Source organism: Artemia sp. Qi Xiang Cuo, chromosome 18 (genome assembly GCF_049724085.1).
Source record: "Artemia sp. Qi Xiang Cuo chromosome 18, ASM4972408v1, whole genome shotgun sequence".
Lineage (NCBI taxonomy): Eukaryota > Metazoa > Arthropoda > Branchiopoda > Anostraca > Artemiidae > Artemia > Artemia sp. Qi Xiang Cuo.
This window is the reverse complement of record NC_142811.1, coordinates 3,190,557-3,252,265: the sequence shown is the minus strand read 5'-3', so window position 1 is coordinate 3,252,265 and position 61,709 is coordinate 3,190,557. Positions and strand designations below refer to the sequence as shown.

The 61,709-nt window shown below is 36.3% G+C and overlaps 1 protein-coding gene across 1 annotated transcript; it reads left to right on the top strand.

Annotated features, from left to right (window-relative positions):
* The first annotated feature begins 28,425 nt into the window (after positions 1–28,425).
* On the top strand, positions 28,426–59,467 carry LOC148941123 (uncharacterized). The gene is made up of 2 exons (XM_089104046.1): positions 28,426–28,541; positions 59,165–59,467. The coding sequence occupies exons 1-2, from the start codon at positions 28,448–28,450 to the stop codon at positions 59,434–59,436; spliced, it is 366 nt and encodes a 121-aa protein (XP_088960172.1). The 5' UTR covers positions 28,426–28,447; the 3' UTR covers positions 59,437–59,467.
* The last annotated feature ends 2,242 nt before the right edge of the window (positions 59,468–61,709 follow it).

The following is a 61,709-nucleotide window of genomic DNA, read 5'->3' as shown; positions in this document are numbered from 1 at the left end:
GGGTACAAGGGAGGGGGACTAATCAAGATTTTTCCTTGGCACACGATAGGCCAGAACTATCACTGACTAATTCGATCGTAGCATCACACGTTACGTAAAACTGACATCATTTTTCGCCAAAAGCCACAAATTTTGTCAATGAAAATATTTTTGTTATAAAAATTTTTTTGAATAATTCACTAGAATTTAATCATTACACTCCAAATTTAATTGTTTTGAAAATGAACTTTAGAACCTCAGTTTAATATTTTTTGTGAAAACTTTTGACAAAACTAATAAAGCTTTTGATCACCACGGTAGCTCTAATGTCAAAGTATAATCAAAATTGTAAATATCGGCCTGTTCAAGCCTCACTAGAGGCACACCTTGGACTTGGAACTACAAATAAGACATGTAAATGTATGTGTTCTACGTTAATTATAACTTCCCACATGTGAAGCGATTATGGTAGAATTTCAGTGGCTTAATTTCATCAAAGTGTATGGTAGACGGGCTAAGTTGAAGGCAATTTTCCCAAATCATTTGAAAATGAAATTAAACGCTAAAATTTAAGCTCTTTAGTACCAGAAAGGTCGTATTTAGTACTATAGAGTTCCTGTGTAGTACTGTAATAATAAATATAATTTTTATAAATCGTATATGCTTTTGTTGAGGCTTGAATTATGCAGATTTATTTTAGTTTTGAAAATATTTTGAAACAAACTAAATGTTAGCTGTGCGGACACAGCGGTGTCTTGGTAGGGGACAAACTGAGGTCTGACTGGGGAAGTTGCCCCCTTGTCACATAGCAAATTACGCCCCTGTAGAGTGATAAATATTTTTGAATACTTATATCTTTATTCAACCATACTTTTAATTAATGCTTAGTTTTAAAGCTTATTAGAAAATCTGTCTTGCTTCAATAATAAAATATATTTGATGACCATGCAGCATGAAAAGACATTTAATTGCTTAAAGAGCAAAAAAATGGTAATCGCAAATATATTTGTATATATTTTAACAAGGGATTACAACAATTTGAAAACATTATAAAGAAATCAAAAAGTTTGAAGCTTATTAGAATTCGTTATTAGAAATCTGATTTTCTATATTATCAAATATATTTGAATAGAAATCATTACGAAAAGACATTAAATTTTGTAAAAAGCAAAAAAACTGATAATTGCAAAAATATTAGTTTATTTTAACAAGGGATTACAACAATTCAAAAACCTAAAAAAAAGTTTGAAGCCTATTCGTACATGTCGTTGTTAGAAATTGGAGTAGCTTCAACAATCAAATATATTTTAAAACCATTAGTATTAAAAGACTGTAAATTGAGTAAACAGGAAAAAAATTGGTAATTGAAAAAATGCTTACATATATTTTGACACAGGATATCAAGAAACAGTATTGAAAGATATTAAAGTGCTTAGTAAAGAACCACTCACTTTTAATTTAAAAAATATTTTTTTATATTTTAACTAGTTATAAAAACAGTTCAAAAACATTACAAAAAAAATTAAATATTTTAAGAGTAGTACACAGCTTTTTTTTATAAAAACAAATATTTAATTTTTTATAAGCAAAATGTATTTTTCAGAAATTAAAAAAAAAACTTGAAAATTGTTCAATTTCAGTTCATAATTGCTAAAGTTATTATATAAAAAGAGAAAAGATTTAAGGTGTCTGAGAAATAGCTTTATGTTTTAATTCAAACTAGAGAAATGTCGTAAAATTTTAGAAATAGCTTTTTTTTGTAAGATAAAATCAACTCGCTACGTCATTAAGCTTATTTAAGTTATTAAGTTATTTAATTTCATCAGAGAGGCCCAAAAAACGAAAACTTTCAATTATTACAAACAATTATTCGCTGTTTGGCAAGGGATTGCAACAATTCAAAAACCTTAAAAAAGAAAACCCAAAGCTTCAAGCTGAGTACATATATATACATAATAATAATAAGTACATAATAATCAAAACCGAATGTTAATGTTAATCGAATTTCTCAGGCCTTCGTCTCACATCTCTTTTGAAAATATTTTAATTTGGTGAATTTATATAGCATTTATATAAATTTTTATTTTCTTTGTTTCTATTTCAGATGCCACCAGCCCACCTGCCATCCTAAATTTAGTCTATTTTCTGTTATTTTCGTGATTTGAGTTATAGAAGACGTAAGTTAAACACAATCACTTTAAATAAAAGCAGAAACTACTTGGAACTACTAAACTTCACTGTACATAATAGCATAGATTACCTAGAATTACCGAAATTTACTTCAAAATCTTTAATATTTACTTCACAAAAACAAGAATCAGCTTCACCCATACTTTTTGCAGACGTCTTTTTAGTAAATGTATCGACGATGTGGAAATTTGTATGCATGTGAACTTAGTGGCTGTAAAGATATTTAAGAAACTTAAGGGTTGTTTAGGCTAACGTTTTGGTCTGAGGTTTTTACTAATGTTTTTTTTTTATCTAAGATTTGTAGACATGCAACCTCACTCGATACATTTGCTTATTGAAAATGTCAAAGAAAAGTGTCTTATTTGGGTGATCATGTTATTGTTAGTTAAAAAACATGTGTTCCCTCAATAAAGGCCAAATTTTTCTTCCAAGCGGCTTGGAACAACTTACCTAAGCAAGTTTTTGAACCAAGGGGGCCATAGTGTATAAAAGTATGATTCAGCGACGAGGTCCATCTAAAAATCTTAGTTTTGACTGGTTGAAACCTGTTATTGAAATTCCTTGTTACGAAGATTATTTTGAAACTTAGAATTGCTTTATCAATACATTTATTTAACATTAATGCACCTGTACTTTAACATTTGCTTTTATGGTAAAGTTTTGGAAAAAATAAAATACTAACAAAACTATCAATTCTACCAAAGACGACAAAAAAAACTTAGACAAAAATTTTAACTAAATCAAAAAGTTATAATTATACCGATATAAAACGTGGCATGTTCAATTCAGCATTCCATTTTGTTTGTATACTTCAATATTAAGACTTTTAGCGTGTTGATTCATATACGTCAGTTCGTGGAAATTAAAAGAGTTAAACGGTTTATGTGTAAATACGTATGTTTAAAATACATTTTTACAGTCCTCCTATACAAATGAGGAGCTATTTCAAGACGCAGGTTCTGTTTTTTACATTTTACTCGCATGAGTTTGAATACATCTTAGTTTTAGCAAGGGCTAAAACTGCCACTCTTAGCAGCTTTAGGTGTTGACTTTTGCGAAACATAACATATATTTTCGTTTCTGACAGGTAAAAGTACGGATGATCCCCGTTATATTTCTACAGTAAATCGAAGTTTTGCACACTCGGTGGTTTTACTACTTAGTAAATCACTTGGGCAAGACAATTCAGTTGAGCTCGACAGTTCCACTGTTGTAACTCAAAAGGCGCTATGAACGTAACCTAAACAATACACAACCCCTTCTCTTTAATGCATACTTTCAACTATAAGGTAGAAATTCTAACATTGACAAGCATATTCAACCTTGTTTAAACCATTCAAGGAATCTCAATTTTAAGCTTCACCTTTACTAAACTTGGATTTAAGCTCCTCCTTCTAGAATGAATCAGATCCACCGATTGACCATCTCACTATCCAATTGGCTTCTCAAACAATTCACAGGTTTTTCGACTTTTCTAAAACGTGCTGTACTCTCTTTCTTCCTTCTAAGAAGCAGTAGAAATCCAAGTTTTTTTTATGTCAACATTATTTTCCTTTTCATTACCGTTGTTCGTTAGATTAGTATATTACCACTGTTATCCTTTGGACATCTTCTTCGAAAGCCAAACAAACTGTTCAAGGTTTGTATAGTCACCATAAATTGTTTTTGTTAACATTTGGGTTAGCCTTCTTTTAGATGACAAGATAACCATCTAGTTTTTCAGTGCGGTAATAGTATTAGGAAATGCCATAAGATAATGTGCGTAAGACCAGGCTTACGTGTGCAAAAATTCATTACAAAGATGTCCTATGTATCGAAAGGGAGAAGGGGGAGACAAGGCACTGATCCAAAGAAACACGTACGATCACCCCTGGGAAAAAAACAACAAATAATACACGCATCCGTGATCTTTCTTCTGGCAAAAAATGTGAAATTCCACATTTTTGTAGATAGGAGCTTGAAATCTCTACAGTAGGGTTCTCTGATACGTTGAATATGATGGTGTGATTTTCATTAAGGTTCTATAACTTTTAGGGGGTCTTTCCCCCTTTTATTAAAAATCAGCCAAATTTTCTCAGGCGCGTAACTTTTGATGAGTAGCACTAAACTTGATGAAAATTATATATTTGAAATCAGCATTGAAATCTGATTCCTTTGATACATTTATTGGTATCAAAAACCCGTTTTCTAGAGTTTCGGTTACCATTGAGCCGGGTCGCTCCTTACTTACAGTTCGTTACCACGAACTGTTTGATACGCACTCCTCAAAGAAGAAAACAGAAAAAAAACTAATAAACTCTTATCTGTGATCAGCCTTATCGGAAAAATTAAAAAATTTTGCCTTTTTGTAGATCGGGTCTTGAAACCTTTGCAATAGGATTTTCTGATCAGTTGAAATTGATGATGTAATTTTGCCAAGATCAATAAATCTTTAGGTGGTATTAAATAAAAAAACAAGTTTTTTGACAGAAAGTAAGGAGCAACATTAAAACTTAAAACGAAAAGAAATTATTACGTATACGAAAGGGACTGTCCCCTCCTCAACGCCTCGCTCTTTACGCTAAAGTTTGACTCTGTCTCACAGCTTTATTTTTTAACGAATAAAAAACTTTAGCGTAAAGAGTGAGGCGTTTAGGAGGGGCAGCCCCTTTCATATACGGAATAATTTCTGTTCGTTTTAAGTATTAATGTTGCTCCTTACTTTCAGTTAAAAAAATATGTTTTTTTAATTTAATTTTTGAGCGTTTTTGAATAATACATATTTTGATTTTGGCTCACCGTACGTGAGTAATTAAAACAAAATTTGCATACTAATTTTACTTTAATTTGGTTAAATGGCTTTCTCGAAAGTTGTTTAATTTTATTTACGAACGTTTTTATTAATAATAAATATACGTAACTTACGAATTAACTTACGTAGCCAACTTCTATATTTGTATATTTTTATTACGTATATTAGGGGGTTCCCCCCCCCTTAGTCAATACCTCACTCTTAAGCTAAACTTCGAATTTTTTTTCCAATTCTTTAAAAATGACCCCTTAATCACAAAGACTGTTAATTACAATAAATAGCTCTTATAAAAGTACTAAAAAATCTTTGGCTTAAAGCGCGAGGTATTGACTAGGGGGCGAACCCAGTCATATACGTAATAATTTCTGTTCGTTTTAAGTTTTGATGTTGCTCCTTACTTTCAGTTGAAAAACTTGTTTTTTTTTATTTAATTTCTGATCGTTTTTTTTAAATAGTGCTGGGAAATCTGGCACTCCCTTCTTAGCAATGTCCCTTCTCCCATGAAAACTTTCTCCATGGAAAGATCCTGCCACATAACACCCCCCTCCCCCTGCTACCAGAAAAATCCCCCTTGAAAATGTCTGTATGCTTCCCAATAACCAATACTATATGTAAACATTGGGTAAAGTTCATAACTTTCAGCCCTTCCCCCGGGAACTTTGGGGGATTAAGTCATCCTAAAAGACATATTTATTATATTTTCAACCATGCTGAACAAAATGGCCATCTCAAAATTTTGATTAGGTGACTTTGGGGAAAAATGAGCGTGGGAGGGGGCCTAGCTGCCCTCCATTTTTTGGTCACTTAAAAACGGCACTAGAACTTTTAATTTTCGTTCAAATGAGTCCTTCCACAATATTTTAGAACAACTGGGTCAATACGATCACCCCTGTGAAAAAAAAACAACAAATAAACCTGCATCCGTGATCGTTCTTCTGGCAAAAAATACAAAATTCCACACTTTTGCGCATAGGAGTTTGAAACCTCTACAGTAGGATTCTCTTATATGCTGAATCTTATGGTGTAATTTTCATTAAGGTTCTATAGCTTTTAGGGAGTGTTTACCCCTTTTTTGTGAAAATCAGGCAAATTTTCTCAGGAGCGTAACTTTTGATAGGTAGGACTAAACTTGATGAAACTTACATATTTGAAATCAGCATTAAAATATGATTTTTTTTTATTTATCTATTGGTATCAAAATTCTGTTTTTTTGAGTTTCGGTTACGATTGAGCCGGGTCGCTCCTTACTTACAGTTCATTACCACGAACTGTTTGATTAAATAACCTTATTTTAATCATAAAGCCTTAAACCTTATTTAATCATAAGGTTTAAGGTCATAATGACCTTAAACCTTAGATTAAAACCTTATTTTAATCATAATCTTGAAGTTTGCTATCATAAACTGTTTCAAAGTAAAATAAAATAGAATATAAGCGAATATATTTGCTATTTTATCAATAGACATCTTCAGTGAAATTGGAGAAAAACTAAAATATACAGATCAGTAAATATATAACCACCATAATAAAGTGGGAACAATAAAAATAGACAACAATGGTTTTTACTTTCGACTTCACGAATCTATATACCAGGGCTGAGAGTAATTGATTTCGATTCGAAATTCACAATGAATTTCGAATCGAGACCAATAAAAATGAACAGACCAGGGGGATTTTATTTAGTAATTCAAAAAATCGATACAACAGGGCTGATAGCAATTGGTATAAACACACTGAATATCGAATTGGATTAAGTATCGATGGAAAAAAAATACAAGTAGTTTTCATTTCAGAGTCTCACAAATTGACACAGCAGGACGGACTTATAGCAAAACGTGCCGCTTAGTCTGACTGTATTTCAGATTGGGAAAAAAGTTGTAAACATGGAATTCTTATTTCAGACTTCAGAAACGGAGAAAGCAGGGCTGAGAGCTACTTGTATGATTACCCATAGATGGTACACGCTGAATTTCAAGTTAGGACGGATCAAGATGACGATATCTGAGATATGATGGCATGTTAAATACAATAAATTATGAATTGAATCCCACCAAAACGAACACATCACGGGTTTCAATCGAGACTTAAAAATCGAAATAGCAAGGCTGACATTACAATTGATAGAATCTCTGACTAGAAAGTCTGAAGAATGTTTATAACGTGTTTTGGTTCTGGGAGTTCTTGGTGCCTAAAATTGTTGCAATAGCTCGTAGACCCAAATTTGCAAAAGTTATTGATGGCTGGCAACCGAGTCTTTTCACTATCTCAGGGGGTATTATCATGTGACAGAAAAGACTACTTTTCAGGTCAAATTTTCAGACCAAAGTGGAAGTCGTTTGGTCCTGCCTTTGATAGGAGTATCCCAATTTCAGTACAGCTTCAACGCTTGCAACGTATTCTATTTGAACAAATTTGCTCACATCGGTTTCCTATGAGAATCACCCCAAAAACTGGACACAAAACTGAATATCTAGGTAAAAAAATATAGCTTTCATGGTTTCAAATATCTTGTGACCTTTTTTTAGACCTCTATTCCCCCTTCCCTTTGAATAATTTTTAAATGCCAATCCAGAAGGGAGTGAGTCTACCCTCTCTTTCGGGTATAGTTGGGTCTATATTGTTGGGTCGGGTATATATTGGGACCACTTGGTTTGGTTGCAGCCTAATGTTGCTGAATTTTCATATATTTAAATCTATTGGAAAAAGAAAGATTACAGAAAGTCTAGAACTTAAGTCTGTGAAGAAAACACACTAGCCGACGGAACTGACCGGCCAAGAAAAAAAAAGAAAAGGAAAAAGTCATCAGAGTTCTGACTCCTCTCGCACAATCCTTAATCCGGTCTCTGAAAAGGGGGCTCTTTCAAATCTAGTTAAGTTCGCCTAATAATCTTGCATAAATAAAAGATCGATATTTGTCATGTTCCCCGACTTCACAATTATTATTCCTGATTAGGGAAATAATTACGGAAAAGAAGATTGCTGAATATTCGATATTGGGAGTCTCGGTGAATCAATCTTCATTCCATGCATTGTCTATCTGGAGCCATTAATGCGAAATATGATGAATGTTGACAAATAAAAGCTTGTTAGCGTCAATGCTTAATCCCATGTAATTAAGGTTGCCACCTCAGCCATTTATCACTAGTTTTACCGAGTTCGTTATTGCTAGTAGGGTTAGTCTATTGATGTCCGTGCAAATTTTTCTTTATTGATTTTATCTTGGATAAGTTTGTCTCTACAATGCGTAGCCAGATTTAAAAATTGGAAAAAATTCTCAATTTTTTTTAGAAGGATAGACAAAAATTTAAGATAGTAAAATCTTTCAAAGAGCTGAATTACCCATTTTTTCGTTTTTTTGCAAAACAAGAGGAATAGCTTCAGAAGGTCTGCGTATTCAAACATCTTTTGCGCAGACTAGCGGTTTTGGACGATTTTCATGGACATTTTTTTCTCTGGCTAAATAAACCAATTCGATCCCCAATTAGCAGCATTTTCGTTTCTTTAAGTTCTTATTTAACACTACTACTGCTAATGCTAACAACTTACAGCAGCACTAAGCCTCCTCGTCCCTCCCAGTATATTTAAATGTTTCTTCTTTATACCCTCCCAAAAATTCCCAATTTCCTTTAAGTCCCTTTTTTTTGGCCCTAGATAGTTAGTTAAACATGACGATCTTTTGCAATCTGTCATCCTTCATCCGCAGAAAGTGTCCTAGTCATCTCAACCTTTCCCTTATGATAGCCATTGAAAGCGGGATATAACTAATTATTTCATACAGATTTCTGTTTGAACTACAGTCAGTCAGGCACGTAAGCAAAAGAGTCCTTAGAAAATAATATTGCATCTAATGCAAAGCTGCGCATAAAGTATTGGACTTGAAACGGCCGGTCACAGCAGTCACGCCAATCTCTACGGCCTGTAATCTTCAGCTATGTGTGTTTCAACTAGATTTCTTTCAATTAAAGTTTCGACCTCAAAAATATGTTAACATTCTCTAAGCATTTGCTTTGCCTGCATCTGCATTTGCTTTTCCTGCTGAGAAGACTTCAAATATGATCTGGAGGCAGACTGGAGGTAATGAGAACATCTCGTCGTCTTGTTGATTAAATTCATTGAGAAACTTTGGGATACGGACAATTATCAAAACTTCTTCAGTAGCCAGCTTGATTCTATCAGTAAACCCAGCACAGGCAGGTATAAACAAATGAAGGCTTTTTATTTCTAGCAACTGAAAAGCCAAAAAATTAGTTCAAGTTTTTTTGTTCTTCTCCAAAATTTACCTGGTTTGTTAATACCGCTTTTACATCAGCGCAGAACTGGTCCAATGAAGATCCCTATAAATGCAGGAAAGCAAACATCCTTACCATAATTGAATTTACCGTCTGGTATGAACTTTCCTTGGGGCTTTTGCTTTCCATGGGCTTTCTTTTATTGCCAATCGTAGCACTCTGCAGCCTAACACATGTATTTTGAAGTCAGCTACATCGAAGTACAATATACATTTAATTTTTCACTGAAATGCATTTCAGTAAAAAAAAAGTTTAAACATTTCCACTTTCTGATGGCGATATAAAGTATCTATAGCACATATAATTTTTACCGTAACCAGAATCTTATGAAGGACTGACTGTATTTGCATTTTTGGAATCTAGAATGCAATAGCATTTTTGTAATGGCGCTATGTTCACCTGTCTTGGCTTTTTCATCGATTCAAGCATGTTTGTGACCGAATCAACCTCCGTCAATTAACGTTGCTTAGAGCATTTGTCATCCTTCAAAATAGAGGAGTTCCACCGTCTTACTTGAGCTTATGGTAGTACGGTTCCATAATCAGAGATTCCAGGCTCGACGGGCTTCTTAGTTGATTGGTGAAGGATGGAGTGCTGTCCCCACTCTCTTACTCAATGGATATTGAAATCATGTCTGCTAAATTTAACAGCTCATTGGTAGGCTGTTCTATTAAGAGAAATGGCTCCAATCTTTGTTATTGCTCAGGACTGAGCTGTGCTAGTACCAACATGGTCTGAAATGTCAATGCTATTTTCAATTTTTTGCGGTTGGCAGAATTGACTAAACTCTGGTCATCACTTTTTCTGATTTGGGCTTACGCACTTTATTTGCTGATATTCACCTATCTGGAATCTGTCTCACTTATGTTGACTGCTTTAGATACGTAGAATATAAGTATGTTTCCAGTACGAGAAGCAACGTCTGCCTTGCAGCATCGGTGACCTAGGTAGCCACGTGAAAAAGCTTATTTTTTGCTCGTGCAAGCAATCTAATATTCTTATTCAAAAGTTTCGTAATACAGATATTGTTTTACGTTTGCTTCAAGACTCATTGTTACTATACTCAATTACTAGCTCTTTGAATAGAAATATTCTGAGCATAAAGTTTTGCAACAACCAAGTGTAAAAGAGATTTTCAATATAACTCAGATCTGTAGTATTACAACAAATGAAGTTGCTAAAGTTGCCAAACTTTTGTTGAAATCCACCGCTCAACTCAGGTTTCCTGCATTAGGAGAATCTGGGAGTCTTTGAATGACCTTTTCTCTTTTTGTCGGGACTCCCCTTTTTTACATCTCCCTTTTTGAAATCAGCTTTACGGTGTGCATACTTTTTTGTTTGTGTATTTAGAGAATTTACATCTTACAATATAAAGCTCTGACTAAACTAAAATATTGATTGATTGCGTCTCGTTTGCGCTGAAAGCAATAGCTAAGGATCTATTTATCTCAATATTAAGATTTGATATTATCTGCTCACTTTCTTACAGCGCAGTGTTCTTACATAATTCAAGACAGCCAGTTATTTAAGGGGCCATCAACTCCCCTTCAATCTCACACACCACATTTGTCCTCCATATAATGCACTTCTCTTCGTTTAGAACCCTTGTCCCTAATCTATTCCCCTCCCTCTGAAATACCCTTCTGTATTACTGTATAACTATTTTGTTACTTTTCAATCACTATAGTCTATAGAGGATTAGTAACCCTGATAAGACAAGCCATATCCCATAAGGACATTATTCATAAGCTGGAAAGCGCAGCCGGCATTACTTTCCGTTGCTTATTTCTATTGTTCGCGACTAGCAGAAAACTATCAGACCGTTATTGGCTTAAGCACGGTTTCTCGCAAATAACCCCTCATAATCGTGCCAAGTAGGCTTGAAGCTTCCTCCAGTTAAAATTTATAAAATTTCTTCGAGAAGGTAAACCACGACAAAACACTACTGAAATATTCCAACTCTTACATTACAACGAAAAACAAATCCAAAATGAAATTTGAAACATCTTCAGAATGTAACAGTGATATGGTAAAGCACGACAAAACACTACTGAAATAATCCAACTCTTGCATTTAAACGAAAAAAAATCCAAAATGAACTTTGAAGCATCAAGAGAATGTAACAGTGACAAGTTAAACCACGAGAATACAAGTTAAACTACTGAAATATTCCAACTCTTACAGTTCAGCGAAAAAAATTCAAAAATTAACTTTGAAACGACTTCAGAATGTATAAGTGACAAGGTAAACCATTTGAAACATCAAGAGAATGTAACAGTGACAGGGTGAACCACGACAAAACACTATTGAAATATTTCAACTCTTATATTTCAACGAAAAAAAAAATCAAAATGAACTTCGAAACATCTTCAGAATGTAAAATTGAGATGGTAAAGCACGATAAAACACTACTGAAATGTTCCAACTCTTACATTTCAACAAAAAATATCCAGAATGAACTTTGAAACATCAAGGGAATGTAGCAGTGACAAGGTAAACCACAACAAAACACTATTGAAATTATCCAACTCTTACATTGCAACGAAAAAAATCCAAAATAAACTTTGAAACATCAAGAAAATGTAACAGTGACAAGGTAAACCATGACTAAACCCTACTGAAATATTCCAACTCTTGCATTTCAACGAAAAAGCCCAAAATGGACTTTGAAACATGATCAGAATGTAACAGTAACAAAGTGAACCACAAAAAAACACTACTGAAATATTCCAACTCTTACATTTCAATGAAAAAAATTCAGAGAAAAAAATCAAAAATTAACTTTGAAACAACTTCAGAATATTTAAGTGACAAGGTAAACCATTTGAAACATCAAGAGAATGTAACAGTGACAGGGTGAACCACGACAAAACACTATTGAAATAATCCAACTAGTACATTTCAATGAAAAAAAAACAAAATGAACTTTGAAACATCAAGAGAATGTAACAGTGATAAGGTAAACCACGACAAAACACTACTGAACTATTCCAACTCTTACATTTCAACAAAGAATATCCAGAATGAACTTTGAAATATCAAGGAAATGTAGCAGTGACAAGGTAAACCACGACAAAACACTACTGAAATATTCCAACTCTTACATTACAACGAAAGAAATCCAAAATGAACTTTAAAACATTAAGAGAATGTAACAGTGACAAGGTAAATCACGACAAAACACTACTGAAATATTCCAACTCTTAAATTTCAAGGGTAAAAAAATCTAAAATGAACTTTGAAACATCAAGAGAATGCAACTTTGACAAGGTAAACCACGGCAAAACACTACTGAAATATTCCAACTCTTACATTGAAAAAAAGAAATCCAAAATGAACTTAGAAACATCAAGAGAATGTAACAGTGACAAGGTAAATCATGACAAAACACTACTGAAATATTCCAACTCTTACATTTCAACGAAAAGAAAAAAATCAAAATTGAACTTTGAAACATCTTCAGAATGTAACAGTGACAAGGTAAACTACGACAAAAAACTACTGAAATATTCCAACTCTTACATTTCCAGAAAAAAAAAATTCATATTAACTTTGAAACATCAAGAGAATGTAACAGTGACAAGGTAAACCACGACAAAACACTACTGAAATATTCCAACTCTTACACTTCAACGAAAAAAATCCAAAATGTACTTTGAAAAATCAAGAGAATGTAACAGTGACAAGGTAAACCATGACAAAACACTACTGAAATATTCCAACTCTTGCATTTCAACGAAAAAATCCAAAATGAACTTTGAAACATCAAGAGAATGCACAGTGATAAGGTAAACCACGACAAAACACTTCCGAAATATTCCAACTCCTATATTTCCAGCGAAAAAAATCTAAAATGAGCTTTGAAACATCAAGAGAATGTAACAGTGAAGAGTTAAACCACGACGAAACACTACTGAAATAGTCCAAGTCTTACATTTCAACGATTGAAATCCAAAAATGAACTTTGAAACATCAAGAGAATTTAATAGTGAGAAGGTAAACCACGACAAAACACTACTGATATATTCCAACTCTTGCATTACAACGAAAAAACAAATCCAAAATGAACTTTCAAACATCTTCAGAATGTAACAGTGACATGGTAAAGCACGACAAAATACTACTGAAATAATCCAACTCTTGCATTTAAACGGAAAAACATCCAAAATGAAATTTGAAGCATCAAGAGAATGTAACAGTGACAAGTTAAACCACGAGAAAGCACTACTGAAATATTTCAACTCTTACAGTTCAGCGAAAAAAATCAAAAATGAACTTTGAAACAACTTCAGAATGTATAAGTGACAAGGTAAACCATTTGAAACATCAAGAGAATGTAACAGTGACAAGGTGAACCACGACCAAACACTATTGAAATAGTTCAACTCTTACATTTCAACGAAAAAAATCAAAATGAACTTCGAAACATCTTCAGAATGTAAAATTGAGATGGTAAAGCACGACAAAACACTACTGAAATAATCCAACTCTTACATTTCAGTGGAAAAAAATCCAAAGTGAACTTTGAAGCATCAAGAGAATGTAACAGTGACAAGCTAAACCACGAGAAAACAGTACTGAAATATTTCAACTTTTACAGTTCAACGAAAAAAAAGTCTAAAATGAACTTTGAAATATCTTCAGAATGTAACAGTGACAAGGTAAACCATTTGAAACACCAACAGAATGTAAAAGTGACAAGGTAAACCACGACAAAACACTACTGAAATATTCAAACTCTTTTATTTAAAAAAAAAATCTAAAATGAACTTTGAAACATCAAGAGAATGTAATAGTGACAAGGTAAACCAAGGCAAAACACTACTGAAATATTCCGACTCTTACATTTCAACGAAAAAAATCCAAAATTAACTTTGAAACATCTAGAGAATGTAGCAGTGACAAGGTAAACCACAAAAAACATTACTGAAATATTCCAACTCTTGCATTTCAATGAAAAAATCCAAAATGAAATTTGAAAGATCAAGAGAATGTAACAGTGACAAGGTAAACCACGACAAACACTACTTAAATATTCAAACTCTTACATTACAACGAATGAAATCCAAAATGAACTTTGAAACATCAAGAGAATGTAATAGTGAGAAGGTAAACCACGACAAAACACTACTGAAATATTCCAACTCTTACAGTTCAACAAAAAAAAAATCAAAAATGAATTTTGAAACATCAAGAGAATGTAATAGTGACAAGGTAAACCAAGGCAAAACACTACTGAAATATTCCAACTCTTACATTTCAACGAAAAAAATCCAAAATTAACTTTGAAACATCTAGAGAATGTAGCAGTGACAAAGTAAACTACCAAAAAACATTACTGAAATATTCCAACTCTTACATTTCAATGAAAAAATCCAAAATGAACTTTGAAAGATCAAGAGAATGTAACAGTGACAAGGTAAACCACGACAAAACACTAATGGGAGGAGTAGCCCAAAAAATTGGGGGATGGGGGCCCTTCTGTGTCTCAAGTGCGCAAAAAAAATATTTAAAAAATGGGGGGGGGGGGCAAAAAGTTTGGTGGGGGGGGCCTTTTGGGGCCCTTCTGTGTCAAGTGCGCAAAAAAAGTATTAAAAAAATGGGGGGTGGACCCATGGGGGCCCTTCTGTGTCTCAAACGCGCAAAAAAGGTGTAAAAGATGGGGGTGTAAAACAACACTTCAAATGGAACTTGTGTATTATAACGACCACAGAGTTTCGCCCCAAATCATCCTTTAAAATGTCTCAAACTGTTTCATCCCAAAAAAATACCTAAAATGTTGATTAATTTGTTTTCACCCAAATAATCCCCAAAAAGTAATTTCAGAATGTTCCTTTTGTTTTGGCATCTTTTTGCGATGTCACATTTAAAATTCCCAGGAAATCATTTCCCGCGTAAAATATGTTCAATCTGTATTAATCTCATTTGAATTTCTGAAAATATCTAAGATGTTCCTAGTTACACTATTAAGGTTTCGAAAGAATATTAATTTATCTCTGAGACTAAAGACCATGGAAGCCATATTTAAAAATAGAATATTAATTTATCTCTGACACTAAAGTAGAGAAGCCATATTGTTGCTCAATCCCCTTATGATACATTAGAAATCTCTGTTGGTTATGCAAATCAATTTCCCAGAAATCCTGTCCCCTTAGTGGATCAATACACTTAGAAACATCCCCTGATTGACCTTGAAAAAGACACTTGATTTTGTCCCTTTAGAATCGATTATCCAGCAATTGTTGTTGGACTGGTGTCTACATCCAAGAATCATCCAGCAATTGTTGTTGAACTTATGTCTACATCCAAGAAACATCCAGCAATTGTTGTTAGACTTATGTCTACATCCAAGAAACATCCAGCAATTGTTTTTGGACTCATGTCTACATTCAAGTTGTTGTTGAACTTATGTCTACATCCAGCAATGTTGTTGAACTTATATATACATCCAAGTTGTTGTTCAACTTATGTCTACATCCAATTTGTTGTTGAACTTATGTCTACGTCCAATTTGTTGTTGAACTTATGTCTACACCCAAGTTGTTGTTGAACTTATGTCTACATCCAAGTTGTTGTTTAACTTATGTCTACATCCATGAAAACAACAAACAAATTGACCAACACTCATAATCATCAAACAACCATCAACAAACACAACAGAAACAACAATATAACCATGAAAAAACATCAAATAACCATCAAACAGAACAAAACCATCAAATGACCATCAACTAACAGAACAAAAACATGTTTAAATTATGCTCGTACAGCGCAGGTGCCCTTTCTCCTACTAACGTCTGGTGACAACAGAGGTCACTCTACAACACCACCTTACAACACAATAATTCAATATAAGCGTTTCGTTAACCTCTATAATCAGAGGCTGTAAGGAAAAAAACAACACGCTGGTCAACATGGTTGCAGCAGTAGCTGTTACCTGGTAAAGAGTGAGCCACAGCTCATAGTATACAAAAGTTGAAAAGCCCGTTTTAATAAGAAACTTCCTAATGAGAAAAAATTGCCATCCGATACTGATTCAGGAATGGCAACTATTGCTACAGTTAATCTTAAAAGTAAATGTTGTTTTGCGAAAACAAATTTATGGTGATTTTGAAAAAGAGCCTAAAACCCTTGGAAAATGGCGTTTGATCGAAAAAAAAGTGCACCATTTTAATTAGCTTAGGAGAAAACCTTGTATAGGATAATTACAGTGCTCCAACTTGAACACCAAGGAAAATTTTTTTTTTGCATGGGTAGCACTGATGTCTCCTTTTTTTCTTTTTTCTACCAGGGCTATCGGGTGACCAGAGCATCATGGAGAAATGTTTAATGCCTCATTCGAAAGGAGATTAAATAAGCCAGTGCTCTTTTTAAATGAACGACAAGATTGGAGGATAGCTAGCCCTCTCCCTAAAAGGCCCCTTCCCCCAAAGTCATCGAAACAACATTTTGTGATAGCCATTTTGTGCAGCACACTTTAAAGGTGTGACCGTGAAGACCGTGAAGGGTCATACAATCATGTAAACCATGATTATTAGACCTTTCAAGTGTGCTGATCAAAACGGCCACCTCAAAATGTTGATTCGATGACTTTGGGGGTAGGGGCTTATTGGGGAGGGGGCTAGCTGTCCTCAATTCTCTTTGTTCATTTAAAAAGAGCACTGGCAAATTTAATTTCCTTTCGAATGAGCCATTAAACATTTCTCCATTATGCTCTGGTCACCCGCTAGCCCTGGTAGAAAAAAGGAAAAAAGAGACATCAGTGCTACCCATGCAAAAAAGTGATTTTCCTTGGTGTTCAAGTTGGAGCACTGTAATATCCTATACTAGGTTTTCTCCTAAGCTAATTCCAATGAGGCACTTTTTTTCGATCAAACGCCATTTTCCTGGGGTTTCAGGCTCTTTTTCGAAATCACCATAAATTTGTTTTCGCAAAACAACTTTTACTTTCAAGATTAACCGAAGCAATAGTTACAATTCTTGAATCAGGGTCGGATGGTAATATTTTCTAATTAGGTAGTTTCTTATTAAAACAAGTTTTTCAACCTTTGGCTACTATGACATGTGGCTCACTCTTTACTAGGTAGCAGCTACTGCTGCAACCATGATGACCAGCGTGTTGAATTTTTTCTTACAACCTCTGATTATAGAGGTTAACGAAACACTTATATTGAATTGTTGCGTTGTAAAGTGGTGTTGTAGAGTGACCTCTATTGTCACCAGACGCTATGAAGCTAAGCGATTATTGGTAGCTATGGTAGTGTATCGGTGGCAAAGCAGACTAGAATAGTTAGTTTTAAAGAGGCAAATAATCTTTTGAGTCTTATAGAAGAAGATTGACGTTTTTTACTGACTATATTTATTGGTCCCAAGAATACAACGAGAACAGGACTCGACTAAGACTGTTAGGACCGTTGGTCCTAGTTTGTTTCAGATAAATGCCCTTCCGAGATTCTTTTATTTTGGTCCCTTAATTATTCTCTTTCCCCCTAGTAATAATTATTAATTTTCCTTTAATTTTTGTGGCGCCATTTTCTTTCCTTCTTTAATTGCGTAGTTTGTGAAACACACCACGAGACATTAATTGCGCAGTTGGGGATGATTCACCATAGGGCAGTATATAGTAAGCCTATAGATTGGCTGGAAAAATCCACCCACCACCCATCGAAGGCACGCGGTGAGCGAACTGGGGGAAAATTGGAAGTGTGATTTTTGGTTCCTCTTGTAGCGTTACTGAATACAGTAAGATTTTTTATACTATATAATCTTTGACTTTTAGCCTAGGTAGAGTCCAAGGAGATAGTTAGAAATATTACCAGTAACCTAAGACGGGTACCCTTGGCCTTAAAGTGGCCCCTCTGACCATTTGATCACGTTATCGTACCCTAAGTCAAGTTATATTGTAAATCGAACACTGACATACCCGATAGATACGGAACCGTTGGGGTAAGTTTGGGCCTCCCACTAACATTTGGTCCGACAAGGGGCTTACCCCCCGCCTCGATTAAGTGGCATAGAAACATTTTTGCGCCATTTTTCCACCATTAAGTGGTGAGCACTGTACCTTAGACCCTCAATACTGGTGGCATTGTAACCTACCAGTATAATACTCGTGGCAGCAAGAAAAGGACCTATTAACAGCATTAATAGTAAAAGAATTCCGCGCTTTCGAAGAGATAAATTAATTTAGCCTACAGAGTAGCCTATTGTGATTACATTAATAAAATTATATTAATTATCTGGGCTGTGCCTAGTTAAATAATGTATTACGGTAATTACTTGGCTAAAAAAAAAAAAAAAAAAAAAAAAAAAAAAAAAAAAAAAAAACTGTCTTTCTACTTTAGTAACTGAAATAAATGAGCACTTGAACAAGGTTTAGACCCTACTCATCCATCCAGTTCCCTAGGACAAAACAGTACATCCAATCCGATAATCCGAAAATCAGGTCCAAATTAGAGCAAAATCAACATCAATAAGTATACGTCAATGTTCCGAAACCAAGCTATAACACCTTAAATCTACAAAAACTTTATATTTCCCAGGTGATCACCACATATCGTGGCTCATCAGATGAAAACTCACTGCCTAAATCGGTTTCGGCGCTTAAATTTTATTACCCAGGCAAAATGAGCGCACCATGCCATAATCTGGCATACCCCTATGTAGTGACACCTATGGAATAATCAAAAACAAAACCCAAAATATCCCAAAAATATAAAAAATGTATACCTCAGAAAAAAAAATTTCAAGCATCCTTAACCAACCTTCAATTAACACTGAGAGCCAAACCTTCAGCCAATTTAAATACAAATAGTTACATAGCACTAGCCATCCCCCCGGAACAATTTCACTTTCACTCAAATTCTAAGAATTAAATTCCAAATATCATACTTTAATCTTTACCACATGTGTCGCAGCCAACCCTAAACTACCGGGAAGAAAAACCAGATTCCTTCAACAGGCTAACGTAAAATATCATTCAAGATATTTTGATAACTCTTATTATACTTAAGTAAAAGTTGATTATACTGAAAACAAAGCTTTTTAAATTGCCAAGCAAGTTTATTGGCGGAAAAACCTCTTACGATTAGCTTCTTGCTAAGTAACCTACATCTGTTTCTAAAATCGATGTAATTAGTACAAATTCTTGGATATCTAAATAGTTGGGAAAAATACGAGGAATATGTTATATTCGAATGAATATTATTTTTTGGAAATGGAAAATTAACTATTTCAAAATTAAAATCGTCTCTTTTATTATATATTTTAAAAATTATTGTATTATTAGGCGCAACATTAATATCTAAATCTAGAAAATGGTCATAATTGTCATTCCCATTACTGCATTCCAGCTTTAACTCTGGTGGATATATTTAACTTGAAACCTCTAAAAAATTTGAACCACGCGAATAATTAACTTGTGCCATAAAGGAGGCTGCAGTGCCCGTGTAAAATCGGCAAATTAAAACGCGATAAATTTTCACGAAAAGATAAAAAGAAACATTGGTAATAAGAATACCTTGGTAAACAAGGTATTGGTAAATACCTTTTTATCAATTGGTAAACAAGAATATGTTAAGTATACCTTGAAGTAATGGCGGACAAACGGAGAATACAAACAAGATCAGTAAAAGGACAATTGGAAGAAGCGGATAGGAATTCGAAAAAAAACAATCGCGGTAAAACAAAAATCATATGCAGACGCATCGCAATTGTATGTGACTCCCGCTGGAAATCCCCTAGGAAAAACACCATCAGATAGAACCTTATATCACCCAGGGGGGAAATAGACATTTCTGAGACGTATGAAGGGGAAATCTTCAAAATAAACTCAGTAATAGAGCGATCTTCGGTACAAACCATGGAAGAAGAAAAGAGTTTAAGGCGGATTCAGAAGAAATTATTCCCAGATAGAGAAACCCAGACCAAAGAAACAGTGGCGATAATACATAAAAAAAAATTATTATATGAAAGTACCGGTAAAACAAAACCAACTCACCCTACAGATGAGGTACAAAACCTAGGGGAGTTGCGAGTAAGAGAAAATATAATTATAGAACGAACGGACTCAGAAAACGAATGAAGAGGATATAAAGACAGAGAGAATCATAGTACGCCAAGTATCAGGAGTAGTAGAAGCTCGATTTCCAGCAAGGGCTCGCGAAAGAGTACTCAAAGATAAGACACAACAAATATTAAATTTCATGAAGGAAGAGAGAATAGCCAGAGACCGAAAAGAGGAGGAAGATAGAAAAGAAAGAGAGAAAATCAGAATAGATAGAGAAAAGAAGGTTGAGGCTGATAGAATAGCTAGAGAACGAAAGGAAGAAGCTGATAGAATAGCAAGAGAACGAAATGAAGAGGCAGATAGAGAGGTTAGAAGAGAACTAATGCAAATAATTAGAGGAAAGAATTCCCAGGAGCCTCAGGGATTGCCCACAGTAAATTTAATGCATGCAGTAAATTTTCAGCCAATGAAAGAGAATGATGATATACATTTGTACCTCTACAACTTTGAAAAAACCGGGGAATTAAATGGATGGCCGAGAGATAACTGGGTGACAAAAATACAGCCCCTTCTTAACTACAAAGCACAAATTGCATATAAAGCATTACCAATGCACTACTCAAAAGATCTTGAAAGACTTACCAAACCTTTTTTGAAATGTTTCAACTCTCCCCCGAGCACTTTCAAAGAAAGTTTAGAAGCGAAAGAAAACGAGACAACGAAACATAAAAAGAATTCGGGTACAAATTGAAAGATATGTGTTTAAAATGGCTAGAGTTAGAAAATTATAAAATATATGAAGACCCGTAAGATATAAAAGAAAAATTGACGGAAGTGATAGATAAAACAGTAATGGAACAATTTTTAGAAAATTGAGAATTGAATAGAGAATTGAAAATATATTTAAAAGAAAAGAACCCAAAAACAAGCGAAAAAATGGCGGAAATGGCAAATAGGTGGACCAAAATAAGAGAGGAAATTGAAGAGACAAACATATTTCAATATAAAGAGTATAACAAAAATAGGCACTATAACACAGCGAAAGGATAATTAACTTGCTATAACTGTGGTACCAGGGGGAATTTTGCAAGAAACTGCCCCAGTAAACATTACCAAAAACCAAATAAAACGACAGCCTGGGCCATGACCCATAATAGAGAAAAAAATTACGCATTTGCAGAGTCGCATAACATATACGGAAAATTGAACGGGGAATTAGTTGAAATCGCAATTGATTCTTGCAGAGATCAAACTTATGTGCGAACTGACCTAATTAATATAACAGAGATAGACTATAAAAATAAAATTACAACATTATTTTATTATGGAGACAAGCACCCATGCCCGTCTGCTTGGGTTAGAATAGAAGTTGCAAAGAGTGACGGTACAATCCAAAGAAAATCGATAAAAGTAGGCTTAGTCCCCACTCTATTAGTGAATGTATTAGTAGGAGGAAATTTCGGTGATATAGAAAATATCGTATCGTTAAAAGCTCTTTAACAGTGGAAAAAATATAAAACTACACAAAGATGGAAAAATATACAACTTAGTTAACTACGGAGTGAGGTAGACTGGACCATTAAACAAATTGGGAGGCTGAACCTCCCTGTTGGAAAAACAAAATACTTGATACGCGTGTTCAAAATGTTAATAATCTACAAAAATGGGATGTGGAAGTAAAGAAAAAAAACACAAAATAGTGAAAATAAGACGCGCGAGAATGATTTTTCGGGACAATTTCCAGAAAATGGAAAACTTGAAAACACTTTTAATGAATATGAGACGCTAACAAGTACAGGCCAAAACGAAGCGCTGATTGTACCACAGAATAAGGAGACGAAATTTATTGTACGCGCTTTTCCTCGTAGAGTTCGAGAAATTTTAGTACAATATGAAAAACCAAATGTCGGAGTTCAGTTCCCATTTGATGACGAAATATTTGTTTCTGTGGTAAACGTAAAGAAGACTAAAAGAGAGAAAAAAGATGCAAGGCGGAACTACAATAAAGAAATGCAGTCGAAGATAGTGGACACTGGAGTCCAATTCAGATCTCATGACGATCTGAATTGTATTGCTACTGTGTAATGCTACTACAAAAGAAAAAAAACTAAGAGGGAGAAAAGAGATATTAAATGGAGCTACAATGAAGTAATGCAGTCTAAGATGGTGGACACTGAAGTCCAAATCAGATTTAACGATAATTTATTGTTTTGCGCGAATGAAAAAATTGAGCAAAGTAGAGATAAAAAGAGAAATGTAAAAAAGAGAAAAAATTTTGAGATTCAGCCTGCAGTGGCGAAAAGTAAAAATATGTTGGATGGGCTGTGCCTTGATAACATAAATAATAGGGGGGAAAAAGAGGTCCAAGACCCATGGGGAATAAAACAAGATGGTTACAAAATAGAGATGAACGACCTACATCGGGTTTGGGGAAAGTTAGGAGGTACTGAATTTTGGGTTGGATTGATGAAAATTGGGAAGAAATCTGAGACTGGTTTTATCAACTCAAAAGAAGGTTTGTTCCTTTATGAGGGGGAGGAATCCCTTGGGGAAGATCCCCTGCGGGAAGACGTGAAAGATTGCCCTTTTCGTCAATGCACAACTGGCGGACAAGTTGTGATCCCTTTACTGAAGCCTTTTCTTTCCAATTTTCAATATTATCTTCATCCCTCATCGCCGAGCATTATTCGTTTGACTATTTTAGAGCATGGGACCCAGAAAAAAGCGATTCATGGTTCACTCAAAATTTTACTTAATTTCCCTGTACCCCTATTGTTTTCACATGCCTTTGCATTTTCGGTCTTATACTATTTGAAATTATGACAAGGGGCAATTTAAAGTTTAATTGAGACGTGGGGCTGTTTCCACAAATAGAAATTAAGAGGCTATTGCAGCCACTTTTTCATGATTGTTAGTATCATCGAATGTGCCGGAAATTCATTATCGGCTGCCCTCAAATGTAAGCTCGTGAGGGCGGAAAAATTTTAGTTTTTGATTGTGCTGCGCACAATAAATTTCTACGAATCTTGGGGACTTCAACTTCAAAACCTAATGTGGATGCTATAAGATCTAGACCATGATGCTTCTAAGGTAGAAACGTGTGGATGACGACGAATTCTGAGCCAAGCGGTGGAAGTGCAGGCACTGGCAGAAGAAAGAAGAGAAGATACAATTTTGGTGATTTTGAGTTTGGTGTTATTTATTTTATGTCTGAATTTCCAGCCAATCCACCGGAGTAGCGGCCATTTTTCTTAGGAGGGAGGTGTTAGGACCGTTGGTCCTAGTTTGTGTCAGATAAATGCCCTTCCCAGATTCTTTTCTTTTGGTCCCTTAATTATTCTCTTTCCCCCTAGTAATAATTATTAATTTTCGTTTAATTTTTGTGGCGCCATTTTCTTTCCTTCTTTAATTGCATAGTTTGTTAAACCCACCACGAGACATTAATTGCGCAGTTGGGAATGATTCACCATAGGACAGTATATAGTAAGCCTTTGGATTGGCTGGAAAAATCGACCCACCACCCACCGCAGGCACGCGGTGAGCGAACTGGGGGAAAATTTGAAGTGTTATTTTTAGTTCCTTTTGTAGCGTGACTGAATACAGTAAGATTTTTTATACTATATAATCTTTGACTTTTTGGCCTAGGTAGAGTCCAAGGAGATAGTTAGAAATATTATCGGTAGCCCAGGACGGGTACCATTGGCCTTAAAGTGGCCCCTTCGACCATTTGATCACGCTATCGTACCCTAGGGCAGGGTATATTGTAAATCGGGCACTGACATACCCGATAGATACGGAACCGTTGTGGTAAGTGCGGGCATCTCACTAATATTTCGGCCGACAAGGGGCTTCCCCCCTCGAGTAAGTGGCATAACAACATTTTTGTGCCATTTTTGCACCAATAATTGGTGAGCCCTGTGCCTTAGACCTCCCATACTGGTGGCATTGTAACCTACCAGTATAACAAAGACGTTAAAGACACGTAACATCAATACTTACTGCGTAAATACGAGTTCTTCTTCTTATCATTTGGATTAACGTGGGGACGCTTTCGCATAACCTCATCACTGGAATTAGATTCCGGGCCCAGCGGTGCGTTGCTACATTTAGGTTCTATCCCTGGGTGCCGTATTACCAAGCTTTAGGTCAAATCCACTGCACCACTACAGGATCATAAATACGAGTTATTAGATACAGTGGTTCCATTGTAACTGAACCCCCGTGTATATGAACTCCAAGTAACTGAACCCCTGTAACTGAACCCCCGTGCAACTGAACCCCCGTACAACTGAAGCACCGTGCAACTGAACCCTCGTGCTACTGAACTCTCATGCAATTGAACCCCCTTTAACTGAATTCTCGTGGAACTCAATCCCCGTGCAACTCAACCCCAATTAACTAGACCCCCGTGTAACTGAACCCCCATGTAACTGAACCCTCATGTAACTGAACCCTCGTGCAAGTGAACCACCGTAAAACTGAACCACCTTGCAACTGAACCATCGTACTACTGAACCACTTTGCAACTGAACCACCGTGCAACTGAACCCTCGTGTAACTGAACCATCGTGCAACTCAACCACCGTACTTAAATTGGGTAAAAAACAAGTTAGAATCTTAACATGTTCAACCTTATTGGAATTGTTTGCTTTTTTAATTCTTTATATAAATTATTGTCAAGATTATTTATAAAAATACTCTGTTTTGTCGTCGCAAAAACAAAGAAAATCGGACGTCATAAACTCATAAATCCAGATTTATTTCTCTTTTTTATGTCTGTTAATGGGGGGTTCCCTTCGCCCTGTCACTTTCTAAGGGTCTAAGTGTTTACCCCCCCTCCCCCTCGGAAAATTTCCCCTCCTCCACGTACGGAAACCCCATCACCTGGAAAATACCCCTCTCGCGGAAATTATGGTTTTTGAAATTTAAAAATCTTCTGTGAGTCGTGTTATTTTTTAGTTTAATTGAGAAGTTCTAAGGGAAGTAGAAAAGAGGAATTTATGATTTATGTGTAAATCTTGCCCCCCCCCCTCCGTGCAAATACTTTCTTCTCATGAAATATCCTCCAGAAACCCCCACACACAAAATTTCCGTATGTCCCAATGACAAATACTATCCGTAAGCAATAGACAAATCAAATTAACTTAAAAAGGAACTAAAACTTCTGCAGTGGGGTTATCTGATTGTTTTGTAGCTAGGAAGAGAGGGAGATGTCTCAAAGGGTTCATTTTGATGCCAAAACACCTCAGCTCTTATTGAGCCTTCAAATAAATACAGAATTAGCTCTAAGGGAGAGACGACAGGAGGATGGAGGTAGAAATTGCTTTATAATCCCCAGGCATTTCTAGTCTTTTTTTATAAGCCGAAAGTTATTGGAGAATAACCAACCGCAAGAGGTATTTTTTGGGGGGGGGGAGATTTTACACGGGTATATTATTTTCTGGGAGGGGGGTATTTTCCGTGAGGTGTTATTTTCCTTAAGGGATGTTTTTGGCGAGGGGGGGGGGGTAAACGGTGGCTCTCACCGTCTACATACTGTAATATTTTTTACCACTTTGCTTATTTTGTTGTTTTCATTTTGTGGTTTTTTCTACGCTCGTAGTTGTTTATCGTTTGGTTTGAAAAAGGTTAATTACCTGCTTCGGTGGAGCCGACACAAATGCTAATTTCTCTTTGTGTTTGGAAACTTTTAGTTTGATTTTTTTTTTTTTTCTTACGTAGATAAACCAGGCCTTTCCTGAACGATGAGTAATAAAAATCTGTGCTGAAAATATCGGAATTTTGGGAATTTAGATAACAAAAAAATCCCTTTTTGTTGCGCTTTCTTTAAATTAATTAAAAACATTCTTTCGAAAAACAATTTTTCAAATAAAACAAAGAGCCATATTAAACCAAAGACTAGCATTAATAAATTCCTATAATTATTCAAATTCATATTCAATTTAAGCAATACTCGCTTTAAGATCTATTTATTCATTTATATTATTACTATTAGCAGTAGCGTTCACAGGGTCGGATTTAAAGCTTTAACGCTTAAGAACCAAGCTTTTGTGCCGCTCCGTTTTTGCAATATTTTCGGAGTTATTCCCAAAAATTCGGGGCTCATGGAAGCAATTAACAGAGCACAACTGATAAGCGAAAAGTGATGAAAGAGAGGGGTAATACCGAACTCTCAGCTACCATTCTTGGGAGACATCTGACCCTTTATAAGTGACCATGGAATTCCTGTGTTGTTTTAATGTCACTTTTCTGTGAATAGGCAGCGTGGCGGCAGAAGGCACCTGGCGACGATAAATCACATTAGTCCAGTTTTTGTCAGGAAAACATTACTCAGTGATAATTTATTGCTCCCGCTAGCATTATGCGCTTCTAGGTCCGGGCTTAGGGACCTAGTGGTAAATCCAGGCCTGAGCGTGGACATATTTCCTTTTGGTGAATTGACTTTCTCTTTAAGCACTCTCTGAAAGTTCCAACTTAATACACAAATCCCTTTTTGAGATATAAACCATTTTGAAAATCTGCATGCACATAGTGTCTTTTGATTTAGTTCAAGTTCCACCTAAAATACCTCATTCTGTCAAATTTTCAACCTGATATGCGTAGCCTTAATAGTGCTAGTTTAATAGTAGCAGAGGTCGTAGTAGGAGCAGTAGAAGTAATAATAGTGTTGAATTAGTAGTAGTAGTAGTAGCATCATTAATAGCAGTAGTAGCAGGTAGATGCCCCAGAAGTTTTATCTTGATACGCTAAGCTGTTCCAAAAAAAATTCCTGATACACCTGTATTAGCAATCTGTATGTTATTGCAAGTTACCAGTTGTTAAAATTTTAGGGTTTTATAGAAGGGATGATCGTAAAAACTTTGAAGGAGGCTCATTCGATTGGAAATTGAAAGTTCAAGTTCAATTTCGAAGAATCAAAGGTAATCACAGGACAATCAGCCTTTCCCTCTTAACCGACATTCCCCCCCCAAAAAAATACATCCGATCAAAATAAAAATAAATATTTTGTTCAAAATAGTCTGAAGATCAAATAACCATGCCTTTGGGGTTAACAGCCCCACCAGCAGCATCTGGGGCAAGGGCTGTAAGTTAAGCTTATTGCTCATTGCTAACACATAAGGTTGTTGTAGAAAAATTTTTTTATGAACTTTGGGGGGGGGGCTCATTCAATTGGAAATCAAAATTTCCAGTGCACTTTTTCAGAGTTAAAAGTGATCGGAGGGCTTCCACCCCACCCTATTTTTCTACCAAATACATCCGATCTATATTTTGGGACGGCCATTTTATTTAAAACAGTTTAAAGGTTAAGTAAATATACCATAGTTAAACAACTACGGTTCATAACCCTATTGTGTTTTACCCAATGTAAATACGGTGGTTGAGTTGCACGAGGGTTCAGTTACACGAGGGTTCAGTTGCACACTGGTTCAGTTGCACGGGGGTTCAGTTACACGAGGGTTCAGTTGCACGATGGTTCAGCTATACGGTGGTTCAGTTGCAGAGGGGTTCAGTTACACGGGGATTTAGTTACATGGGGGTTTAGATACATGGGGGCTAAGTTAAATGGGGTTCAGTTGCACGGGGGTTCAGTTGCACGGGGTTTCAGTTGCACGGTGGTTCAATTACACGTTGGTTCAGTTGTACGGTGGTTGAGTTGCACGGGGGTTCAGTTACAGGGGTTCAGTTGCTTGGGGTTAAGTTGCACAGGTGTTCAGTAACACGCACACCGATACAGCAATAGTATGCTACGTTTTTACGAGTCGGACAAACATTTCGGGGGGAGGGGTTCAAAACCCCTAGTCCCCCCTGGATACGGCCATGCTTTCTTTCTAAATTCAGAAAGGTTTATTTTCAAAATGTGTATCGTGTATGCAGTTTTCTATGCCCTAGAAATGAGAAAATGGTAGACATATTAGTTTGGCAATACCTTCCTAGTGTCTATTTTTGGCCCTGGATTCATTCCTGTAAGCTTTATTCACTAAACTCAACTACTTTTCAAGATAGCAAGAAGCCCCTAAATCATAATTTTAGATAAAACGGAAAATAAAAAGGAAGAAAGTAGTCTATTTTTATTTTATTTACGGTTTATTGACATTTTTACCAATTTTTAGTACCATGTGTTTTTTATAATTATTTCACAATGCGGAAAAATGAACGAGTAAGGAACAGTTTAGTCTGAATTAGGAAACAATGTTGAAATTAACGTTATTTATTTTATTTTCTGGTGCTGTATTTTGTGTGTCAGCAAAAACTAGTTTAAACCTTAACTTAAATAAACAAAGAGGTAAGTAGATGATATTTATAATTTTTTTTCTGAAATTACCACTATTTCTTACCTCTGAAATTACCATACCACTATTTCTTTCCTAGTGGCATAGGATTTATGAATTTTCTTAGTATTGAGGGAATGCACTTCCATGGTTTCATTGCCCTTCTCCTTTACTAAATTATTTTCATACGTTTTTCAAGTAAACCAATTTGAACCCAAATGTTATTGCGCTTGCTAGAAATAGCCCATTCCGCTTAAAGGAAGGCGACTGGCACTGAGAGAGCAGGGATAGGACAGCTGAAGATGTCTCCGAAGAAATCTTCCAGCAATACTTTTAGTCATGATTTCAATGTTAGGAGAATTAAGATAAGCACATTGCTAACCAAGGCCAGTTGTCAAACAGTTCGTGGTAACGAACTGTAAGTAAGGAGCGACCCGGCTCAATGGTTACCGAAACTCTAAAAAACGGAATTTTGATACCAATAGATGCATCAAACGAATCAGATTTTAATTGTGATTTCAAATATATAAGTTTCATCAAGTTTAATCATACCCATCAAAAGTTAAGCGCCTGAGAAAATTTGACTGATTTTCGAAAAAAGGGGTAAAGACCCCCTAAAAATTATAGACCTTAATGAAAATTACACCATCGTATTCAGCGTATCAGAGAACCCTACTGTAGAGGTTTCAAGCTCCTTTCTATAAAAATGTGGAATTTTCCATTTTTGCCAGAAGAAAGATCACGGATACGTGTTTATTTGTTTTGTTTTTTTCCCCAGGCGTAATCGTATTGACCCAGTGGTCCTAGAATATCTTAGAAGGGCTCATTGGAACGGAAATTAAAAGTTCTAGTGCCCTTTTAAAGTGACCGAAAAAATGGAGGCCAACTAGGCCCCCTCCCACGCTCATTTTTTTCTTAATGTCACCCAATTAAAATTTTGAGATAGCCATTTAGTTCAGCATAGTCAAAAATCTAGTAGATACGTCTTTTAGGATGACTTAATCCCCCACAGTTCCCAGGGGAAGGGCTGCAATTTATGAACTTTGCCCATTGCTTACATATTGTATTGGTTATTGGGAAGTATACAGACATTTTCAGGGAGGATTTTTTTTCTGGTGGGGGGGGGGCGGGAGGAGGGGGTTACTCGGGAGAATCTTGCCGTGGAGGATGTTTCTTTGGGGTAAGGGACATTTCTATGAAGGGGGCGCCGGATTTCCAAGCATTATTTAAAAAACGATCAGAAATTAAATTTAAAAAACAACAAGTTTTTCAACTGAACGTAAGAAGCAACATTACAAATTAAAACGAGCAGAAATTATTACGTATATGATGGGGTTCTCCCCCAAGTCAATACCTCGCTCTTTACGCTACAGTTTTTTCTTAGTGCTTTCAAAAGAGCTATCTATTCTAATTAAACGGCCTTTGTGATTCAGGGGTTTGTGAATTAATTTTTTTTAACTTTCAACGTAAAGAGCGTGGCTTTGACTACACGTTATAAAAAAAAACAATAAAAAACGAGCGATACGGCTCAATAGTAATCGAAACTTTTAAAAACGGAATTTTGATGTCAATAAATGTATCAAAAGAATGGGCTTATAATGCTGATTTTAAATATATAAATTTTATTAAGTTTAGTATTACTCATCAAAGGCTACGAGCCTGAGAAAATTTACCTGATTTTTTAAAGAGGTGGGAAACATCCTCTACAAGCGAAAGAATTTTAATGAAAATCACACCGTCAGATTCAGCGTATCATAGAACCCTGTTACATAGGTTTCAAGCTCATATCTGCAAAAATCTACAACTTCGTATTTTTTTGCCAGAAGAAAAATATACGAATATAGAAGTTCGTTAGGTAAGTTAATTTGTAAATTACGTCAGAACCAAATTTAGAGACAGCCATTTAGCAAAAGAAAAGTAAAATTTTCTTGCAAATTTTGTTTACTTATTTAATGACGGTGAGCCAAAATAAAAGCTGCATTAACTAAAAAACGATCAGAAATTAAATAAAAAAAAACAAGTTTTTTAAACTGAAAGTAAGGAGCGACATTAAAACTTAAAACGAACAGAAATTATTCCGTATATGAAAGGGGCTGTCCCCTTGTCAACTCCTCGCTCTTTACGCTAAATTTTGACTCTGTCTCACAACTTTATTTTTTAAAACAATAAAAAACTTAAGCGTAAAGAGTCAGGCGTTGAGGAGGGGATAGCCCCTTTCATATACGGAATAATTTCTGTTCGTTTTAAGTCTTAATGTCGCTCCTTACTTTCAGTTTAAAAAAAACTTGTTTTTTTTTATTTAATTTGAAGAAGAATCAAACAGTTCGTGGTTACGAACTGTAAGTAAGGAGCGACCCGGCTCAATGGTAAACGAAACTGTAGAAAACGGAATTTTAATACCAATAAATACATCAAAAGAATCAAATTGTAATGCTGATTTCAAATATATAAGCTTTATCAAGTTTAGCCCTACCTATTAAAAGTTACGCGCTTGAGAAAATGTGGCTGATTTTCGAAAAAAGGGGGAAAGACCCCCTAAAAGCTATAGAACCTTAATGAAAATCACACCATCGTATTCAGCGTATTAGAGAACCCCACTGCGGAAGTTTCAAGCTCCTATCTACAAAAATGTGGAATTTTGCATTTTTTGCCAGAAGAAAGATCAACGATGCGTGTTTATTTGTTTGTTTTTTTTTTGTTTTTTTTTGTTTTTTTCCCAGGGGCGATCTTATTGACTCAGTGGTCCTAGAATATCGCGGAAGGGCTCATTCAAACGGAAATTAAAAGTTCTATGCCCTTTTTAAGTGACCAAAAAAAATGGAGGGCAACTAGGCCCCCTCCCACGCTCATTTTTTCCCAAAGTTACCCGATCAAAATTTTGAGATAGCCATTTTGTTTAGCATGGTCAAAAATCTGATAACTATGTCTTTTAGGATGACTTAATCCCCGAAGTCCCCGGGGGGGCTCAAAGTTATGAACTTTACCCAATGTTAACATATAGTATTGGTTATTAGGAAGTATACAGACGTTTTCAGAGGGGATTTTTTCTGGTAGTGGGGGGAGGGGTTGGACCGGGGGTTATGTGGTAGCATCTCACCATGAAGGAAGTTTTCATGGGAGAAGGGACATTGCTATGAAGGGGGCGCCGGATTTCCCAGCATTATTTAAATAAAGATCAGAATATATATATATATATATATATATATATATATATATATATATATATATATATATATATATATATATATATATATATATATATATATATATATATATATATATATATATATATATATATATATATATATATATATATATATATATATATATATATATATATATATATATATATATATATAAAACAAGTTTTTTAACTGAAAGTAAGGAGCAACATCAAAATTAAAACGACAGAAAACATTACGTATATGATTGGGTTCATCCCCTAGTCAATACCTCGCTCTTTAAGCCAAATATTTTTTAGAACTTTCATAAGAGCTGTTTATTCTAATTAACGGCCTTGTGATTAAGCGGTCATTTTTAAAGAATTGGAACAAAATTCGAACTTTAGCTTAAAGAGCAAGGTATTGACTAGGGGGCGAACCCTCTAATATTAATATTAAAAATATAAGAATATAGAGGTTCGTTACGTAAGTTAATTAGTAAGTTACGTATATTTATTACTAATAAAAACGTTCGTAAATAAAATTAAACAATTTTCGAGAAAGCCATTTAATCAAATAAAAATAAAATTATTATTCAATTTTTTTTTTAATTATTCATGTACGGTGAGCCAAAATCAAAACCTGCATTAATTCAAAAACGTTCAAAAATTAAATAAAAAAACAAGTTTTTTAACTGAAAGTAAGGAACGACGTTAAAACTTAAAACGAACAGAAATTATTCCGTATATGAAAGGGGCTTTCCCCTCCTCAACGCCTCGCTCTTTAAGCTAAAGTTTGACTTTCTCACAACTCTATTTTTTTAAAACAATGTAAAACTTTAGCGTAAAGAGCGCGGCGTTGAGGAGGGCACAGCCCCTTTCATATAAGGAATAATTTCTGTTCGTTTTAAGGTTTAACGTCGTTCCTTACTTTCAGTTAAAAAAACATGTTTTTTTTTTTTAATACCATAAAAAAGTCCATGCAAGCTTAACATTTTGTTCTAAAGAAAATTCCTCCTTGTTGTTTTATCGTATTTCGTATTCTGGGCCTATTACGATAGATTTGCTAAAGCAATTTGATTTAGTTAGAGCTTAGTTCTGTGATTAGGCAGTAGCATACTTGTAATGCTAATTCCATAGATCAAAATAGAGCATGCTAGTTTGTGGTTGTGTGGTTACTCCATTGATTAAATAAAAAAAAAGAACACAAGCTAATGTTGAAGTAAATCAATAAATTAGGCTAGACATTAGTTTTACAAGCTAATGTTGAAGTAAATCAATGTATTAGTTTTACATTAGTTTTTTACATCAGTTTTACTAGCTAATGTTGAAGTAAATCAATAAAACAGGCTAGACATTAGTTTTACATTAGTTTTACAAGCTAATGTTGAAGTAAATCAGCAAATTCAGCTAGACATTAGTTTTACAAGCTAATGTTGAGTTATACTAAATATGAAAACCAAAAAGTCTTCTGTATAACTTTATTCATACTTCTCTATAATAATTTGATGTTTAAAAAGTCATACAGAAGACTATACCATTTTCCATGTTAAAAGGAAACATAATATTTCTAATTAATTTCGTTTTTATGTTCCTGGCCTCCCTCAGGCTGTTTAGCGTGTCTCCAAGTTGCGATAGGGGAACGCCCTACAGATATGTAGGGTAACTCCATAGGAGGCACGGACCAAGGGGGACCTTGTCCCTGGGGGTCCATAATAGAAACTGGGGTCATAAATACAGGCGAAGGAGGAAGAAGGCCCCTCAAATATACACTCAAAAGGGTCCACTGGTTTGCCCACAAGTCCCATGCGTTACACCTTCTCCCAGTAATGGGTTAAATTGCATGGTGCTGCAGAAAACCATCGTGGGAGGATCCTCTATAGGAGGACAACTGCGGCAAGGTGTAAGATCCAGATATATAGACAGCGGCCTCTGCAAAGGGCAGCCTCGATCTTTTCGGGGAACCTGCAAGAATGGGGACCTTGCGGTCAACTCTATTCCCACTTGAGGAGTGGCGCCCCTCGAGGAAATTATAGCCTAGTAAACGACACAGCATTCGCACGGGATTCTGACTAATGGACAATTCTTCTGGGCTTGGTATGTTTAGTCGGGCGTCTTTCAGGCTGAAGAACCTCTTCCTAGCTAATTTATCTATTATGGGCTGCCTCCCCATAGTAGCATAATATTTGTAGGCATGAATATATAATGAGTCGGAGGTAATAGGCTTGAGATTGTCAGTGCAGTGTTTCGACTCTTGTTGATAGAAGAGCATCGCCAAGTGCTGAAAATCATGTTGTGACCAAGATGGGCCCAGGATTGCACAAAGCCTCCATTCACGGAGGTCCCAGAGACTTCTTGCTGTCCGGTTCTAAGCCGGCTTAAGCACTTCGTTGTAGACTTGAGAAGATATGTGATCCCCATCCTGCACTGGTATCCGGGATCATTGCTTTTTCGATAATATCAATGATTTAAAGAACATGAAAATTGGAACTTGGAATGTTACGACGTTAAAAACTGACTATCGTATCGACATTTTGACTGACGAATTCAGTCGATTCGAACTGGATTAATTAGGAGTTTCAGAAACTCATATCCCAGGGGTAGGAAGCATGAAATTAAGTTATATAGAATTTGTTCACTCAGGCAGGAAGGATGGGGTACATAGACAGGGAGTAGGGCTCATGATGAATAAGGAAGCTGCTAAGTCTGTTTAGGCTGGGAAGGTATTAATAATAGAATACTAATTGCTCATTTTATGACTAAAAAGTTCAGGGTATCAGTTATAGTAGTGTACACCCCTATAAAACCGACTGACGGAGATACTAGTGACTCAGATGAATTTTACTTACAGTTACAGGAGCAAATAGACAGGGTCCCAGGTGTTTTACTAGGATATTTTAACGCCCAAATCGGCAGAAATAGGGATAGATGGTATCCTAGCCTAGGTAAATTTGAGTAGGGAGTCAGGTATTACTCCGAAACGAACACAACTGCTGCCATCTATAATCGAGTCTAATGGTTTTTCTCACTGAGGATGTTTTTTCATGGTTTCTCTCACTGAGGATGTTTTTTCATGGTTTTTCTCACTGTTGATTAATGTAGACATCTGGTTATTGGATGTTTCTTAGATGGTTATGAGTGTTAGTCAATTTATTTGTTGTTTTCTTGGATGTCAACATAAGTTCACATCAACAATTGCTGGATTATCGACTCTTACGGTACAGGGTCAATGACACCTCTTTCAGGGTCAATTTTTTTATTGTTTTCTTGGAAGTCAACATAAGTTCACATCAATTGCTGGATGTTTCTTGGATGTCAAAAACAATTGCTGGATGTTTCTTAAATGACAACATAAGTTCACATCAACAATCGCTGGATTATTGATCGACTCTAACGGGACAAGATCACGTGTCTCTTTCTAAGCCAATCAGGGAGTCTGAAATATTAACGGGACAGGATTGCAGAGAATGTAAGGAAAGGATTTTTGTTATAGTTTCTATTAGTGTGGGAATAGAATTCAAGGAGTGAGAACAGTTTGACTTTACTCATTAGGATATATTTGCAATAATGAGTGGAATGTTTACAAGTTGATAGTGAAGTTGGTAGCAATGATACAAGAGCACCAAACATTGCGATGGAAATCACAAGAGGATCACGGCTTTGTCTGGAATGGGATGAAGTACATGCAAGATATGTGATATCTTTGAGCAAATTTAAAATTGAGGATCAATTATGCTTCGCTGCAAAAGTTGATATAGCGCATTTGAATAGACTTTAAAAATGCTTTAAGTGCATTAGTGAAGCATATCGAAGATACATAAGAACACAAAATATAGTAGTACATGAAAGCCACAGCTTTTAGTCGTCTGATCCTGCACTCTCTTCCGATTTTGAATAATAGTTTTCCCACTGCTCTTGATATAGTTGCTGATGTGTGGAGTGTAGAATGTGTAGGGTAGACCAAGAGGATCAAAAAATTCTATATTCTTTGCTGTTTGAAAGATGCACGAAAAATGACCCGTCTGCACAGTCGATGGACTGCTATTAACAATAATTAGGGTACTGTTGGCACTTTGAATTTTTCCAAGAAAGTCCGAGTGCGGACAAGAGGATCTGTATTTGGACATGTAGGGGTCCATATTAATTACATTGATTATTTGACTGGTGTTCATGGTGCCAAGTCTAATAGAACACTGCCTTCGAGAGTGATTTCCCAATAGGTTTCAAATTGAATAGCGAGATTAGTGCGATACTCTCCGGTAGTGGGTCGGCAAATTTACATTCTAAACACACACTCCCTGTACGTACTATACTCATATCCTAGGTTCCAGACAAATCCATTACAATGATACCATGTGTTTTAGCAAACATTTCTTCGGTTATACCATTTTCAAATAGTTGTGAATCATGATCTAGGGTTTGAATGGTCAACTCATACAATGTTCTATAGGATTTATCAAAAGATAGATTGTAGAGTGAGATTCCTTTTACTTTGCAGACCAGAGATGAAAGCTCAAACATTTCAAATTTATGTGGGCATCCAGTCAATGATCCTATTGCACTAGTACGTTTTACAAATGCCAATGCCAGTTTTGACGGAATTTCGCCATTGATAAATGATGAGTCAGTGAAGGTACGTGAGCCTGTAGCAATATTACGTTGATTGGTGATTCTATGAGGAACAAGAATTTTAATATAGTTTATACTGGTTCTTTGTTTTTACACTACCAAAGCAACAAAACTTCTAGCTTACTCTTTGTATACATTTAGTATTGCCGACGTGAGGGAGACTGTTAGATCAGGATTGACAGCGATTTCTTTTCGTAATAATGAAATTGGATGGAGCAAGCGTCAATTTTATATCCACTTTAATATTGGGTGGTAGCCATTGGGGTATATTAAATATTTCATGATATAGATGTAATTCACTAGTTGTAGCATTTTTAAGTGCATATGTACTATCAGTATTAGTAATATATTCATATCCATTGGAGGTGCCTCTCAATTCCTTGTATGACTTGGGTGTCATCAGCATGAATTGCGTATAGCTTGTGAAATTTGAGAAATTGTTGCTTGTGCTCACCAATGTGCCATTTATGTAGACACTGATTTGACGAAATAAATTGTGTAATATACAATTTTCACATGATATTTCAGCGGCAAGAATTGGCAATGTATTATCGGATTTCCGGACTTTCCTTCGTAAATCTATAAATGTCGATGACATGTCCATAAAGTAGTCTTGATTGGAATAAATTTGAAAGTGGATATTATCGGAGAAGGGTTGTTGTGGATAAAATTGTTCATAGTATCCATGTTTTACAGTCACATCAACATTTTCTGCATTGAATAGATTCAATGAGGAGGTGATTGAAGGTTGGGAATCCTTATGCGGTAGATATGACATCTTAGAAAAAGAAACCTTGTTTCGATCTAACAATTCTCTTCCTGGGGCTTCTTTTTCTATTTACTAAACGTGTCGGCTTTTTCCTTCTTTTCTTTGATAGGGGTTGTGTCTTTCGTTTCTGACCTGAGTAGAGAATGATGAGTGGTGCACTGTTTCTCGACCTTTTTAAACCTTTTCCATTTTTACGAGATTTCAATTGTTCGCCAAGGGTTTGCGCACTGGACCTAATATTTTCCGAAGCACTTTTTTTTAAAATCCTTGCCAGAGCTCCAATCATATAGTGTGGAAGATGCAAAATCTGTCGAAGCCGGTACAATATATTTTCTAGCCAAAGGTAGCGTAGAGCGAAAGAGCTTAGCAAACCAACCGCCAAGACCATAGCCTGACATTGACGAGCGACCTTTGTAACAGTCCATTCCATTGCCTTGTTGTCTTGGGCCAAGAATATTAACATAGCAGCCAATATCAGGACAAATGAATACCACTTTTCTATTAGACATCTTGTTGTTGAACGATGGGTCGAAAATGGCATGTAATCACAGTCAAACCTTTTGTTACTGCTAGGGGATCACCTAATTCAGTTCTTAGTGTTAAGTGACAGAGTTCCAAATAGGAAGTGTTTACGGGGATATACTGAAGATGCTTTATATTGTAGTGGTGAATATGTTCTTGATTGGTTTTTCGTTCAAGAACTCGTAGGAGGGGAACATTGCTAATGCCAACCCGGGATGTTTCTACAAATGAAGCGTAGAGAAATATACAAGTGTCCTTGGAGAAGACAGGCAGATAGTCAGAAAAAATAAAATCAGTGTTTCCAGTTCTTTTACCATTGATTATATTAAGCTTAAAGCCAAGAACATCTTTTAGATTATCATTGAGAATAACCTTTTCATCGGCAATAGGTGAACTAATGTAGATCTTGCCCTCCTCCTTTGAATAGTTGAAATGAAAGGCTCCTTTTTTACGAGCGGAAATTCTTTGATTAATAGAACGTCATAAATCATTCATACAGGTGAGTTCTTCATAGGGTAACTCAATATATGGATGATTCATCCAATTGATCTTTTGAATTTGTTCTTGATCTCCTGAGGGTGGCAGCCAATCATAGGGTCTAATTTTTATATCATATTCGCGATCTTTTCTCAGGATACCATATGTAATTTTGAGAATACAGTCGACAAGAGCCACTTCATACACACCGTCGAATTTGATGGTGGGGGAGAGTTTCGTCCAAAAATCACTTGTTCTATTCAAATCATTGTAGAGAGGATCAGAAACATTGGACATGAAAGTCACATAGAAATCATTGGGCATTGTTATTGTCTTCAGCACTGACCCAAGAATCAAAACCAGAGTTGTATCCTAGCCAGCGAACAAGCAACTTTCTCGTATCTTTGTGTGTTCGATTCTTTAATATCTTTCTGATGTGACTGATTTTAACAGCAATTATTTCTTTTTGTTATCCGTATTCAGAAGAGCTGCTATGGATATTTTAATCATTGGCATCAAGTAGTTGTGATGTCATAGGGACGACGCCCCGGATTCCGACCGCTCTATATTGCATAACGCTCCTTTGATAATACTCTTTTTCAAAAATAATGGTGGTTCCATTAATTCGAACAGTATCACCGACATTGAATTTCTTCTTCACATTTTTTTTCACTGGAATATTGTTTTAGAAAAGCATCAAATGTATTTTCACTGCAATGAACTTCCCGAGGGCTTGAGTTGGAAAGAGATCGATGGGGTCAATGGTTGTATACTTGCATGATTTTATCTAAATCATGAATAAAAGCAGCAGTATTTTTCAGTGTACAATATCTTTAAATTAATAGATGAATTGTTCTTATCAACCGTTCAGCCAATGCAGCCTTTATCGGGCTGTGACTATGATAAAGTGTCGTATTATATTTCAATAGAACCTTTTGCACATGAGGATTAACCGATTTACTACCGCGATCCGATTGAATTTTTCTGTAGCAATCCTGTTCAAGAATACATTCTATAGCATGAACAATTTCAACACCTCCCTTTGATTGCAATGGAATGGCATAGGCATAGCGACTAGAGAAACTGATTCCCACTAGAATATATTTGTAGGGGGTATTGTGACGTCGTTGAATTGCGTCTAAAGTTAAAAGAACAGTTTGAATTATATGCAGAGGGAAGAAGGCCTTAGTTTGTCGATATTGTTTGCGACGAAGCCTGCGATTTCGATGCAGTGTGTAACTCAGTTCATTTTCTAGATACTCTTTTGCTTTTTTTAATGTGCTACCATCTATGTCAGAGGCAACTTTAGAAAGGGTTGTGGGGGAACTTAGACTTCCCGCTTCACCAATATTTTCATAGACATGCTTTACAACTTCAACCATTTTGAACGCAAACACGTAGTGTAATGTCCACTCCCCTTTTGCACACTGGAGGGTGAATCAATCCGTCGTCGCTTTTGACTAGAAGTCATTGGTGTTATAAAATCATTGTTGCAGTTGCTGCTGCCGCTAGTATTTTCTAATATTGAATCTTCTTCTTTTTTAAATGGTGGTGTTGGTGTTGTCGGAGGACTATGTTCCTTTAGTTTCTTTAGAATTTGCTTATTGCCAATAAGACTTTTGGGGAAGTTTGATGCATTTAGAATGGTGTATAGATTATTGTCAAATGATAAAAGTCCTTTAAAATTCGTCACCATATCACAAACTAAATCAACTAGATTATAACTTTTCCCCTGAATTACAATTCGTTTCCCTGTGCTATCGATCTTAACTTGATCATCAGGTTACAACATAAAATATGCTAATACTCTTTTACTCTGTTCTCGATAGGTCACTGGCAATAGGTTTTCACTTGTTGTCACTATCGAATTCAATTCTTTCTCCTTTTATTGTGCAGAATCTTGAGGAAAAGTTTCCTTTTTGGGGAGATCTGTGACAGTGGGTCGCTCAAGATAAGGTCTATGTTTGTCCACACGTCGCAATGCATCTTGAAGTAAAACTAGCTTTTTATCATCGGCAATATTCTCATCATTAATGAATTTGCTTAGATTATCTTCAAAATGTTCCACGGGCGAGAGGACAAGTTCAAATGGCATTAATTTATAGGGTTTAGCCATCTAGAGAAAACTGTTTACAAGTCCTGCAATTATTGGCAGTAAAAATGTAAAAAAGCTACCGCCCGCTTGAAGGAGACGTTTTCTTTTAAAAATTTTTCCCTTCTTTTAGCAAGTCAAGGTACGTACAGTAGAACGATATTGCTTTGTCTGTTGTCTAACACCTTCTGGCAAGTGTACATTGCCTTCAGTTAAATTTAAACAAAGTTCAGATATTAGATTAATGAAATCATTGTCAACACCATGTTTGAGTATGGCCTTCCTGAATGGAGGTTTTGAAGTGCCTAAAACGGAAAATAAATACCCTTGTTCGTGTAGTTTCTTCAGTGTCATGATGGCAGTAATAGCTTTTTCTATTGTTCACCGGAAGATATACAGTAATTTCTTTGTCGAAAATATCTGTGACTGCACGTAGATCCTTGTGTGTATTCTGATTAAGATTTAGCAAAATGTACCCGTAGGGCTTATTTGTCGCCTGAGTTTACGCTGACAGCAGAAATTTGGGAGCACCTGGATATATTTGTTTATTGAGAGTTATTAGATCGTAGGACTCCTGCCAAATACTATAGCAATAATAAATTTTCTTTGGTTTTTCCAAAAACATTTTATTACAATTTTGAATTATTTTAGCTAAAAGTGTCGTTTTCCCCAACATTGATGGGCCACACAGAAACGATCTGAATGGTGTTTTAAATTCATACATACTGCTGTTGACATCAGTCGGATTACAATTAACTGTAAACCATATTTGTTCAATGAATAAATAATAATTTTCCCATAGATCTATCTACGTTAACAAGAACAACAAAAACAATATTTAATTCATTTATTAACATAAAAACACCTGTACGGCATGAATAGCACACACACACTATTTGTTCAACAAGAACATTTATTATCATAAACACTTTTCTTTACAGAAAGAACAACAAATCTATTTGTACATCAATATTTTTTCACTTTTTTTGTTCAACAAGAACAACAATATTTATTAACAAGAACAACAAAAACAATATTTATTATCAAAAACTTTTTTTTTTGTTCAACAAGAACAACACACACTATTTGTACATCTAGGGTGAACATTTATTGTCATAAAAAACACTTTTTTGTACATCAAGAACAGTAATAGTACAGACACAAACATTTTTGTACAGCAGCACTATTTGTAAAACAATAACACTTATTGACATAAAAAAAACAATAGCACAGTTGAACACCATGAATTTAAAAGATACCCCCCCCTAAGGACCCCCCCAACCCCCGGGGATCACGGGCCAAAGTCTGGCCGTGGGCGGGGCCCTTCAACCCCCTGGAGCCGCGGGCCGAAGGCCGGTCGCGGGTGGAACCCCCCCCCCACTCCCCGGGGTCGCGTGGAAAAGCTGTATACAATATTCGTCGCCGCTGCTTCTGCCGGTTAGGTTAGGTTTGAGCATTTAAGTTAATTTGTCAGGTTTGGGTTAGGTTTTGGGTTAGGTTAGGTTAATTTATCAGGTTGGGTTAGGTTTGGGTTAGGTTAGTTTAATTTAATTTATCCAGACCGAGTTGGTTGCGATAGTCGACACATTCAAACCGGTCTGAAATTCGATAGTGGCCATGGGGGATTACACTTATACCATTCTCGAGCACAAAGACTTTGTCGGATATACACGACATGGCATTCTTTTCAACTCTAAGAGTATAAATTTTATACTGCAGACAGCAAATTGCAAGCACTTGTTGCTCTTGGCACTAGACTACTCTCTACACAGTTTCTGTAGACACTCATTTTGAAATCGTTTTTTACAAAATGTGTAGGCACCCCTTTACACGCCTGTTTTACATCTTTATTGTGGGTGTCTACGCAATAAACTTTAGGACTGGGGAACACCCCATTGGATGTTAAATCGCTCCCCGTCTCTGATTTTAACATGAGTAGTAGATTGGGGGCCTGACGTTTCACCAACTCGGGATAGAGGGATGCATTCCAGTTTTTTGAAATCCATCCGCGAGCTGATGTGTTCCCCATTTTCTAAATCCTTTAATAAATCCCCGGTTTTTACTTTCAACAGCAGAGAATCTGTATCCCCATGATAAATTTGAACCTCCCCCTCTCTTGGCCATTGTACCTTGCACACATTGTAAAAAAAGGGCAACATGAGCTTTTTGGAAATTTCAAGTACTGAACTACCTCCCGCTATATTCTTGTTCAGCACCACATTTTTTTACTTTCTGTGTAGAAAACACTTTCTGTGTTTTTACTTTCATCTTTTCTTACCTCTATACTCGTGAACGATGTAAAATTAGGGTCTGCAATAATTCATGCACATTCTTGGGGGTCAGTGACGACTTCACAACGGGATCTGTTCTGTACAATTTCACACATTTTGCCAAACGCAGAATTTAAAATGAGCTTGTACATTTCCGTTTCTACTTTACTATTTGCCCGAGAGCTCTTATCGACAAAGGTATCGATAAACGTCTTCAAATATGGTTTTTGACTGAATTGCAACACCCTATGTATTTTTGTGATCTTGAAACCATTGTCCACCATCCAGCGCAAAAGCATATGGTGAACAACGATATTCTGTTTAGGGTTTAAATCTGCAATCAGTTTCTAATCGGAGGGGGTCCAGTGCATCCCCATATCATCAACCGATGATCGATTGTATGGGCTCAGCGAGTCCTTGGTCACTGGTCGATTGATACAAGGGAATACAAAATCTTTGACAGAATCATGAAGCGCCAATAGAATGTGCCCGTCAATTTCAAAGAACCATCCTTGTGGCCTATTATCCTCAATGGTGTGAATGTTGGACAACTCAAAAGGATTCTCAATCCATTTATAGTTTCCACACGGCAAAGAGTAGTGAGACATTGCCGAGGGGTATAACGAGTTCATGTCAAGGAAAACTGCATTTGACTTTATAGTCGAAAGTGATTGGAGGGCAACTAACCCCCCTTTCACGCCCATCTTTTTCCCAAACACATCCAATCACAATTTGTAGATAGTCATTTTTTCAAAGTAGTTAAAAATTTTTTAAATTAGGTCTTTGATAATGATAGCCTCAGAGCCCTCTGGGCAAGGGTTGTAAGTTATTCCCTGGGTGCATATAATGTTTTTATAGATAGTGATGTTGTAAAAACTTCAAAAAGGGCTTATTCGATAGGAAATTGGAAGGACTTGTGCCCTTTTGAATAGTCGAAAGTGATTGGAGGATAACTAACAACCCTTTCACACCTATCATTTTCCCAAACACATCCAATCCAAATTTTGAGATAGCCATTTTGTTCAACGTAGTTTAAAGTTCAGGAAATTATACCTTTGAGCAGGACACTCCCCCAGAATCTTCAGGGCGAGGGTTATAAGTTATGCCCTGGGGCATATAAGGTTTTTATTGAAATCTTTGTTGTAGAAACTTGAAAAAGGGCTCATTCAATTTGAAATTCGAAGGGCTAGAGCCCTTTTTAATATTCAAAAGTGATTTGCGGGCAAATAACCCCCCTCTAACGCCCGCCCGAAACACATTTTCCCCAAACATATCCAATCAAAATTTTTAGATAGCCATTTTATTCAACGGAGTTGAAAGTTTTAGAAATTAGCTCTTTAAGGATGACCACCCCTCCCCCCACAGCCCTCAGGGCAAGGGTTATAAGTTATGTCCTGGGGGCATATAAGGCTTTTATTAAAATCCTTGTCGTAGAAACTTGAAAAGGGGCTCATTTGATTGGAAATTCAAAGGGCTAGTGCCCTTTTTAATAGTCGAAAACGATTTAAAGGCAACTAAAACCTCCTCTCACGCCCACCTTTTCCCCAAACACATCCAATCAAATGTTTTAGATTGTCATTTTATTCAACGTAGTTGAAAGTTTTGGAAATTAGGTCTTTAAGGATGACAACCCCTCCCCCTACAGCCCTCAGTGCAAGGGTTTTAAGTTATGCCCTGGGGACATATAATGATTTTATTGAAAGCGTTATCGTAGAAACTTCAAAAGGGTTCATTCAATTGGAAATTGAAAGGGCTAGTGCCTTTTTTAATAATGTAAAAAGATTGGATAGCGACTAACGCCCCTCTCACGCCCACCATTTTCCCAAACCCATCCAATCAAAATTTTGAGATATCCATTTTGTTCAACGTCGTTGAAAGTTCTGGAAATTAGGTCTTTTAGGATGATAGCCCCCTCAGAGCCCTCAAAGCAAGGGTTGTAAGTTATGCCTTGGGGGCATATAAGGTTTATATAGAAAGTTACTGCATAAATTTCAAAAAGAGCTCATTTGATTTTGAATTGAAATTGCCCTTTTTTATAGGCAGCGCAATCGTGGTGCCTAAGTAAAGAACGAAGTTGGCACAATGTATTATTTAATTTTTTTCCAAACCAGGGCAATTCGTACTGAAGGAGTTGTCGTAGAAACTTCGAAAAGGGCTAACTCGATTGGAAATTTAAATGGCTAGTGCCCTTTTTAATAGTTGAAAGTGATTGGAGGGCAACTAACTCCCCTGTCACGCCCACCTTTTCCCCAAACACATCCAATCAAAATTTTTAGATAGCCATTTTTTCAACGTAGTTAAAAGTTTTAGAAATTAGGTCTTTGAGGATGATAACCTCAGAGCCCTCGGGGCAAGGGTTGTAAGTTATGCCCTGGGGGCATAAAAGGTTTTTTAAAGATAGTGATATTTTAGAAACTTCTAAAAGGGCTCATTCAATTGGAAATTGGAAGGGCTTGTGCCCTTTTCAATAGTCAAAAGTGATTGGAGGATAACTAACACCCCTCTCCCACCCACCATTTCCCCAAACACATCCAATCAAAATTTTTAGATAGCCATTTTGTTCAACGTAGTTAAAAAGTCTGGAAATTATGTTTTTGAGGATAACACTCCCCCCAAAGCCCTTAGGGCAAGGTTCACAAGTTAGGTCCTGGGGGTATATAATGGGTTTTTTATAGAAAGCGTTATCGTAGAAACTTCTGAAAGGAATCATTCGATAGGAAATTAAAACGTATATTTTTAGAACGTAAGAAAAGTAAAGAACCATGCGGGCACAATGTATTATTATTATTTTTTCGTGGTCAAGGAGGCATACTTGTGCCTCTATAAAGTGGCGACCCACCACACGGTTAAGTAATGTTCGATCCTAGATGCTACAGTAAGATAGTAGTAATTAATCTTCGTAGCTCGGACCCCAACTCGAAAACATGCAAAATTTTATAATCCTCTGACTGTGCATTCATGAGATAAAGGTGGCTGAAAGTTTTAAATCTGTTATAAAAGTTTCCCTTTGATTGTTTCCGATTGGAGTGATAATTAGAGGTTAAGCTTTCCTAGAGCCCGGGAGCTTATCCTTGAAATTTCAGCTCAATCCGATCACTCCTTCTCTGTTTTCAAAAAAACAAATATAGCCACTTAAAGTTCATTTCTCTTTATTTTTTATTGTTATCCACGCCTACAGGCCACAGTTGGCAACTGATCCGGGTGAATGAGGACTCATTCGAAGCAGAATTCGACCTGTTAGGGCCTTTTGATATTTTCATACCGAAAAAATTATCCCCCGAATTTACATTTACGAAAAACCTCGTTTTCCTATAAGAGCCCATGTTAATTTTTCCCACCACAGCCCCCCTTTAACGTTGTCTGATCGGGCTGAAATTTAGAGGATAAGCTTTCCTGGGGCCTGGAAGCTTATTCTCGAACTTTCAGCTCAATCTGATCACTCCTTCCCTGTTTTCCAAAAACCAAATATCAAGTTTTGTGGGGATTTGCTTGCGTCAAAAATAGATTCCGCTTACTAAAAAAAAACCCGGGTTCGATTCACCTTCAGAGGAAATTTTTTATATACTGAATTTAAAGTTTAAAAAAGAAACTCAGTTTCTTTTTTTAATTATTTGAAAAAAATTACGTTTTCTAAAGACCTAAAGAGGCTGAGTTACAAGGTCGACCCTTAAAACGTACAGGGATTAGGAAGCACAGTTGGGGGGCTGTTAAAGAGGCTGAGTCACAAGTTCCAACCTTAAAATTTACAGGGATTAGGAGGCACCCTGTACGACGTGATTTGAGTATTCAGGAATTAAAAGCCTTAACACAAGAATGTTCAAGAGCGGGAGGTTTGGGGGGCAGCAGCCCCCCAACTTTAACTCCTGACACGATCAGCTAACAGTTAGTCAACCAATATTAAGCAATAAACTGTACAAAAACGTGCAAAAATTATTTGAAAAAAACTACGTTTTCTAAAGAGTTAAAGAGGCTGAGTTATAAGGTCGAACCTTAAAACGTACAGGGATTAGGAGGCACAGTTAGGGGGCTGCCGCCCCAAAACTCCCCGCTTTCGCAGCCTTTAAATTAAAAAAAAAAGTTTTTTAAACTGAAAGTAAGGAGCGACATTAAATCTTAAAACGAACAGAAATTATTCCGTATATGAAAGGGGCTGTGAGTAGTATGTTACCTTATACTTCTACGACTTTATGTTCCTTCCGGTTTTTCTGGTAGTCCTATTCTACAGGTCATTACACTCTTTCAAAGAAATTTACGCAATACCGGTCCTATTGGTAAACATTTCTACGACGTTGATTAAGGACAAGTTTTTCTGACGTACAGACAGGTTTTGTTTTTTGTTTAGTATTTGCAAAAAAAGGGGTAATTAGTGATTAGAAAATTTTTTAATGCTTTTACAATCGGAGATGTTTGATTAACCTTTGCAAAAAAAGGGGTAATGGGATTTGCGAATTGGAGGAGATGTCGTGGCAAAAAAGGGGTAATTAGTGATTTTAAAATTTTTTAATGCTTTTACAATCGGAAGTTTTTGATAAACCTTTGCAAAAAAAGGGGTAAAGGGATTTGTGAATTGGAGGAGATTTCGTGATTATGTACTGCATAATACACGAGTGATGTTATGGAGCGTATTGTCAATTTAACGAGAAATGACTGAAAAGTGTTTTTGAGGGAGATGGGTTGCATGGAGGATTGAGTTGCAAGAGAGTTCATCTAAAGGGGGGTACAGTTACACGAAGGTTTAGTTAAATGGGGTCGAGTTGCATTAGGGATTCAGTAGCACGAGGGTTCAGTTGCATGGGGGTTCAGTTGTACAGGGTTTCGGTTATACAGGGGTTCACTTACATGGAGGGAATCAGTTGAACGAGGGGGGGGGATTTGCGATGTGGACGAGAGGGGATGATAGTGTACTGTATAATACACAAGTGATGTTTTGGAGCGTATTGTCAATTTAACGAGAAATAACTGAAAAGTGTTTTGAGGGAGATGGGTTGCATGGAGGGTTGAGTTGCATGAGAGTTCAGTTAAAGGGGGGGTACAGTTACACGGAGGTTTAGTTAAATGGGGTTGAGTTGCATGGGAGTTCAGTAGCACGAGGGTTCAGTTGCATAGGGTTCAGTTGTACAGGGTTTTGGTTATACAGGGGTTCACTTACATGGAGGGATTCAGTTGAACGAGGGGGGGTTTTGCGATGTGGAGGAGATGAGATGATAGTGTACTGTATAATACACAAGTGAAGTTTTGGAGCGTATTGTCAATTTAACGAGAAATGACTGAAAAGTATTTTGAGGGAGATGGATTGCATGGAGGGTTGAGTTGCATGAGAGTTCAGTTGAAGGGGGGTACATTTACACGGATGTTTAGTTAAATGGGGTTGACTTGCTTGGGTGTTCAGCAAAACGAGGGGTTCTGTTGCATGGGGGTTCAGTTGTACAGGGATTCGGTTATACCGGGGATCTCTTACCGGGCGCTATTCAGTTGAACTAGGGGGGGGATTTGCGAGTTGGAGGAGATGGGGTGATAGTGTACTGTATAATACACAAGTGAGGTTTTGGAGCGTATTGTCAATTTAACGAGAAATGACTGAAAAGTGTTTTGAGGGAGATGGGTTGCATGGAGGGTTGAGTTGCATGAGAGTTCAGTTAAAGGGGGGTACAGTTACACGGAGGTTTAGTTAAATGGAGTCGAGTTGCATGGGGGTTCAGTAGCACGAGGGTTCAGTTGCATGGGGGGTTCAGAAGCTTGGGATTCAGTTACATGGGGGGGGGGATTGTTACCTGATTCTTTTATTCTAACTTAACTTGTAGGAATAGGACTTCATTCCATTGGCTAAATCAGTTTATTCATCTATAATGGTGAACAAAAAGACTATTAATTCTCCGTATTCTTCTTCTTCTTCTTCTGATCATGCGCCCATGCCTCCCATGCCTCCTTCTCACTCGGGGTCAATCGACGTCTTAATATCCGATAGAAGTTGCATATTCCACTCATTCCCCACACCTTGTAATATCCGTAGGTTTTTTTTGTAGTTGTTTTCATTTTTGCTTTATTTTTCGAGTTGATAGGAATTCTGAAACGGGATGGTCGTTGAAATTTCTTAATGACTAAAGATTTTTTTTGTTTTTTTTTTGTAGCTGTTTTTGTATTTGCTTTATTGTTTGACTTAATAGGAATTCTGAAACAGGATTGTCGTTGAAATTTCTTAATGACTAAAGATTTTGTTTTTCTTCTAAAAGGCTTAATATTCTCAAGGTTTTAGCTTTTGGCGGATAACATTAAACCTAAGGAAATTTATGTATTTGGAATCAGCGTATAAATCCAATCATTTTCATGTATCTATAATTATTAAATTCTGTTTTAAGAGTTATGGTTACTTTAGGACGAGTTGCACTTTACTTTCACCTTGTTTCCCAAAAACTGTTTAAAATTAGGGTTTTTTTTGTAGTTGTTTTCGTTTTTGCTTTATTGTTCGACTTGATAGGAATTCTGAAACAGGATGGTCGTTTAAATTTCTTAATGACTAAAGATTTTTTTTTTATTCTAAAAGGCTTAATATTCTCAAGGTTTTAGCTTTTGACGGATAACATTAAACCTAAGGAAATTTATGTATTTGGAATCAGCGTAAAAAGCCAATCATTTTCATGTATCTATAATTACTAAAATTCTGTTTTTTAGAGTTATGGTTACTTTCGGACGAGTTGCACTTTACTTTCACCTTGTTTCCCAAAAACTGTTTTAAAATTAGGGTTTTTTTTGTAGGTGTTTTCGTTTTTGCTTTATTGTTCGACTTAATAGGAATTCTAAAACAGGATGGTCGTTGAAATTTCTTAATGACTAAAGATTTTGTGTTTCTTCTAAAAGGCTTAATATTTTCAAGGTTTTAGCTTTTGACGGATAACATTAAACCTAAGGAAATTTATGTATTTGGAATCAGTGTATAAAGCCAATCATTTTCATGTATCTATAATTATTAAAATTCTGGTTTAAGAGTTATGGTTACTTTCGGACGAGTTGTACTTTACTTTCACCTTGTTTCCCAAAAACTGTTTAAAATTAGTGTTTTTTTTTGTAGTTGTGTTCGTTTTTGGTTTATTGTTCGACTTGATGGGAATTATGAAACTGGATGGTCGTTGAAATTTCTTAATAACTAAAGATTTTGTTTTTCTTCTAAAAGGCTTAATATTCTCAAGGTTTTAGCTTTTTAAGGATAAAATTAAACCTAATGAAATTTATGTATTTTGAATCAGCGTATAAAGCCAATCATTTTCATGTATCTATAATTACTAAAATTCTGTTTTTTAGAGTTATGGTTACTTTAGGACGAGTTGCACTTTACTTTCACCTTGTTTCCCAAAAACTGTTTAAAATTAGGGTTTTTTTCTTGTAGGTGTTTTCGTTTTTTTGCTTTATTGTTCGACTTGATAGGAACTCTGAAACAGGATGGTCGTTGAAATTTCTTAATGACTAAAGATTTTGTTTTTCTTCTAAAAGGCTTAATATTCTCAAGGTTTTAGCTTTTGACGGATAACATTAAACCTAAGGAAATTTATGTATTTGGCTTTTGACGGATAACATTAAAACTAAGGAAATTTATGTATTTGGAATCAGCGTATAAAGCCAATCATTTTCATGTATCTATAATTACTAAAATTCTGTTTTTTAGAGTTATGGTTACTTTCGGACGAGTTGCACTTTACTTTCACCTTGTTTCCCAAAAACTGTTTAAAATTAGGGTTTTTTTTTTGTAGGTGTTTTCGTTTTTTTGCTTTATTGTTCGACTTGATAGGAACTCTGAAACAGGATGGTCGTTGAAATTTCTTAATTACTAAAGATTTTGTTTTTCTTCTAAAAGGCTTAATATTCTCAAGGTTTTAGCTTTTGACGGATAACATTAAACCTAAGGAAATTTATGTATTTGGAATCAGCGTATAAAGCCAATCATTTTCATGTATCTATAGGTGTTTTCGTTTTTGCTTTATTGTTCGACGTGATAGGAATTCTGAAAGAGGATGGTCGTTGAAATTTCTTACTGACTAAAGATTTTGTTTCTCTTCTAAAAGGCTTAATATTCTTAAGGTTTTACCTTCTGATAGATAACATTAAACCTAAGGAAATTTATGTATTTGAAATCAGCGTATAAAGCCAATCATTTTCATGCACCTATGATTACTAAAATTCTGTTTTTTAGAGTTATGGTTACTTTCGGACCAGTTGCACTTTACTTTCACCTTGTTTCCCAAAAACTGTTTTAAAATTAGGTTTTTTTTTGTAGGTGTTTTCTTTTTTGCTTTATTGTTCGACTTGATAGGAATTCTGAAACAGGATGGTCGTTGAAATTTCTTAATGACTAAAGATTTTGTTTTTCTTCTAAAAGGCTTAATATTCTCAAGGTTTTAGCTTTTGACAGATAACATTAAACCTAAGGAAATTTATGTATTTGGAATCAGCGTATAAAGCCAATCATTTTCATGCATCTATGATTACTAAAATTCTGTTTTTAGAGTTATGGTTACTTTCGGACGAGTTGCACTTTACTTTCACCTTGTTTCCCAAAAACTGTTTAAAATTAGGGTTTTTTTTGTAGGTGTTTTCGTTTTTGCTTTATTGTTCGACTTGATAGGAATTCTGAAACAGGATGGTTGTTGAAATTTCTTAATGACTAAAGATTTTGTTTTTCTTCTAAAATGCTTAATATTCTCAAGGTTTTAGCTTTTGACGGATAACATTAAACCTAAGGAAATTTATGTATTTGGAATCAGCGTATAAAGCCAATCATTTTCATGTATCTATAGGTGTTTTCGTTTTTGCTTTATTGTTCGACTTGATAGGAATTCTGAAACAGGATGGTCGTTGAAATTTCTTAATGACTAAAGATTTTTTTTAACAAGAAATGACTGAAAAGTGTTTTTGGGGGAGATGGGATTGATTGGCAGAAGGATCTATTAGCATAGTTATATTGGAGGCCGAGTTGCTAGCGAAAAACCCGTGTGGATGAGTTGAAATAAAAAATTTTAACAAGAAATGGCTGAAAAGTGTTTTGGGGGAGATGGGTTGATTGGCAGAAGGATGTATTAGCGAAGTTATAGCGGAGGGCAAGTTGCTAGGGAAAAATCTAAGCTAATTGGACTTAAATTATTTCAAGAGATACACGTTAGCACTTTAAAGAGAAATTTGAGTCGCATAAGCTTGGGTCTGATAAGCGCTTGAATCTGATAAGAAGAAGTTTAAATTTCTTTTAATCCCCAAGACGTAGATTCCTCTCCCGTATGATTTTCGTAATAATTATCCATTATCGCATATGCAAATCCTCTTGGTATTATTTGTCTATTATTATCATCTATCTTGCGTGGCTTACAGCTGTTAGAACATTACCAATTCTACTTTAGATACTTTTGGCTATCCTGGAAAGGGGTTAGGTTAGGAAAATGAAACTTTCAGGAATGGGTCTACAGGCTAAACACTTCATGATAAAAAAAAGATAGTTTCATTTTTTAAGGTTAATTTAGCTACTTTTGGCTATCTTGGAAAGGGGTTAGGTTAGGAAAATGAAACTTTCAGGAATGGGGTCTACAGGCTAATCAGTTCATGATAAAAAGGTGACCCCCCGCCCCACCCCCGGGGGCCACGGGGACCCAAAGACTACCACGCGTGGGACCCCCCCCCCACCCCGGGGCCACGGGGACCGAAAGCCTGACACGGGTGGGACCCTCACCACCAAGGTCAGGTTAGGTTAGATTAGGTTAGGTCACCTAACATTTCTAGGCTAACTTACATCAGGTTAAGTGGCGCGCCACTTAACCTGATGTAAGTTAGCCTAAGTAGCTAAATGTAAGTTATCAAAAGTAGCTAAATTAACCTTAAATAATGAAACTATCTTTTTTTTATCATGAAGTGTTTAGGCTGTGAAACAACGTGTACATTTTCATTTTCATGTAAAATGAAAACAACTACAAAAAAAAACCCCTACGGATATTACGAGGTGTGGAGAATGAGTGGAATATGCAACTTCTAACGGATATTAAGACGTCGATTGACCCCGAGTGAGAAGGAGGCATGGGAGGCATGGGCGCATGATCAGAAGAAGAAGAAGAAGAATACGGAGAATTAATAGTCTTTTTGTTCACCATTATAGATGAATAAACTGATTTAGCCAATGGAATGAAGTCTTATTCCTACAAGTTAAGTTAGAATAAAAGAATCAGGTAACAATCCCCCCCCCATGTAACTGAATCCCAAGCGTCTGAACCCCCCATGCAACTGAACCCTCGTGCTACTGAACCCCCAGGCAACTCGACCCCATTTAACTAAACCGCCGTGTAACTGTACCCCCCTTCAACTGAACTCTCATTCACCTCAACCCTCCATGCACTCCATCTCCCTCAATATACTTTTCAGTCATTTCTCGTTAAATTGACAATACGCTCCAAAACATCACTTGTGTATTATACAGTACGCTATCATCCCATCTCCTCCAAATCGCAAATCCCCCCCCCTCATTCAACTGAATCGCTCCATGTAAGTGAATCCCTGTATAACCAAAACTCTGTACAACTGAACCCCATGCAACTGAACCCTCGTGCTACTGAACTCCCATGCAACTCAACCCCATTTAACTAAACCTCCGTGTAACTGTATCCCCCCCCCCTTTAACTGAACTCTCATGCAACTCAACTCTCCATGCAGCCCATCTCCCTCAAAACACTTTTCAGTCATTTCTCGTTAAATTGATAATACGCTCCAAAGCTTCACTTGTGTATTATACAGTACACTATCATCCCATCTCCTCCAAATCGCAAATCCCCCCCCCCCTCGTTCAACTGAATCCCTCCATGTAAGTGAACTCCTGTATAACCGAAACCCTGTACAACTGAACCTCATGCAACTGAACCCTCGTGCTACTGAACTCCCATGCAACTCAACCCCATTTAACTAAACCTCCGTGTAACTGTACCCCCCTTTAACTGAACTCTCATGCAACTCAACTCTCCATGCAACCCATCTCCCTCAAAACACTTTTCAGTCATTACTCGTTAAATTGACAATACGCTCCAAAAAATCACTTGTGTATTATACAGTACACTATCATCCCATCTCCTCCAAATCGAAACTCCCCCCCCTCGTTCAACTGAATCCCTCCATGTAAGTGAACCCCTGTATAACCAAAACCCTGTACAACTGAACCCCATGCAACTGAACCCTCGTGCTACTGAACTCCCATGCAACTCAACCCCATTTAACTAAACCTCCGTGTAACTGTACCCCCCCCCCCTTAACTGAACTCTCATGCAACTCAACCCTCCATGCATCCCATCTCCCTCAAAACACTTTTCAGTCATTTCTCGTTAAATTGACAATACTCTCCAAAACATCACTTGTGTATTATACAGTACATAATTACGGCATCTCCTCCAATTTGCAAATCCCATTACCCCCTTTTTTTGCAAAGGTTAATCAAACACTTCCGATTGCAAAAGCATTAAAAAATTTTCCAATCTCTAATTACCCCTTTTTTGCCACGACATCTCCTCCAATTCGCAAATCCCATTACCCCTATTTTTTGCAAAGGTTAATCAAACATCTCCGATTGTAAAAGCATTAAAAAATTTTCCAATCACTAATTACCCCTTTTTTTGCAAATACTAAACAAAAAAAAAACCTGTCTGTACGTCAGAAAAACTTGTCCTTAATCAACGTCGTAGAAATGTTTACCTATAGGACCGGTATTGCGTAAATCTCTTTGAAAGAGTGTAATGACCTGTAGAATAGGACTACCAGAAAAACCGGAAGGAACATAAAGTAGTAGAAGTATAAGGTAACATACTACTGCTGTGCCCTCCTCAACGCCTCGCTCTTTACGCTAAAGTTTTTATTGTTTAAAAAAAGAGTTGTGAGAAAGTCAAACTTTAGCGTAAAGAGCGAGGCGTTGAGGAGGGCACAGCCCCTTTCATATGCGGAATAATTTCTGTTGGTTTTAAAATTTAATGTCGCTCCTTATTTTCAGTTTAAAAAACTTTTTTTTTATTTAAAGGCTGCGAAAGCGGTGGGTTGGGGGGGCGGCACCCCCCCAACTCTGCCTCCTAATCCCTGTACGTTTTAAGGTTCGACCTTGTAACTCAGCCTCTTTAACTCTTTAGAAAACGTAGTTTTTTTCAAATAATCTTACAATAGGGCACTTTGTATCGAAGTAGTTGTCGTAGAAACTTCGAAAAGGGCTCATTCGATTGAAAATTTGAGTGGCTAGTGCCCTTTTTAATTGTCGAAAGTGATTAGAGGGCAACTAGCCCCCCGCCCCCCCCCCCCCCATCATTCCCCCAACCACATAAAATCAAAATTTTGAGATAACCGTTTTGTTCAGCATAGTTGATTTACAGATAGAAATTATGTTTTTGAGGAGGACACTCCCCCGTCGCCTTCAGGGCAAGGGTTGTAAGTTGCGGCCTCGGGGCATATAAGATTTTTTTAGACGGCGTTGTCGTAGAAATTTTAGAAAAGGCTCATTCTATTGGAAATTCAAAAGGCTAGTGCCCTTTTTAATAGTCAAAAGTAATTGGAGGGCAACTAACCCCCCTCTCACGCCCACATTTTCCCCAAACACATCCAATCAAAATTTTGAGATAGCCATTTTATTCAACGTAGTTTTAGGTTCTGGAAATTAGGTCTTTGAGGATAAAAACCCCCCACAGCCCTCAGCGTAAGGGTTGTAAGTTATGCCCTTGGAGCATATAAGGTTTTTGTAGAAAGCATTGTCGTAGAAACTTCAAAAAGGGCTCATTCTATTGGAAAATGAAATGGCTAGTGCCCTTTTTAATAGTTGAAAGAGATTGGAGGGCAACTAAAACACCTTCCACGTCCACCATCTCCCCAAACAGATCCAATCAAAATTTTGAGATAGCCATTTTGTTCCACGTAGTTTAAAGTTCTGGAAATTATACCTTTGAGCAGGACACTCTCGCAGAGTCTTCAGGGCAAGGGTTACAAGTTATGCCCTGGGGGCATATAAAGTTTTTATTGAAACCTTTGCCTTCGAAAAAGGAAGTAGAAAAAGGAAGTAGAAACTTTGTCGTAGAAAAATGGCTCATTCAATTGGAAATTCAAAGGGCTAGTGCCCTTTTTATATTCAAAAGTGATTTCAGGGCAACTATCACTCCTCTCATGCCCGGCTTTTCCCCAAACACATCCAAACAAAATTTTTAGATAGCCATTTTATTCAACGGAGTTGAAAGTTTCGGAAATTAGGTCTTTAAGGATGACAACCCCTCCCCCAACAGCCCTCAGGGCAAGGGTTATAAGTTTTGCCCTGGGGGAATACAAGGTTTTTATTCAAATCTTTGTCGTAGAAACTTGAAAAAGGGCTCTTTCAATTGGAAATTCAAAGGGCTAGTGCCCTGTTTAATAGTCGATAACGATTTGAGGGCAACTAACCCTCCTCTCAAGCCCACCTTTTCCCCGAACACATCCAATCAAAAGTTTTAGATAGCCATTTTATTCAACGTAGTTGGAAGTTTTGGAAATCAGGTCTTTAAGGATGACAACCCCTCCCCTTCACAGACCTCAGGGCAGAGGTTATAAGTTATGCCCTGGGGGCTTATAAAGTTTTATTGAAAGGGTTGTCGTAGAAACTTCAAAAGGGCTCATTCAATTGGAAATTAAAAGGGCTAGTACCTTTTTTAATAACGTAAAGTGATTGGATAGCGACTAACGCCCCTCTCATGCCCACCATTTTCCCAAACACATCCCATCAAAATTTTGAGATATCCATTTTGTTCAACGTAGTTGAAAGTTCTGTAAATTAGGTCTTTTAGGATGATAACCCCCTCAGAGCCCTCAGTGCAAGGGTTGTAAGTTATGCCCTGGGTACATATAAGGTTTATATAGAAAGTTGTTGTAGAAATTTCAAAAACGGTTCATTTGATTGGAAATTGAAATTGCCCTTTTTCATAGGCAGCGCAATCGCGGTTCCTAAGTAAAGAACGATGTTGGCACAAATTTTTATCAAAGAAAAGTGATTGAAGGCTAACTAACCACCCTCTCACGCCCACCTTTTCTCCAAACACGTCCAATCACAATTGGTGGATAGCCATTTTTTCAACGTAGTTAAAAGTCTTAGAAATTGGGTCTTTTAGGATGATAACCCCAGAGCCCTCGGGACAAGGGTTGTAAGTTATGCCCTTGGGGCATATAAGGTTTTTTATATATAGTGATGTTGTAGAAACTTCAAAAAGTGCCCGTTCAATTGGAAATTAGATGGGCTTGTGCCCCTTTTAATAGTAGAAAGTGATTAGAGGATAACTAACACCCCTCTCACACCCACCATTTCCCCAAAAACATCCAATAACAATTTTGAGATAGCCATTTTGTTCGACGTAGTTAAAAACTCTGGCAATTATGTTTTTGAGGATGAAACTCTCCCACAGCCCTCAGGGCAAGGGTTGAAAGCTAGGTCCTGGGTGCATATAAGGTTTTTTTTTATAGAAAGCGTCGTAGAAAACTTCGAAAGGAATCGTTCGATAGGAAAATGAAACGTATATTTTTAGAACGTAAAAAAAGTAAAGAACGATGTGGGCACAATTTATTATTATCATTTTTATTTTCGTGGTCTTAGACCAGGGCACTTCGTATCAAAAGAGTTGTCGTAGAAACTTCGAAAAGGGCTCATTCGATTGAAAATTTGAGTGGCTAGTGCCCTTTTTAATAGTCGAAAGTGATTGGAGGGCAACTAGCCCCCCCACGCCTGTCATTCCCCTAAAAACATCCAATCAAAATTTTAAGATAGCCATTTTGTTCAGCAAACAAATAGAAATTATGTTTTTGAGGAGGATACTCCCCCACAGCCCTCAGAGCAAGGGTTGTAAGTTATGCCCTGGGAGCCTATAAGGTTTTTATAGAAGGCGTGGTAGTAGAAAGTTTAAAAAAGGCTCATTCGATCGAAAATTCAAAGGGCTAGTGCCGTTTTTAATAGTCGAAAGTTATTGGAGGGCAAATAACCCCCCTCTCACGCCCAGCTTTTCCCAAAACACATCCAATCACAATTAGTAGATAGCCATTTGTTCAACGTAGTTAAAAGTCTCAGAAATTAGGTCTTTGAGGATGATAACCTCAGAGCCCTCGGGGCAAGGGTTGTAAGTTATGCCCTAGGGGCATATAAGGTTTTTATAGAAAGCATAGTCGTAGAAACTTCAAAAAGGGCTCATTCGATTGGAAATTGAAATGACTAGCGCCCGGTTTAATAGTCGAAAGTGATTGGAAGGCAACAAACACTCCTTCCACGTCCACCATTATCCCAAACATATCCAATAAAAAAATTTAGATAGCCATTTTGTTTCACGCAGTTTAAAGTTCTGGAAGTAATACCATTGAGTAGGACACTCTCCCTACAGTCTTCAGGGCATGGGTTAAACGTTATGCCCTGGGGGTATATAAGGTTTTTATTGAAATCTTTGTCGTAGAAACTTGAAAAAGGGCTCATTCGATTGGAAAGTCCAAGAGCTAGTGCCCTTTTTAGTATTCAAAAGTGATTTGAGGGCAACTAACCCCCCTCTGACGCCCACCTTTTCTCCAAGCATATCCAATTAAAATTTTTAGATAGTCATTTTATTCAAACTAATTGAAAGTTTTGGAAATTTGGTCCTTAAGGATGACAACCCCTCCCCCCACAACCGTCAGGGTTAAGGCTTTAAGTTATGCCCTGGGGGTATACAAGGTGTTTATTGAAAGCGTTGTCGTAGAAACTTAAAAAAGGCTCATTAAATTGGAAATTGAAAGGGCTAGTGCCTTTTTTAATAGTTGAAAGTGATTGGAGAGAGACTAAGACCTCTCTCACATCCACCATTTTCCCAAACACATCCAATCAAAATTTTGAGATATCCATATTGTTCAACGTAGTTGAAAGTTCTGGAAATTAGGTGTTTTATAATGAATATTGTTGGTCTTTTAGAATATATAGAAAGCTTTTTTGCCTTTTAGGATACATAGAAAGTTGTTTGAAATTGGAAATTGAAATTGTTCTTTTTAATAGTCAAAAGTGAGTGGAGAGTAATTAACCCCCCTCTCAAGCCCATCATTTCCCTAAGAACATTCAATCAATGTTTATAGATAGCTATGTTGTTCAACGTAGGTTAAAGTTCTGGAAATTCTGTATTTGAGGATGACAAATCACCCAGAGCCCCAAGGCAAACGTTGTAAGTTATGCCCTGGGGGCATATAAGGTTTTTATAAATAAAAATTTCGTAAAAACTTCAAAAGGGACTTGGTCAATTGATTCATTATGCTCAGCTTTTGAGGTTTTAGGGAAGGGAAAAATGAACGTCTTGCTGGGCCCTTAATCTAATGGTGCTTTGAGGTCCCTTTTCCTAGGTGCAGGACCTATGACAGAAAATTTGGTACGCATCTGCTATAAAGGGCCAAAATTGGGACCACTTCTTTTCAGTTGGATTCCCCAACTTCTTAGTTACCTTACTTGAAGAAAACCTTTATTTTAATTTGAGCGAAATATTCAGCGGTGAAATGCTTTTTAAATACTTTACACATTTCTGAAGAAAAAAAAGTTCATTTAAAAACTACAAGTAGGGCCCTCAGGCTTGGACGCCCCCAGGCCACATCCTATTGTGGCCTACGTGGCATATTGCCCTTAGGCAGGGTATTAATATCAGTTTGAAAAAAAAATAAATAACGCAGTTTAATTTATCACGCCTAACTTTTACTTTATTTTGATTATGTTTTTTTAGATCCTGAAAAACAGAAAATAGTCTGCCAGTGTCACAATATTGGTTACAGACCTGAATACTTCAGCAAAGAGCAAAAACAATGCAGCTGTTACCAACACGGAAATCCAGTACAAGTTCAGCCTGTGACCACCGATGGCATATATTCATCCAAACAAGTTCACTATTATGACAGAAAAGCCCAAGAAAATAATCGAAAGCCAGAAAAAACAAATCCTCAACAGCTACAGGAATTTTACAATGAGCTCAAGAATAATATCCTGTCAGATAATTAAAACATAGATTAATAAAGTCTTATAAAATTAACATTTTTTCCAAAGACCTAATCAGATATTCATCCTATGGAAAGATGCTTAAATTTCAGGGAAGACGGCTCAAATTTGTAAAATCACATAAAAACACGAAAATTATACAAAAGAATAGGTTTAACAATAAAAATAAGAACATTGTGAGGAAGAAAAAAATCTGGAGAACCCCCTTCCCCCCTTAATATATGCTTATTTTCTTTGATAGCAGATATTCGGTAATTTATCCCCAATTACCATGGCGTAACCTGCGGTGAAAGGTTCAACCATAGATGCGCTGCAATTTCAAAGTCTTATTTAGTGGCAACTGTGTTTTCAGGCGCATCAAGATAAAAAAAAAATGCAGGAAGGAGGGGGAGAAATCTTTTTTTCAATTTTTTGAAATGAAGATACAAAAAAATATATAATCTTCAAAATCTGAAGGGAGGCAGCTTCGTTTTTTTTCAACGGAAATAATGAAAAAGATATTTTTCAAAATATGATGGGAAGGGGGCAATCGCTCCTCCCCTTTTGCCCCCGATTTGCACCCCTTTGCATATCAAACATAGTTCTGAATTACGGGGACAGACTGTGGGCAGCAACATTTCCCTCAGGCGGCTTGGCGTTGCTTCAAGTTATGAGTAATAAAAGCAGCAGTATATTAAATGAACGAATAATAACAAATTAAACGAAAGAAATGAATGAATTGAGCACCATATATTGAATTTTTCTATTGAATCGTCAATTTTTCTATTGAATTTTTTTATTGAATCGTCAGCAATTGAGCACCATATATTGAATGAATTTTTTGGTCGGACATCGAAAGAACTGATTACGCTTAAATTACAAGTTTTAGTTTGAATGAGATAATTCTTAATAAAGAGAGAAAAAACCTGAACACATTTTTTTATAAAGCTCATTTATTGCGTCTCAGCCAAAAAGGGATTGATGATTTTAAATAAGGATATCTGTGGGTACTAGGAATATCGGTAGGGATTACTTTATAGAAACCACCTACCAGTTATTGTGTCTGCACTAAAAAGGAATTAGTGAACTCGAAAAGGGGTATCTGCACAGTGTCTCATAGACACCATCTAGGAGTGAATTTGTCTAAGCTCAAAAAGAATTGGTTGCTTCAAATAAGGGTGTCTGCAGAGGGCCTCACATGCGCAACCTAGGAGTTATTGCGTCTATGCTAAAATGTTTGCGTCAATTTATTTACAAATCCATGCCCTTATTCAAAGGTATCAAAGAGGGTTTCATTTCCTTTATCACTGAATGTATCAACAACAAAACTGTCTTTGCCTATCCATCCAAATACATTTTGGAAAGAGGAATTATTTCCTTTGCCCATCCTTCACCTTCAGATGTGGGCAAAACTGGCAAAGAGAACTATAGAACTTGTTAGAACGAAGAGAATATATCGCGTAGACACGTGCCTGTGCGTACTGTAACGTCACATAATAGAAAAATCAAAATGTTTGATAGACGATTAAATGGTTTATTTGTATCCGTTTTAAAATGGAAGTAAGTATTATTTTTTCTTTATTTTGAACTGTAACGATTAAGAACAGATTCTATATGACTAAATAATTCTTATGTATTTTTAATCTTTCATTCCATTTAACCTGGAGCCTATGCCCCACTTGAAAATAATTTCCTCAGGCACACTCTTTGTTTCCGTTTTAATAATTTTTTTAAAGCAAATACGGTTAAAATTTGGTTATCAAATAAAGTTCAACCCCTTCATAAATGTGGAACTCTAAAAACCATCTAAATTTATTTATGCGTAATTTTTATAGCCAAAAAAACTGCTATAAAATATTTCGAGTGAATTACTCTAAATTGTAATAGACGACCAGAAAGAACTACTGAAAATAAATGGAATATTTGTTATATATAATGATATTAGTTTTTGGAAACTCAGCAGCTCAGAATTTTAGTGCGCTGCAATTCCTATTTCACTTTTTAATATTGTAAAGTTCAACCCCTTCATAAATGTGGAACTCTAAAAACCGTAGGCAGTGTTCAAACTTAGTTAGTTCGTATAAATCTACTCTTAGTATCCAAGAGTGTCGGCTACTCGGGCACTGCAGCTACAATAATTCAAATGGCGTCATGTTATAATAATTTTCAGAGAGCAAAAGAAAAAAAAAATTAAAACTTTTTGTGTTTTTGATGTCATTGACGAACAGTTCTTAGTAAAAAAAAAATATTTTATCAAGGCTTCACGGTAAAAACAAATACAATTTCTGTCAAAAGCT

What these genes read in the sequence shown, in the direction of transcription:
- LOC148941123 (XM_089104046.1), top strand. Translation starts at nt 28,448, where the DNA reads ATGTTGAAATTAACGTTATTTATTTTATTTTCTGGTGCTGTATTTTGT. An exon ending in TAACTTAAATAAACAAAGAG is followed by an intron (nt 28,542 to 59,164) that starts GTAAGTAGATGA and finishes ATGTTTTTTTAG; the next exon opens with ATCCTGAAAAACAGAAAATA.